This window comes from Mobula birostris, chromosome 10 (genome assembly GCF_030028105.1).
Source record: "Mobula birostris isolate sMobBir1 chromosome 10, sMobBir1.hap1, whole genome shotgun sequence".
NCBI lineage: Eukaryota > Metazoa > Chordata > Chondrichthyes > Myliobatiformes > Myliobatidae > Mobula > Mobula birostris.
Genome location: NC_092379.1, coordinates 94,432,146 through 94,504,234, shown reverse-complemented (window position 1 = coordinate 94,504,234; position 72,089 = coordinate 94,432,146). Strand labels below are relative to the sequence as shown.

The window sequence follows — 72,089 nt, the reverse complement described above, 5'->3', positions numbered from 1 at the left end:
ACAGAGTCATAAGCAACAGAGGCTTTCTATTAGATAGCTCACGATGTGTTAGTGGAATTCCTCATGGCTTTCACTCCAGGAAGCATGATCTCCAAACTCTGCAGAGGGAACACCGAAAATTGGGAAGAAGGAGTGCGATATTTATGAGACGTGTGTCCCACCATCCAATGATAAAAGCAAAACACTATAAGTGCTTGAAATATTTAAAAGTCGGGCAGCATAAAAGCCATTTTGCACTCATTCCGCAGATTATTAGCTGACCAGTGGCTATTGACAGATTGGTCCAGGTATTTCCGGACGTGGTTCACATTAGCACGTTTGAAGTCTCCCCAGCACCAGTTGCACAGAGCCTATTTCCTAGATTACGATCAGAAATTCAACAATAAAGGTGCCACCTGTGATCTGTAGTACTAGTCACAAAAAAACTAGAGGATCAGCAAAGAGATGAGATTTATCGGGTTCCCACTGTGCCATCAACATACTGCTCTCTTCATCACTCATCCCCAGATTGTATAGCTCAGCTTATTTCCTACATGATAGCGAGGTGTACCGTGGCCCATTGCAACTTTTTTATGGAACGCACAGGGGGTATTCATTCTGTCCCCTCTGTCAGAGTGATGTTCGCACGCTTCACAGCAGCATGGAGCCACTCACAACATGATGCCCTCACCCGCATCTCCTCCATTTCCCACACTTCGGCTCTCACTCCTTCCTCCCGCCACCACAACAGAGACAGAGTTCCCCTTGTCCTCACCTACCACGCCACCAGCCTCCGGATCCAGCACATTATCCTCCGCAACTTCCGCCACCTTCAACAGGACCCCACCACTAAGCACACCTTTCCCTCTCCACCCCTCTCTGCTTTCCGCAGGGATCGGTCCCTCCGCGACTCCCTGGTCCACACGTCCCTCCCCACAGATCTCCCACCCGGCACTTATCCCTGTAAGCACAAGTGCTACACCTGTCCGTACACCTCCTCTCTTGCCACCATTCAGGACCCCAAACAGTCCTTCCAAGTGAAGCAACACTTCACTTGTGAGTCTGTTGGTGTCATCTATTGCATCCGGTGCTCCCGGTGCGGCCTCCTCTACATCGGTGAAACCCGACACAGATTGGGGGACCGCTTCGTCGAGCACCTCTGCTCCATCCGCCACAACAGACAGGATCTCCCAGTAGCCACCCACTTCAACTCTGCTTCACATTCCCATTCAGATATGTCCGTACATGGCCTCCTCTACTGCCATGATGAGGCTAAACTCTGGTTGGAGCAGCAACACCTCATATACCGTCTAGGTAGTCTCCAGCCCCTTGGTATGAACATAGAATTCTCCAACTTCCGGTAATTCCCTCCCCCTCCCTTCCTCTATCCCTATTTCACTCTGCCCCCTCCCCCAGCTGCCTACCACCTCCCTCTTGGTTCCGCCTCCTTCTACTACCCATTGTGTTTTCCCCTATTCCTTCTTCACCTTTCCTGCCTATCACCTCCCTGCCTCCCCTCCCCCACCCCTTTATCTTTCCCCTTACTGGTTTTTCACCCAGAACCTACCAGCCTTCTCCTTCCCACCCTCCCCCCACCTTCTTTATAGGGCCTCTGCCCCTTCCCTCTACAGTCCTGACGACGGGTTCCGGCCCGAAACATCGACCGATCTTTTCCACGGATGCTGCCCGACCTGCTGAGTTCCTCCAGCGTATTGTGAGTGTTGCTTTGACCCCAGCATCTGCTGAGTATTTTGTGTTTACAACTCACAACATGAGACTGAGATCTGTGCAGACATATGCAGTAGGTAGGCTGAGGTACATAGCTGACAATCAAACACTGAGGACACTTCTTCTCTCTCCTGCAATCCCCCGGTCCTTTCTGTAGCTACTCTGAGTGAAGAAGCTCTCCCCCACAAGGTTTCCCTTAAATATTTCACCTTTCACCCTTAACCAATAACCTCCAGTTCTAATTTCATCCATCCTCAGTGGAAAAATCCTATGTGCATTTATCCTATCTATATCCCTCTCGCTGTATAAAATTTCCTCTCATTCTCATACGCTCCAGGGAATAAAATCCTAACCTATTCAACCGTTCCCTGTAACTTGGGTCCTCAAGTCCCAGCAACATCCTTGTAACTTTACTCTGTACACTTTCAATCTTACTGATACCTTTCTAGTAGGAAAGTAACCAGAACTGCACACAACACTCCAAATTTACCCCCATCAATGTCTCATACAACCACATCATAATATCCCAACTCCTGTATTCAACATTTTGATAAATGAAGGCCAAATTCTCCTTATGACCTTACCTAACTGTGACACCACTTTCAAGGAATTTTGGGTCTGTATTGCTAGATCCCTTTTTTCTACTGCACTCCTCAGTGCCCTACCTTTCAATGTGTTTGTCCTACCCTGGTACGTCCTGCCACAGTACAACACCTCATGCTTGTCTGTACTAAAGTCCATCTGCCATCTGGTGTGAGTGTAGAACGAGTTGCCAGCCAAAGTGGTGGAAGCTGATTCAGTTGTCACATTTAGGAGAAGTTTGGATAAGTGAAGAGCAAGAGGATGAGACGTGTGACAATAGGACCAATCAAGAATGAGAGTGGTAGAGGAGGTTCTTACTGAACACTTTGCTTCAGTATTCACCAGTGAGAAGAATCTTAGCAATTGTGGGGATGACTTACAGCAGACTGAAATGCTTGGGTGTATAGGCATTAAGAAAGAGGATGTGCTGGAGCTTTTGAAAGCTATTAAGTTAGATAAGTTGCCGGGACCGGACGAGATATACCCCAGGCTACTGTGGGAAGCGAGGGAGGGGATTGCTGATCCTCTGGTGATGATCCTTCCATCATCAATAGGGATGGGAGAAGTACCAGAGGATTGGACGGTTGCAAATGTTGTTCCCTTGTTCAAGAAAGGGAGTAGCGATAACCCAGGAAATTATAGACCGGTGAGTCTTACTTCAGTGGTGGGCAAGTTGTTGGAGAAAATCCTGAGAGGCAGGACTTATGAGCATTTGTGAGACATAATCTGATTATGGATAGTCAGCATGGCTTTGTCAAGGGGAGGTCGTACCTTACGAACCTGATTGAATTATTTGAGGATGTAACAAAACATATTGATGAAGGTAGAGCAGTGGATGTCGTGTATGTGGATTTCAGTAAGGTATTTGATAAGGTTCCCCATGTAAGGCTCATTCAGAAGGTACTGAAGCATGGGATCCGAGGAGACCTTGCTTTGTGGATCCACAATTGCCTTTGTCTTCAGAAGGCAAAGGGTGGTTATGGATGATTCATATTCCTCTTTGTGATTTTTATAAATGACCTGGATGAAGAAGTAGAAGGGTGGGTTAGTAAGTTTGCTGATGATACAATAGTTGGGGGTGTTGTGGATAGTCTGGAGAGTTGTCAGAGGTCACAGCATGACATTGATAGGATGCAGGACTGGGTTGAGAAGTGGCCGATGGAGTTCAACCCAGATAAGTGTGAAGTGGTTCATTTTGGTAGGTCAAATTTGAATTCAGAATATAATATTAATGGCAGTGTAGAGGATCAGCGAGATCTTGGGGTCGATGTCCATAGGACACTCAAAGCTGCTGCGTAGGTTGACAGTGTTGTTAAGAAGGCGAATGGTGTGTTGGCATTCATCAACCATGGGACTGAGTTTAAGAACCATGAGGTAATGTTACAGCTATATAAGACCTTAGTTAGACCCCTCTTGGAGTACTATGTTCAGTTTTGGTCACCTCACTACAGGAAGGATGTGGATGCTATAGAGAAAGTGCAGAGGAGATTTACAAGGATGTTGCCTGGATTAGAGACCATGCCTTATTGGAAAAGGTTGAGTAAACCCGGCCTTTTCTCCTTGGAGGACGGAGGACGAGAGGTGACCTGATAGAGGTGTATAAGACAATGAGAGGCATCGATCATGTGGATAGCCAGAGGCTTTTTCCCAGGGCTGAAATAGCTAACACGAGGGGGCAGAGTTTCAAGATGCTTGGAAATAGGTACAAGGGGAATTCCAGGGGTAAGTTTTCAAACAGAGTGGTGGGTGCACTGCCAGCAAAGGTGGTAGAGGGAGATACAATAGGGACTTTTAAGAGACTCTTAGATAGGTACATGGAGTTTATAAACATAGAGAGCTATGCAGTAGGGAAATTCTAAGCAGCTTCTAGAGTAGGTTACATGGTAAGCATAACATTGTGGGTCAAAAGACCTGTGAAGTGCTGTAGATTTTCTATGTTTCTATGTAAGTACATGGATGGAAGGGATATGAAGGACCATGCCCCAAGTCTAAGTGTGGGTCAATGGGACTAGGCAGAATAACAGTACAGCACGGACTAGATGAGCTCAACAGTCTTCATGCTGCAGTGCTCTAAGACTCGATGTAGTTAGAATAAATCCTTGTGCCAAGTTGCAGCCACTGCTCCAAGAAATCTTTACATACTCAATGCAAAAGTCTGAAAACTTCACTCCCTCCAGTACAGAACCTCTTCAGCAACTGTAATGAACCCCCCTTTTAAGAGGATCAGGCTAGTTTTAAAATATATTGATTAATAAGTACCCGTTATTCATGAAATGTGCTTCCTCATGACGAGTTCAGCCACTGAATAGCATGAATGGTATTAGCTAAAAGCAGCAGTCCTTTAAGTTAGAAAGATGTCTGGAAGTACTAGGCACCAATTAATCTCACCTTCTAATTCCTGTTCCCATCATATGGAATCTATCCCCTTATATACTTCATAACATAGATGAGAGTAACGTTAAAATATATAGCAAAGCAGATTTGTTGGAAACTGGTTTTGCCAATCTCAGGATAAGAGTAAAAGACATACTGGAACAAAGTACATCCTTAACAACTAACTGGAGAGATTCCAATATATTATACTATAAACTCTGCAAATCACATTTAAAAATTGCAGACAATATTATATCCAAAAGCACTTAACAAAATGAAAATTGATGCAGAAATGGAACCTGAATTAGAAACAGATAATGCTGAGAATATACAGCATGCAAGGCAACATCTGTAAAGGAAGTGCATTAATGTTTTTTGTTGAAGAAACTTTCCAGAAATAAGAAAGAAAAATTACAAGTTGTAGAGAAGGTAGGGAAGGGATGGCTAGGACAAAGGGAAGTTTTTTTTGAAAAGGTGATACCATGTTGCCATGGTGATTTACTGTTGATGGAGTCAATAAATTATGTAGGCAATTCAAAGCAATGCAAACAAACAAAATGAAAAATAAAAATTGTGATATGCATGTCAGAAGTGCAGGAAATGGTTCAGCCAGTGTTGACAGAGAGAGAAAAATTGATCAAATATTACAAATGGATAAACTACATAGAACTGGCCAGTTCAGATACAAACACAGAAAGGGAGCTACCTGAAATTGTTCTCTTCTCTCTGATACCATTGGGAAGGAGGCACTGGAGCTTTAGGTCCCACACCACTAAGTTCAGGAACAATTATTACTCTTCAACCAACAGGCTCCTGAGTCAGCATGGAAAACTTCATTCAAAGTTTAAAGTAAATTTATATCAAAGTACATGTACCTCACCATATACAACCCCGAAATTTGTTTTCTTGCAGGCATACTCAGTAAGTCCAAAAACCGTAATAGTATCAATGAAAGACCGCACCCAATGGGATGGACAAACAACCAATGTGCAAAAGACAACAAACTATGCAAATATAAAAGGAAAAAAGAAATAATAATAATAAATAAATATGCAGTAACTATCAAAAACATGAGATGAAGAGTCTTTGAAAGTGAATCTCTAGGTTATGGGAACAGTACAGTGATGGGTAACTGTTCTTGAACCTGGTGGTGTGCATCCTGAGGCTGCTGTACCTTCTTCCTGATGGCAGCAGCTAGAAGAGAGCATGACCTGGGCGGTTGGGGTCCCTAATAATGGATGCTACTTTCCTGCGACAATGCTCCTTGTAAATGTGCTCAACGGTGGGGAGGTCTTTACTTGTGATGGACCAGGCCATATCCACTTCTTTTTGTAGGACTTTCCATTCAAGGGCATTGGTGTTTTCGTACCAGGCTGTGATGCAACCAGTCAATAAACTCTCCACCACACACCCATAGAAGTTGGTTAAAGTTTTAGATGTCATGCCAAATCTTCACAAACTTCCAAGGAAGTAGAAGTGCTGCCGTGCTTTCTTTGTAGTTACTCTTATGTACTGGGCCTGGGACAGGTCCTCCAAAATAATAACACCAAGGAATTTGAAGATGCTGATCCTCTCCTCTTCTATTCCTCTGAGGAGGACTGGCCCATGGACCTCTGGTTTCTTCCTCCTGATGTCAATAATCAGCACCTTGGTCTTGCTGAAATTGAGTAAGATGGTTGTTGTGATACCCCTCAGCCAGATTTTCAATCTCCCTCCTATATGCTGATTCATCACCACCTTTGATTTGGTGAATCTACAATTTCCTGCTTGAGGAATGGCCTATCCACTTCTAACTGGGCATGTTGCAGACTTCAGATCTCAATACTGAATAATTACAGCAAGTTCACCTTTATCTCCTTTTACATCAGAATTGACTAGAGCTACTACAGCTAATTCACCTGTAATTTTTGCTAGTTTTTCTCTCTCCACTGATGCAGACTGACTAGATGTTCTGCAATTCACATATGCATTTGTTTTTCTCTCGCACTCAGTGTCCACGTTAATATATAAACAAAATGTCTTCATCTGCATCTTATCACCATAGCAATGCTGGCACCATCCTAGCAGAGTTACTCCCTTTTCACCCTCCCTGCAACCTAAAACCATCTGCTTTTTTTTTTTTACCTTTCCCAGTTCCAATGCAGTCTTCGCCTGAGGCATTACCTCTGTTTCTCTTTCTATAGACGCTGCTTGACCTGATGAGTATTTTCAGTACATTCTGTCTTTAAACCCCCGAAGATTTTGTATTCGAAACGTATGGGTGGAGAGTGCTGCAAGCTGAGACATTTATGGTTTGACAGTTTGATACACACGGCAGAATGGAGAGAGTCAACTACAGAATTTAAGTCTCGAAGGCACATGATGGTTGTGGCATGATTTGTATGGGCCAAATCGAGGCAGCTGAGCCCAGGCCCAAAAGCAGAAAATGAGGCAACGTTTGGTCATCGCTAGGCCGGGCTTGGAGGTGATTTGAACTAGCAGAGCCGAGGAGGCGGGAACCAGGCCCGAGAGCGAAGAACAACCCGATGTTTGACCAATTTATGTGCCGTGCCAGATTGGAAGGGTACAGGATGAACTGAGGTGGCAGAGCCCCCCTCATTTATGATTATGATTATGATTATGAGGACATGCGGTCCTCTTTTATTGTCATTGAGTAATGCATGAATTAAGAAATGATACAATGTTTTTCCAGAATGATATCATGGAAACACATGACAAACCGAGTTAAAAACTAACAAAAACCACATAATTATAACATATAGTTACAACAGTGCAAAGCAATACCGTAATTTGATAAGAGCAGACCAAGCCCCTCAAAAGTCCCATCATCTCACGCAGACGGTAAACCTCCAGTGCCGCCAACTTGCCGATGCAGCATCCTGGAAGCATCTAATATCTCTACCGCAGTGTCTCCACCCCTCCATTCATGCAAAGATCAGACTAATGACCCTCTCATTACCCCTATGACCCTCATGTGATTGCTATACCTTTAACAACTCACAGGGAAAGCTACCCTCCATGGATCAGAACTGAAGAAGCCTCTTGGATGAGTGGTGAAATGTTTTCTAGACAACACAGCAAGCCCAGTTACAACTGCTTGATATTCAATGACCTGGATGATTGAGAACCTTCAAAGACATATTTCAATTCTGAATGAACTTTAGAAGGTAGTGTACTGCAAAGCTTCACATGTACTTTAACTGTTTCAGTCCTTTCTCCTACTCGTGATACTCCGGCACTCTATTCACTGAGTGAGGAAGTCAGAATGCAGTGTATTTTGGTCGGGTTACTTAGTGTGGATTTACTCGTCATAGAATGCCATGAAAGGTTGTTATTACAGATCATTTCACAATAAAAAAGCTAACAGATGATGATATTTGCCTTACAGCTAGCAAAGGGAACTAACAATAATCTTAATCCATTTTAATGTGAAAATGAATGGGTTTGCCTTTTAAAAACATTAACAACCATTCCCACTTCCAGCAACCTTTATGTTTTTAAGCTTGACATTGCTAAGTTATTATTGTTTGTGTTTCCATTACGATGAACTTTGCCAGACTAGCTCCAAATGCCACACTGCTACATTCAGACCTGTTTCTTTTTCCAATTTACTTATAGCATGGGGAAATTAGTTTCATTTAATAGCATTTATTTCCCTTTAACCCTAGATACGTGAAAAGAGACTTCCTTTAGCAGCTTCAACACATCAGTGAAGGACTCAGCTGTATAAAGCAGAGAACTGGGATGTAAGGATGGTGAAGATCAGATGGATTCTAGCATTCTCTGCAGGATAAGACATGCAGTGCGTCATAAGGATCAAACTGTAGCTCCAGGCCTCCAAAGCCAAGGGCGCTGTGATGACAGCGTATAACTATAATATTCCATCTGGAATTATTTATTCACTATGTCCTTAGCTGAATGCACCAAAACAAGTAAATGATATTGGATGTGGATTTTAAAACAATCACTCAGTTACTAAGACTGCATCTTACTCTTATAAGTATCTATATGTAAATATCTTTGAAAGGAAAAATATAATAAAAAGGCCAGCAAAGCCCATTGTTGTCTCATAGTTATGCATATGTCTCCATAAAAACATCCATGCACCCATTTCTCATGGGAAATTGGACTGGACGTCTTTGGTCACAATTCACCCTGATGCCATTTACCTGTTGTGTTTCCTGCATATGATGACCACATCTACATATGGGATGTTCACTTCCGATGCACTAACAGAGATTGGAACTTTGCTACGTACGGTCCCAAGCCTGGCTGTGGAAGGAGGAGAGTTGAGGACGGTGCTAACAACTCCACCCCATAAAAACCCAGAGCTACAGAAACACCACACAGAAGTTCTAAAAACCTAATCGCTGGGAGGCAGGATCTTTGAAGATCGGCTACACCTGGGGACAATTTGAAAGACTGGCCAAGGACAGAGGACTTTGGCAAGCTGCTGTCAGTGGCCTATGCCCCAGTAGGGGTGACAGGCTCATCAAAAAGCACCGGGTGTTCAGTAAGAGTTTGCAGGTGCTTTACATTGGAAATGGGGGAATACTGTAACAGAATTCTGTAAAGCAAATATGTCCTGTTTTGCAAATGACCCCAATCTGGCATTAGAGAAAACCAAGTACTCACTTAACACACAAAAACTGAGTGAGATCCAATATCTTGGCATAAATGCTTAATATCCTCATTATCATTTTAAATTATTACTCAATTATTCTGCCAGCAACATTTTTACTTCAGTTTTGAAGATTGGTGCCATGAAGGATGTGTTTTTCTCTTTGAAACTGGTAAGAGATTTTTGACACAACTTGCCTTTTCACAGTTGGACGACCCACACTATTTGTTTTTGATAGTGATATATCAAGAAAACTGTACGATTTATAGTCACTGGTGCATCCATTCAAACATGAAGTATGTTTGCTGAAGTGCAGTTGACCACATGTATTGATAAGATTATCTTTTGCACCATGATTTGTGGCTTGAGGTATTTTGGATGATCATTTTCTACTCCCATACCCAAAGTTCAGTTGTGTCCAACACCCTATTTAAACCTAATAACAAAGACTGATAGAGCCAAATATAGATTATAAAAACAACCAGGCATTTGTAGTCTCCCATTCTCCCTGCTTAACCTAATTGCTTACTTCAGAGCTATTTCAGTGATATAATGGTGAGGTGCCATAAACAACAATGGCTCCAGTATCATTCCTTGTAGGCCATTCTTCCTTACTTTTGTCACTGTAACCTATGGCCTTTATCAGCACAAAAACAGAGAATGCTGGAAATACTCAGCAGATCAGGCCATACTTGTAAGAAAAGAAATGGTCAATGTTCCTGCTTGAAGACCTTTCATCACAAAGAAGAAGGAATGAAAAGCAGATTGTGTTATGACGCATCAGCAGCCGGAACAAGGAAGTTGCAAGAGGCAATGTCATTGACAGAATAAAATTCGGCTGTCCATTGGGAAAAATAAGGTATTTGATCAATGAGTGAGTCAGAGTAGTCAAGCTTGCCCAGCTGAACACAGGAGAGGCGAAGAAGCACAGAGAAATTCATCACCATGCCCTCACTGAATAATGTGTGGAATTAAGAGACAATGACTTCTGCTAGTGCAGGTGAAACCTGCTGCATAGGGCCAGACAGAACCAATATAAAGTCTCTCCACCTCCATGCAGTCTCACTCTGATCCCCTTGGAGATCTGCTCTCTGCCGCAGGGTTATAACTTGAGAATATTCACTCACATTGACATTCCACCAGGAGGAGGCTTGACTTTCCAGCTGAGCAGCAATAGGGTTTTCATGAAGAGATTACTGGTCTTAAAGGACACAGACCTGGGCACAACCCATGGTCAGCTCAGAGCTCTACAGGAACCAATGATCTCACTTTCAAGGACTCTTTATCCCATTATTTGATATTCTCATAATTTATTTCTACTTATTTGTATTTGCATTTGCACAGTCTGTTGTCTTCTACACTCTGGTTGATCTTTTATTGACCTTGTTACAACTATAGATTCTATAGTTTCTATAGACAATTCTATAGATTTGCTGGGTATGGGAAAATGAATCTCAGGGTTGTAAATGGTAACATATATGTTCTTTGATAATAAATTTACTTTGAACTTTGAAATTGCACAATTGCTCTAATGCATGAGTGCATGTAGTGCTAGGTGTAAGCAGATCACTCAACCAACACATGGCACACAAGAACACGAACACATGCTTGCTGCTCACATACTTCTCCATCACACATAGAACCCTGCTAGGACTGTATAGAGAGCTAACACTGAGAGGAAGATTGAAGACAACAGGGACCAGATGCCCATGAATCCGGGTTGGTCAGCTACTCAAATGGGGGTCTAGAGGTTGAGGCGCTAGGAGTGAAATCTGAGTGCCAGAAGACCCTAGTCTTCCCAACACTGCAGTGATCTCACAGTATACACACTCAGGGTATTTCTGTCCCCACACCTACCCTACCTCATGAGGACACTAATTCGCCCTCCACCAGACCCTCCCAGGCAGCCTCACAAACAGCAATCCCAGGCTGCATCTTCAATAAGCCTTGGACTGCAGTCTGAGGTTGGCCTGTCAAGTTTAGGGTAAATTTACATCATAAGAAAAAAGACATTCAACCCACCATGCCCATGTCTAGAGCACTTGTGTCTAGAACAATGAAATGTAATTTCATTGCTCTTGTTCCATCCGACTTTGCCTTCATGATTTTAGTAAGGAATTTAAATTCATGTCAAGGTAAACTTTTTATGTGCCTCTGCATAGTATGTCAACCATGGGTTGCTCAGGGACCTGCACTTTGAATCTAAAATTTGTGGGTTCAAGGCCTTTTACAGAGAACAGAAAAAAATCTAAACTGGCAGATTAGATTAGATTAAATTAGATTATGAGGACACACAGTCCTCTTTTATAGTCACTTAGTAATGCATGCACTAAGAAATGATACAATGTTCCTCCAGTATGATATCACAGAAACACAAGACAAACCAGACTAAAAAAACTGACAAAAAACACATAATTACTACATATAGTTACAACAGTGCAAAGCAATACCGTAATTTGATAAGAGCAGACCATGGGCACGGTAAAAAAAAGTCTCAAAGTCTCTTGAAAGTCCCATCATCTCACGCAGATGGTAGAAGGAAGAAAAACTCTCTTCCTGCCATGAACCTCCAGCGCCGCAAACTTGCCGATGCAGCACCCTGGAAGCACCCCGACCACAGCCGACCCTTGAATCTGTCCGAAAACTTCGAGCCTCCAACCAGACCTCCAACACCGAGCACCAAGCACCATCTCTGCCGAGCGCTTCGACCCCGGCCCTGGCAACAGGCAATAGGCAAAGCTGAGGATTTGGGGCCTTCCCCTCCCGAGATTCTCGATTGCACAGTAGCAGCAGCAGCAGCGAAGCAGGCATTTCAGAAGTTTTTCCAGATGTTCCTCCGTGCTTCTCACGTCTGTCTCCATCAAATCAGGATTGTGCACGGTACCTACTTAACAAATACCGATATCATTCCGGAGCGGCTGCGCGCACTGCGTCACGCCGCCATCTTCTCAAGCAACAGGCTGCAGTAGTGCTTTTGCAATAGAGCTATTAAACTGATGAAACATTTGAACTACCAAGTGAGGGTAAAAGATATCACATCACTATTTATAAGAGCCCCTGTTGTTATGCAATATCTATCCCACCACAGTACCGTATCACAAAGGCAGTGTGGGCCAAATCATGCATATTGCATCACACTTCAACATCCCACTCTACTTCTGAATATTTCCGAGTCATTTTAATACTAACTACCTTCACTAGACTGAAAAGAACAGGCATTCAGATATGAATGTAAATAAATGAAAATCACTTGCACTTCTTTCAAGTCAGTGTTCACAATCTGGTCTCCTCCACACTAGGAGAAACCAAACACAAGCTACGTAACCAATTTGCAGGGCAGCTCTGTTCAGTCCACAGGAGCAACTCTGAGCTTGCACTCATCTTGCACTTTAATTCTCCGTCCCATCTCGCTATGACCGAGCTTCTGATTCCTACACTACTCCAAAAATGACTAACATATGAGGAATATTAGTCCTCCCTGAGCACCAGGAATATTATCACCAATGCCCTTGAATGGAAAATCCTACAAAAGGTAGTGGATTCACGGGCAAAGCCCTCCCAACAGTTAAGCACATCTACATTAAACATTATTGTAGGAAAGCAGCATTCACCGTGAGAGATCGTCACCACTCAGGCCATGCTGTTTTCTTGTGCTGCCATCAGGCAGAAGGTATAAGAGTCTCAGGACTCGCACCACCAGGTTCAAGAACAGTTACTATCCCACAACCATCAGGGTCTTGAGCGAAGGGCTACACTCACTTGCCCATCCATCGAGATGTTCCCACAACCAGTGATCTCATTTTAAGGATTCTTTATCTCATCATCTCATGCTCTCATTATTTATTATGATTTATTTATATTTGCAAACAAGAGAAAATCTGCAGATGCTGGAAATCCGAGCAACACACACAAAATGCTGGAGGAACTCAGCAGGACAGGCAGCATCCATAGAAAAAGTACAGTGGATGTTTCAGGCTGAAAGGCTCCAGCCAGACTGGAGATAAAAAAGCTGAGGAGTAGATTTGAAAGGTGGGAGGAGGGGAGAGAGAAACACCAGCAGATAGGTGAAACTTGGAGAGGGAGGGATGAAGAACTAGGAAGTTGGTTGGTAAAAGAGACAGAGGCCAAGGAAGAAAGAAGAAGCGGGGGGAGAGGAGCATGACAGGGAGGCGATCGGCAGGCAAGAAGATAACATGAGAGAGGGAGATAAGGGAATGGGAAATGGTAAGGAGGGGGGAGGCATTACTGGAAGTTTGAGAAATCGATGTTCATGTTATCAGGTTGGAGGCTACCTAAACAGAATATAAGGTGTTGTTCCTCCAAACTTATCACACCAGTGGAGGAGGCCATGGATGTATGTACATTATCAGAATGGGAATGGGACGTGGAATTAAAATGGGTGGCCACTGGGAGATCCCGCATCTTCTGGCGGACGGAGTGTAGATGCATTTGCAGAGTTTGTTGCCTTCTGCACTCTAGTTGATCTTTCATTGATCCTGTTATAGGTACTATTCTATAGATTTGCTGAGAATGCCCTCATGGTTGAAATGAACCTCGGGGCTGTATAGGGTGACATATCTGTACTTTGATAATAAAATTTACTTTGAATTTTGAACTTTGATCTCATCTTTCATCTGGACATATATTAACTATCAGAACTTAGTATGGATTTTAATCATTTAAAGATAACCACTCTTTTCTCTTTTTCCTGCAGATTTGATTATCCCTTTCTGCTTCAGCGTTTTCATCGTTTTTTTTCTATCTTTAACTACCAATTCTTAATGTACGTATTACCTTGACAACATTGAGGTACGTCTTTCATGTAATTCCCTGCCGAGTTCTTTCAACTTTATCTTTCCTCTCTGCAACTTAAAAGTTCTTGTTTCTCACTTTTCCATTTCTGATGAAGGATAGTTGATCTCAAACATTAACCTTGTCTTTCTCCCCACCAATGCCGCCTCACCAGTTGAGTGTTTCCCTACATTTCCAGTTTTTGTTTCAGATGTCCAGATGCTGTAATTATCTTCTTCTTTTGACATTTATATCCATTTTTATCCCTGTGCTGCATTAATCTGCATTTATAGAAACTGCATTAATTCTGAGTGTCGAATTATGAATTTGTCCTAATTGCTCCAGATTCCAATATTTGCAGCGTCCTGTACCTGCATTAATTCAAATGCGCACAAATAGTCATAATGCGCAGTGTTTAAAACTTCCAAATTTAAAAGGTAAATGATAATCTATTGATATGGTGCCTGTCACTGCCGCATTGCGCCAGTAGATGGCCGTGTTGGCGGAGCTGTAGGGGCTCCCGTCTCCTTGTTGTTTAGCCGGAAGTAGAACGCGGCCATGACGACGGGATCGGCGACAATATGAAGTGAGTAGGAGCTCAAAGCTGCTGCGCTTGTTAGTTTCATAACTCGGGTCGCTAGAGCGAGTAAATACCCGTGCTCGAAATGGGTCGGTAGTCCGCTGTTGCTGTTTGTGTTGGCAAATGATCATTTGTATTTGGAAGGGGCAGCCAAGCCTCCTGTTCCCAGCACCGGCCCTCTCGATTCTCAGTTTACCGGTATGTGGTCCTGGTGATCAGTCTCAGTGGCCAAAAGTTATCTGACCTGAATTGCTTTGTTTAACTGGAGTCTCCCCTCCAGTGTCTGTTGCAGCCTAGATGCCAGGATAAGATAGGTCAGCGAATAGACGCCAAGCAAGAGTATTTATGGCTCGGCCTGGTCTCCCTCGCGTGTGTGTGTGTGTGTGTGTGTGTGTGTGTTCACCTTCATGTAGTAGATCCAATAGGAGCTCCTTGCCGTTTAGTAAGAGCTTGTTCTGTCAGCCCATGTGGTAGCTGATCACACACTGGGCAACTTCCAATCCTCAGTTTGAAACTGGAGCCCAGAATGTCAAGAACTTTTGGACAACTCCAGTAACAAGAGACCTGAAAGTCACTTCGCCATTAGAACCTGCAAACTCAGAAGCTCAGATAGTGATATTGCTTCTCACAGTTAGAACAGGTCTGAACTAGTTAGCTTGTAAAATAAGACTGTCAGTTGATCTTGTACTAGGGCAAACCAGAGAAGAAAGGGGCCTTCATGGAGTGGGGTGTACTATCAAGAATGAGCTAGCCAGGTGTATTTCAGTGACTCCCTCGTGTGAAAGTGAATATGTCATGACTGAGTTCATTTTGATGTGGAATCCACACACCATTGTCATCATTGTTTACATTTTAATGCTGGAAACTGCAGATGAAACTAAGATTTCTGTTCTGACCTTGGGGAAAAAACTCTGACCTGCGTCCCAGAGAAATGTGAAGTACTAGATAATTCAGTGGCTAATTAACTATGCACAGAGATTGAAAGCTCTGCCATGCCTTAAGAGAGAGAAAACTCCATTAACATAACAACAGGAAACTAGCGATAAGAGAAAAGATAGTTGGGGAAAAAGAGGGAGCTCAGCAATTACAAATTCTTCCATGTTCAAAATACATTTATTATCAAAGTATGTATAAATTTTACAACCTTGAGATTCATTTGCTTGCAGGCAGCCACAAAACAGGAAAGCCAAAAGAGCACATTAAAACAAGACCAATGAGCTTAGAGAAAAAAAACACAAATCGTACAAACAATAAAAGAAAGCAGCACCATTCAGAAAGTGAGTCCATAGATACAAAGGCCAAAGCAGTTTCCCAGCCACAGCTTCAGTTCATCACACAGTGGGACAAATCACCTCGGAGCAGTCTTACAGCCTCAGCACCATGCGGAGTGGAGGAGATAGATAGGCATACTTTATTGATCCTGAGGGAAATTGGGTTTCGTTACAGTTGCACCAACCAAGAATAGAGTATAAATATAGCAATATAAACCCTAAATAATTAAATAATAATATGTAAATTATGCCAGATGGAAATAAGTCCAGGACCAGCCTATTGGCTCAGAGTGTCTGACCCTCCAAGGGAGGAGTTGTAAAGTTTGATGGCCACAGGCAGGAATGACCTCCTATGACGCTCAGTGTTGCATCTCGGTAGAATGAATCTCTGGCTGAATGTACTCCTGTGCCCACCCAGTACATTATGTAATGGATGGGAGACATTGTCCAAGATGGCATGCAACTTAGACAGCATCCTCTTTTCAGACACCACCGTCAGACAGTCCAGTTCCATCCCCACAACATCACTGGCCTTACGAATGAGTTTGTTGATTCTGTTGGTGTCTGCTACCCTCAGCCTGCTGCCCCAGCACACAACAGCAAACATGATAGCACTGGCCACCGCAGACTCGTAGAACATCCTCAGCATCGTCCAACAGATGTTGAAGGACCTCAATCTCCTCAGGAAATAGAGACGGCTCTGACCCTTCTTGTAGACAGCCTATGGAGCATGGAGCTGTGAGCAAAACCGGCCCGACTCCTCGCCTCCGATCCCGACACCCAACGTTTTCAATCTGTTCAGCCCGGTGCTTAAATCATCCAAACACCAGGTCATCCCTCGCACTAGGACTTAGGCCCTGTCACGTTGATACACTCTAGGCCCGGACCCTGCTGCCAAATTCCGGCCCATACCCGACTTTTCCAAATCGGCCATGCGCTTAGATCAATTAGACCTCACTCAATCTAAGAAGAATGGTGTGGGCTGCCTTAATAACCATCGCCCGGTAGCACTCACATCTACAGTGATGAAATACTTTGAGAGGTTGGTCATGACTAGACTGAACTCCTTCCTCAGCAAGGACCTGGACCCATTGCAATTTGCCTATCGTCACAACAGATCAATGGCAGACGCAATCTCCATGGCTGTTTCCATGGCTCTTCACATGGCTTTAGACCACCTAGACAACACAAAACACCTACATCAGGATGCTGTTCATCGACTATAGCTCAGCATTTAATACCATCATTCCCACAATCCTGATTGAGAAGTTGCAGAGCCTGGGCCTCTGTACCTCCCTCTCCAATTGGATCCTCGACTTCCTAACCGGAAGACTACACTCTGTGCGGATTGGAGATAACATATCCTCTTCGCTGACGATCAACACTGGTGCACCTCGGGGGTGTGTGCTTAGCCCACTGCTCTACTCTCTCTTTCCCCATGTCTGTGTGGCATACCTCAAATACCATCTATAAATTTGCTGACGATACAACCATTGTCAGCAGAATCTCAGGTGGTGATGAGAGGGCGTACAGGAGTGAGATATGCCAACTAGTGGAATGGTGCCGCAGCAACAACCTGGCACTCAATGTCCGTAAGACCAAGGAGCTGATTGTGGACTTCAGGAAGGGTAAGATGAAGGTACACATACAAATCCTCATAGATCAGAAGTAGAGAGACTGAGCAGCTTCAAGTTCTTGGGTGTCGTGATCAGTGAGGATCTAACCTGGTCCCAGCACATTGAAGCAGTTACAAAGGAGGCAAGACGGTGACTATACTTCATTAGGATCTTGAAGAGAGTTGTTATGTCAACAAATACACTCAAAAATTTCTATAAATGTACCGTGGAGAGCATTCTGACAGGCTGCATCACTGTCTGGTGGGGGGGTGCGGGGCTACTGTACAGGACCGAAAGAAGCTGCAGAGGGTTGTAAATTTAGTCGGCTCCATCTTGGGTACTAGCCTACAAAGTACCCAGGACATCTTTAGGGAACGGTGTCTCAGAAAGGCAGCGTCCATTAATAAGGACCTCCAGCACCCAGGGCATGCCCTTTTCTCACTGTTACCATCAGGTAGGATATACAGAAGCCTTAAGTCAAACACTCAGCGATTCAGGAGCAACTTCTTCCCCTCTGCCAGCTGATTTCTAAATAGACATTGAACCCTTTGCACTACCTCACTTTTAATATATATTATTTCTGTTTTTTGCATGATTTTTAATCTATTCAATAAGTGTATACTGTAATTTATTTACTTATTTATTTTTTCTTCTGTATTGTGTATTGCATTGAGCTGCTGCTGCTAAGTTAACAAATTTCACAACACATGCCGGTGATAATAAGTCTGATCTGATTCTGATTGTGACCTTGAACTGAGGCTGTGGGCCTGCTCCGGGCTCTGTGTTGATGGACTTTGTTAAAGGACAGTGAATGGGTTAGTGGAGAATAATGCTTTGTGTGGATTTCATCTGGTAAGGTGCTTTGTCTTACATGATTCAGGGAATGAGTCGGTGATGTCTTGGAGCTCAACCTCTGAGCTTGTGCTTGCCAAACATTGCCTGCTTTCTGCACCTCAGTGACTGAAGTTGGAATGATCTTGGTTTCAGAGCGGAGGCATTGTAGATTAAATTGATTGCCATTTGTCCCTTAACTAACTCCACTCCAATAGGAAGTGTGTTCTGGATGTATAAAATTTGTGAACATTCTTGATGGACAGAGGAAAACTGATGCCATGACAGAGCACAAAGGCTATGACCTACCTGACACAGTGATCTTCTGACTCCTGTGTATACTTCTGGGATATGGACTACTTGCAGAAACCACGTCAGAACACCGGAGAGATACCACTAATGTTACCTTGCAAAATCTTTCAACTCACTGATGGGTTATTTCCTCTCCCAGGTCAACATCCCCAGAATTTAGACTCTCATTAAACTTGGTCAACACCAATGGGCAGTCGTACACCTGGTAATCAGAGTCCCAAAGTAAGTAGTGTAACCTCAGTCATGTTAAGTAAGTGATAACCAGCACACAGGAGCATTTTAATCTTGTTTCTTGAACCTCCTTAAGAGTGTAATAACTCCATTGTAAGTGGCCTACAACTGTCCAAGAACCTCTTGCCCATGTGCGGCATAGTGTGTGATCTTACTTTAGCCTCGTTACCTATCTCAGAACCTACAAGACTGGAGGAAGAAAGCCCTCCTTAACTGCATGGATCTGTGCAAGAAGATGAACTTCGTTAGTTGTTGGAGTGAAACTTGCATTAACAGTCAAATCTCCAAGAAATGGAATTTGAGTATAAATGTAACAGTGGCTACTGCTTAGACAGATGTTGTGAAATCTCTCCATCCAAAACATCCTAAATCCCTTCACTCTGACTTGCACATCTTCAATAGGTTTCAATGGGTACATTTAATATCAGAAATGTATACAATATACATCCTGTTTTCTTTGCAAACATCCACGAAAACAGAGGAGCACCCCAAAGAATTGACAGTTAAATGCTAGACTCCCGACTCTCCCCCTCCCACGCACAAGCAGCAGCAAAGCAACGACCTCCACCCCTCCCCACCAGCAAAAAAGCATCAGCACCTCACACCGAGCACTCAAGCATGCTGCAAAGCATCAGTAAAGACACAGTCTTGCAGTACCGCAAAGAGTACTCGTTCACCTGGTATTCGAAAAAGAATTGTCCATGTTTCACAGCGAGAGAGGAGACATAACAAAACAACTCGCTGATTTATGGCGTTAAGAGTCTGTTGCGTCTGGGCACACAGCTAACAGCCAGCCCACTGCTCCTGGTCTTCCTTGCTCTCCCGCCACGCATCAGTCGGTGGTGGCAGCACCAGCCTTGAATCAGCCGGCTTCCAGAGCCATGAGAATCCGGCACCCTGAAGGCATGCTAGCTTCCCAGGCTGCGTCCTTGGCATATTGAAAAGCGGCCGGTCGTGAGGCCCTGGGGAGCGTCCCATCCCCGCAAAGAACCGAAGTCAGCTCGTAACTCCAGATCAGGGTCTTCAAAAGAACCTTTTAAGGGGAAAAAAAAGATATCAAAGATAGAAATAAAGCTGTTTCCGAAGATGCAAGCAAAAGAGTCGCTGTTTAGCGCCATCATCCCTTGACTCCGCCTTTTCCTGCCATATCTCAGCCTCTCTTTTTCAGCGATTTTCCAACCAACATTTAGAGATTTTATACAGTGTGAAGAATAGAATACAAATCTAATGCTGAACCATAATCATTAGTCAGGATGATGAATTTTTGACGAAAGTTGCTCAGCACCTTGATGTAAAATGATATTGGAGGATATGGACTTGGGAAGCATTAATGCCACGAATAAACAACAAGTAATAAAATTGTTCATGCCTGAGGTTTGCAATCATGGAAATTCTGATTTTTTTGTCACTTAGATATGCAAATGTAATGTATTTTTGGAGGTTTATACTTAGAACTGTTTAAATATTGAGTGATTGATGGATGGCACTCAATATCAATCTTCCTCCTACAGCTGTCTCCAGTCAGCTGGACTAACTGTTGAACGTGGCTGCTCTGGGAATGTGAAGTTGAGAAGTGATAATAATTAGTAGGGATGAAGTTAAGTGGAGAAGATTGTTGTATTGAACTAGAAATACATGGTCTTAGTGACAGAGATTATTCTGAAATGCTTTGATTCAGTTGGCTGAGGAAGAAGTGTGTAAGTGTGTAAACTCAGCAGATTGCTGCTTAGTTGCAGAGGCACATTTGTGTTGGTGTTTAAGCAACTGCTCTTTTTTAAACCCACATAGTGCACTCACAAAAGTGAAGCTCATCAATGAGTTAAATGAAAGAGAGGCACAGCTGGGCATTCAAGACAAAGTATCCTGGCACTCAGAGTACAAGGACAGTGCGTGGGTCTTCCTGGGTAAGTGAACCTTTTTGCAGCCTCCTGGCATTGGCTCGTTTACTATCTAAATAAAATTGAATTCATCTTTATTTAGATGATTAAGTCTCAATTGCATGAAATTTTTGTCCAAATTCCAGAATTAATTGAGAAGTGACTAACAACAGCCCCATGCCATCACCCTTGTTCATTTTAATCTATGAAAATCATAGATTTAAATGAACAAGGCTGATGGCATGGGGCTGTTGTTAGTCACTGTTATTACTGACGGACTATTATTCTGGAGGTTCAATCTCCGACATGCTAATTCATTGTCTTCTGAGAGGACGTCTGTTTGTGGCTGTAATTCACACACATCAACTTGGATTTCTAACTGCCATCCTGATAGTTGCTGAGTGAACTCTGGATACTTACTGTACATCAAGATGTAAGTGGGCTTCAAGACTGATCCTATTATAACTATTTGTGTGAATAATTGATATCTGTCTTGGGTTAATGCATCGTATTTTATGTGGCTCACATTAGTTGTTCACTTTTAATCATCTCTCCACTTAAAAATGTCTGGCAACAGTCTGAGTGATTTGAAGTAGTGGTTGAAACTACGTAACTTATGCATAACTATAGTTCAGTGTTTTAAACTGGAACATTACTCTGTTTCCCTAGCCTATTCATGTAATCGCACACTTTTCGAAGCACACTTTCTAAGACTGCAAAGACTTAGCTTTCTGAGTTTAGGTATAATTATTCATTAACCCCATCGGTCATATTTATTAAAGTCTTCGTGGCTTTGAAGGAATGATTTTACATTCTCTGTAAGAATAATTCTACATCCTCTGTTTAAATGTATTTCATAAATAAAATGGCTTAAGATGTTTTAGTTTAGAAATGGTTCTACCACTTCATTCACTTCTGGACAGCTGTCTTATTTCATAGTGAAAAGAAGCACTTTCTTCCATTTGGCTGCTTTTCATTTCTAGTTCATCAGACTTCCTCTCTAATTAATGTAGATCTAAGTTCAAAGTAGATTTATTATCAGAGTACATAAGTGTCACCACATACAACCCCCAAGATTATTTTTCTTGTGGGCATACTCAGCAAATCTATAGAATAGTAACTAAATAGAATCAATGAAAAATCAAGAAGAGCATAGAAGGCTACAAACTGTACTAATGCGAATATAAACAGCAAGAGCATGAAATAACAAGATAATGAGTCCTTAAAGTAGGACCATCTGAACAGATGAATGTAGTTATCCTCTTGTTCAAGAGTCTGATGTTTGAGGGGTAGTAACTGTTTTTGAACCTGATGGTGTGAGTCTTGAGGCTCTTGTACCTTCTACTTGAGGCAGCAGCAAGAAAAGAGCTGTCCCGGATGGTGAGGACCTCTGATTATGGATGCTGCTTTTCTATGACAACTTTTCATGTAGATGCGCTCAATGTTTGGAAGGACTTTACCCGTGATGTACTGGGCCAAATCCACTACCTTTTGTAGGATTTCCCATTCAGAGCATTGGTGTTCCCATACCAGGCTATAATGTAGCCAGTCAATACGCTTTCCACTGCGCATCTATAGAAGTTTGTCAAGGTTTTTGATGTCATGCTAAACGTCCAAAGACTCCTGCAGAAGTAGAGGTGCTGTTGTGGTTTATTTGCAATTACGTTTATGCGACAAGTCCTCTGAGAGAGTGACACAGTGGAATTTAAAGTTACTGACCTTCCCCACCTTTGATCCTCCAATGATTACTGGCTCATTGACCTCTGGTATCCCCCTTCTGAAGTCTACAATCATTTCCTTGGTCTTGCTCACATTGAGTGAATGGTTGTTGTTACGACACCACTCAGCCAAATTTACAATCTCTCACATGTACGCTGACGCATCACCACCTTTCATACAGCCCACAACATCGGTGACATCAGCAAACTTGAATATGGTGTTGGAGCTGTAAGTAGCCACACAGTCATGGGTATAAAGCTATATAAGATCTGTGATCAAAGTTTTAATTTGATAACTCATTATACTGGATTATATCCTGTTGTAACAAGTGCTAAATGTCTCAGTGAACTGAGCTGCATTCTTTGCTTAAAGGAATTTGCTCCTGTAGCTCTGATTAATATCCTGCAATTCATAAAAAAGTTCTTCAGTGTAACTGTCAAATTTTACTTCTCAGCCAGAACCTTCACATTCTAATTCCTGGTATTGAAACTTGTCACCTCTCCTCTGTCTAACGGAATTGACAATTTTGAACTGATTGCAGAGGAATCTTTAAGAGAACTTCACAGCTCATTGCAAAGTCTTATTTGCCATAATTAACAAAGTAATGGAATCCACCATAATCAATGTTTTCAGGAAGTTTTCTTAATTAATTTAGGTGGTTATCAATTAGTAAATGTTTTGGTTTTTGTGCAAAGAACCTCCTTTTTGTTATGCAAGTTTGCTCCCCCCTAACATTTTGTTATTGGTGTCAGATATTTAAGCATAGAACTAAAAAAAAGACAAATTAGAAATATTGGAAATATGGAGAGAAGCATAATTGGGGATCAGCCATAATTAGAGATAAATGGCTTTTGAAATGCAGGAAAAGGGATGGAAGGATCAAAAGGTGAAAAGTCTGTAGAAGGTAGAAAGGAGAGGAGACTAAATCACACAAAGACATGATTGTGCAAAGTGAAAGGAGATGGTAGTAAAGCAAATAAACAAATACGTTGGTCTGAAGAAGGCTGAGTCTGAGGCCTCCGTCCGTCATTTGACCATGGAGGTTGTATCCTAGTTGTCTAGATACGCAAGCCTGGGCAGGACAATATAGAGAGCAAGGAACTGAAGAAGGTGTAAACAGTCTGTGCAATTAGCTGAAAATGTTGGAATTTACTAAAAACAGCAAAGGTGGAAATATTTGCTACTCTATTCAGTCTAGAACTAGCTATTGTGTCTTGTTGAATGATGTTCTTGAGCTTGCTCTAATGCTGTAGAAGGCCAAGGGCGGGGAAATCAAAGTAGACCTCAGGGTCACATTGTCAGAATGAACAGAAGTGTTTGGATAAAATTATAACGTATTCTGCACTTGGAGACGGTGATTCGATGTCGCCAATACTGATGAGCCCCTGAGGAGACCTACAGCTAATGCGACCTGCAGGTCTGTCATGTCTGAGGCCGAAGTACATGGGTATTTCCAACAAGTGGACAGTCGCAAAGCTGCGGGACCGGATGTGCACGGCACAACTTGCAGGTGTGTTTACAGACATTTTTAATCTCTCCCTCTCCCAGTATAGACTGCCCTCCTGCTTCAAAACATCCACCATTGTTCCAGTACCAAAAAAGACCAAGGTAATATGTCTGAACAACTGGCGTCCTGTCACCCTCACCTCAATAATAGAACATAAAACATAGTACAGCACATCAGGCCCTTCGGCCCACAATGTCGTGCCGACCCTTAAACCCTGCCTCCCATTTAACCCCCCACCTTAAATTCCTCCATATACCTGTCTAGTAGTCTCTTAAATTTCACTCGTGTATCTGCCTCCACCACTGACTCAGGCAGTGCATTCCATGCACCAACCACTCTCTGAGTAAAAAACTTTCCTCTAATATCCCCCTTGAACTTCCCACCCCTTACCTTAAAGCCATGTCCTCTTGTATTGAGCAGTAGTGCCCTGGGGAAGAGGCGCTAGCTGTCCACTCTATTCCTCTTAATATCTTGTATCCCTCTATCATGTCTCCTCTCATTCTCCCTTCTCTCCAAAGAGTAAAGCCCTGGCTCCCTTAATGTCTGATCATAATGCATACTCTCTAATCCAGGCAGCATCCTGATAAATCTCCTCTGTACCCTTTCCAGTGCTTCCACATCCTCCCTATAGTGAGACGACCAGAACTGGGCACAGTACTCCAAGTGTGGCCTAACCAGAGTTTTATAGAGCTGCATCATTACCTCGCGACTCTTAAACTCTATCCCTCAACTTATGAAAGCTAACACCCCATAAGCTTTCTTAACTACCCTATCCACCTGTGAGGCAACTTTCAGGGATATGTGGACATGTACCCCTAGATCCCTCTGCTCCTCTACGCTACCAATTATTATGCCATTTACTTCGTACTCTGCCTTAGAGTTTGTCCTTCCAAAGTGTACCGCCTCACACTTCTCCGGGTTGAACTCCATCTGCCACTTCTCAGCCCACTTCTGCATCCTATCAATGTCTCTGCAATCTTCGACAATCCTCTACACTATCCACAACACCACCAACCTTTGTGTCGTCTGCAAACTTTCCAACCCACCCTTCTACTCCCACATCCAGGTCGTTAATAAAAATCACAAAAAGTAGAGGTCCCAGAACCGATCCTTGTGGGATACCACTAGTCACAACCCTCGAATCGGAATGTACTCCCTCTGCTTTCTGCAGGCAAGCCAATTCTGAATCCACCTGGCCAAACTTCCCTGGATCCCATGCCTTCTAACTTTCTGAGTAAGCCTACCATGTGGAACCTTGTCAAATGCCTTACTAAAATCCATATAGATCACATCCACTGCACTACCCTCATCTATAAGCAAATGCTTTGAGAGGCTGGTCAAGGACTACATCTGCAGCATGCTACCACCCACACTGGATCCCCTACAATTCACCTACCGACATAACCAATCGACAGATGATGCAATAGCCACAGCTCTACACACCGTCCTTACACATCTGGAGAAGAGGGATGCTTATATGAGAATGCTGTTCTTAGACTAAATTCAGCATTCAACACCATAATTTCCTCCAGGCTTGACAAGAAGCTCAGAGACATTGGCCTTCACCCTGCCTTGTGTAGCTGGATCCTGGACTTCCTGTCAGATTGCCAGCAGGTGCTAAGAGTGGGCTCCCTCACCTCTGCCTTCTGACCCTCAACAAAGGAATCCCTTAAGGCTGTGTACTAAGCCCCCTCCTTTACTCTCTGTATACCCATGACAGATCCAATCTGCTAATTAAATTTGCTGATGACACTCACTGAGTGGCCTAATCTCAAACAATAATGAGGAAGCCTACAGAGAAGTAGTCATCACCCTGACACAGTGGTGTCATTAAAACAACCTGTCCCTCAATGTCGCAAGAACAAAGGAACTGGTTGTGGATTACAGGAGGAATGGGGACAGGCTAACCCCTATTGACATTGACATCAATGGATCTGGGGTTGAGATGGTGAACAGCTTTAAGTTCCTTGGCATAAACATCACTGAGGATCTCACATGGTCTATACATACTGGCTGTGTAGTGAAAAAGGCGCAACAGCACTTCTTTCACATCAGATGGTGTGGGCCCTCAAATCCTAAGAACTTTCCATCGGGGCACAATTGAGAACATTTTGACTGGCTGCATCACTACCTGGTATGGGAACTGTACTTCCCTCAATCACAGGACTCTGCAGAGAGTGGTGCCGACAGCCCATCTCATCTGTAGATGTGAACTTCCCACTATTCAGGACATTTACAAAGACAGGTGTGTAAAAATGGACCAAAGGATCATTGGGGACCCGAATCACTCCAACCACAATATTCCAGCTGCTACCATCCGGGAAACAATACTACAGCATAAAAGCCAGGACCAACAGGCTCCGGGACAGCTTCTTCCACCAGGCCATCAGACTACTTAACTCATGCTGACGCAACAGTATTTCTATGTTATGTTGTCCATACTATTTATTATAAATTACTATTCATTGCACATCTAGACGGAGACGTGACGTAACAATTTTTACTCCTCATGTATATTAAGGTTGTAAGTAGTAAAGTCTATTCAATTGAGGCATAACTACAATGTGAGCAGCAAATACGTAAAGAATAACTAGTAAAGTTCTGCTGTACCTGGAAGAGGCGTGTGTGCCTTTGGACTGGGAGAGGCAAGAAGGAAGACAAAGCTCCTCTGGCTTCATGGGAAGGTGTTGTGGGATGGAGAGTGATCCACTAAAAGTGAAGACTGCTGACTAGAAATGAAGAACAAGGTCAGCTGTGGTCTGGTTCTGGGAGCGATGGAGGAAAGGCAGGAGAAGGGATGTGAGCATGAATGTGGAGAGTGGAAAGGTGACAGTCAAAGGTCCTGTCAAATATGGTAGAGAGGGAAACTCAGTTGAGAAAAGACTTCCTGCTGCTGTCTATAAGGAGTCTGTATGTTCTCCGTGCATAGGTTTCCTTACACATTCCAAAGGTGTACCGGTTAGTAGGTTAATTGGTCACAGGGGTGTAATTGGGCACCGTAGGCTCATTGGGCTGTTACTGTGCTGCATCTTGAATTTTTTTAAAAATCATAAACATTAGCATGAGAAGTGGCATCATCAGGACAGGTACAAAGGAGACAGAGAAATGGGAAGAATGCAGTGGTGTACTTCCAGTCAGGTGAAAGGCAATTTAACCTATGTATCTGTGAGAATCAGAGAGGCCTTTATCAAGGATAATCATTGCTGCTCTGTCACTCCAAATGGAGTGGTGCTCAATGGCTTCTTTCACAGCAACATTTGCAGTGTGACTTGGGGAACACACTCAAGGTGGGGGGAGAAAGTTCTTCAAGCTGCATACATTTTATGTCAGCTTGATTCCTGATTCTATACTATAACATTAAATATAAAGTTGCCCCTGAGCTCTTGTGTCACCTTTATCCTATTCCTCATCATTCTATAGCCACTGAACTTGGTGGATTCTGAGTAAAGTCCATAGTCAAGCACCCTGCCAACTACAGTGAAGCTTCACCTCCACCAGGAACTTTAGCCACTGTTGCAATCATCACTATCGTATATTCAAATGGAAAAACTTCAAAACCACTCCATAGGATATTAGGTTGTTCGTCCATCGTTGACGTCGATGAGGACCTCGACACCATTATGATGGTGTCGAGACTAGCACGTGATTTGGATTTAAGTGAGGGAGAGTTGCGCAGCGTCAGCCTCACTCTCTCTTCCCAATTCCCATCTGGATCCAGTGGCAAGACAGAGTCTAGACAGCTGGAGATGGGACTAGGCGCAGCGGATGACCAGGACGTCTTCTGTGTCTTGTCCTGCTCTACATGTTCCACGATGCTTGCAGAGACCGCCTTCTTGACCGTTGGACCTTCCATAGGTCTCGTCTGCTCAATCCGCCAGAGTCTGTCTTCACATGCTGGGATAGACAACTCCCTATCACACCGAGGGTTTGAGACCCGTCGGCTACCCTCACCTGGTTTAGCCGGCTTGTCGAAGCCGTTGCCCGGGGTGTGGCCGCTGTCGCATGCAAACAGCTACGGGGAGCCACAGGTGAGAGCTGAGTGCCAGGTGGGGACCAAAGGTGGACTAACCGCCCTGAAAAGGACGCGACATGTTCCCCCACCAGAGGTGCTACCCCTCCCTGACACCCCATACACCCCATATTAGCAACACACATCAAAGTTACTGGTGAACGCAGCAGGCCAGGCAGCATCTCTAGGAAGAGGTACAGTCGACGTTTCAGGCCGAGACCCTTCGTCAGGACACTCGGCCTGAAACGTCGACTGTACCTCTTCCTAGAGATGCTGCCTGGCCTGCTGCGTTCACCAGCAACTTTGATGTGTGTTGCTTGAATTTCCAGCATCTGCAGTATTCCTGTTGTTTCCATAGGATATTAAAAAGTGCACATAAGACAGTTGTAATTTGTTTACTGCTTGTGTTCAAAGATAGATGGAGAGATTTCTGAAAGGACATATTAATCCTTTCTCCAGAAATGTCTGCTGTGTAAGTACACTTGAGTATTGTACTCCGTCTTGGTTACCCTGACGTAGCTTACTAAACTGGAAAGTGTGCAGAAAAAGATTTACAAGATTCTGTTGGGTGTGCTAAAACATGTTATGCATAAGCAGAATCGACAGATTTTTATTCCCAGTGCTATCATTTCTGAGATGATTGGCAATAACTTGTCAGCTAATTATCTGGGAAGCGGCAAGCTTCTTGTTACCACTTGTTTACCACTGCAAATCAAAACTATAGAATTAAGAAAACCTAACAGTAAAATTAAATTGATCAAATAAATATTTAAAACAGTATCAGCCTCTCATTTACCACAGCACTGTGTAGGTACTGTGGAAGAAAAATGCTGAATAGATATTTGTTATCAGGTCAGTTTCTCAAGAGAAATTATTGCATTCTTTGCTGAAAATAATTATTTCACAATAGGTTGCTAATTGTTTCCATTCTCACGTGGATTTCTATTATAAGTTATGCAGACTGTCAACATCAGATTTTATAGCTACTGAAACTAGTGTAGCTCTAATTGTGCAAATTTATTGTTTTTGTAAAGTTTGACATCAGACATATGAGTTTGGTTTTATCTGTAAGTATTATCTTTCTCTCTTGTTCCTAGGTGGCTTGCCTTATGAATTAACAGAAGGGGATATTATCTGTGTGTTTTCACAGTGAGTAGTTTTCTTCATATTTTTCATTATTCCCCTGCTGAGGCCATTATCACACTGACATGACATTACACTGATGTGTCCTATTTGTGTACTTTAACTAAGTGGCTAGCAAACAAATCTAAGTCTTGATTATAATATCAGGATATTATAATCAAGTCATATCAGTCATAGTCATACTTTATTAATCCCGAACGAAAACCAATTTCCCCCGGGATTATAAAGTATGACTATGACTATTGACTATATTCAACCACAGAGGCAGCACATCTAAACTCATTTTGATCATCACTTGAAGTTTATCCTTGAGCATTTAACAGCAGTTTCTCTCTCTCTCTGGCAATTGTAGCCTTAATTTAGATCACCTAAAGATTAAGCAAGGATCTTTGTTTATGTGGAGCAGCTGTTCAGTGGGAAAGCAGGATGTTGTTGTGCATAGTCAGCCTCACTTCCTATGTCACAACAGGTGTAGCACAACAAAGGAGGCTCTTGTACATAATCGACCTTCTGAAAAGTGCAGTACAGTTTTAAATCTATCTTGTCCCAACAATCAGCAGTGTAGTCCCTCGCAGCTGGACAAGGGCCTGCAAGCTCAATCATGAAATACATTCTAAAAAGAGACTGGTAAGTTTTTGGAAATTAGGGGAATCAGAAGGTGCAGGAAAATGGCACGGAAGTGAAAGTCAGAAATGGTCTTATTGAGTGGTAGAGCAGGCACAAAGAACTTTTAATGGCTCACTCTTGATGCTATTTCTAAGGTTCTTACAAGCACCAATAATGTGTTTGATTAATCTTTTCAGTATTTGTGAAAACAATGTAGTTTACTCCCTGTAGGTGGCACAATTTCACACCAGCACCTTCTTGACAGTTTGATAGTAATGTTTCTCTGTTACTCTAGTACCGCCTAAATACCAGCTAATGTGATGTTGGGCTGGGAACTCTTTCAACTGTGCCCCACTGTCAGCCCAGCCATACCCCTTAAGTGCCAGTTTGGCGGCCTTAGATAATTGATCTTTCATTGTGTAATGAATGAAATGTGATGAAACATTTCAAATATTTCCTTGAAGAGAGCAACAATAAGTAACCACATAGTCTCAAAAAAGTTTAAAGGCAGAGGTAAAGGAGGAAGGCAGAGAGATGTAGGGAGGGTAATCACTTGAATTGACTGAACCTTCTGAAATGAAAAGAAAAGCAGCGAGGGGGCTATGCTGTGGAAAATAAGTCTGGAAGAGGGGTTGATGTGAATAGCCAGACAAGGCTTAATTGTATTGAGGCTGTGGACTGGTGTAAAAAAAAAGGGAAGATGGAGGAATAGGATTTATCATAAACAGTACATATAATGGAGTTTGTGTATTATGAGGTAATAATGTACTGTGTTTCTGATGTCAATTCCAGTAAGAATGTGCAGAATTGGTGACAGGAATCAACAGCAATTTTCTTAATTTACCTTTCTGATTTTGCCTCCTCACCACCCCTACCCGGGATTGATGGGATACTGCAGAGTGGAGGTGGGTGAGGAAGAAATCAGAGGTTAACCCCTTCCAATCAAGCTGAGTGAAGGACTGCTGAGTGCGATGCAACATGTACAGATGAGATTGCTGTGGAGGAGTTGGGGGCTGCACAATATCTGATGAAGCTGCAGTTGGAAGAGGGGATGATATCCAGTGAACCATTAATTTCCTTGTGACAGGTATGGGGAGGTTGTTAACATCAACCTTGTGCGAGACAAGAAGACCGGGAAGTCAAAAGGCTTCTGCTTTCTCTGCTATGAAGATCAGAGGAGCACCATTTTAGCTGTGGACAACTTTAATGGAATCAAGGTGAGTGTAGAAGTCAGAATTGGATCACGTACTTCCTTGAATGTCACCTCGTATACCTCTGCCCCTTTCCGTAAAGGCAGGCTTGATCTGGGTCCAATGTGAAAAGCAACGAATCCATTTGAACTCTGCACCAATCTGCATTCATAATTACATTAGAAATAAGCTGCTATTTATTTTAAACTAACAACAGATTTATCTGTGAAACTTGTAAATGCTATTTTACCCTGCAAACAAAAGAAAATTAGAAAGCTATCTACTATTAACATGATCCATTTAAACCTTTTAGCTATTTTCCTTGAGGGATGTGCATTAACAACAGCCCAAGTGATAATGTACTTGCTTCCTTGGCCCTAGAGGACCAAGATGATAATGTTTTGGGAGTAGTTTTTATATTAGAAGGCTCTTGGTACATGGTACAAATTCAATAATTAAATTTCCGGCTTATTCAAACTGTATCATTCAGTGGGTCAGCATTGTTCTGATTTACTCAATGTAAAACTTTTCAGGAAATTTACAGTATAGTGCATGTTGTATGGAAACACCACATTTGCTCATTCCTGCTCTTCTCCAAGTAACTTCTCAGGCTGACTTTATTTAGATTCATTTGTCCTAATACATTTACTCTTTAAAAATTTTTTTCCTGTAATCCTACAAGTATTTGTTGCTTTCTGGCTGAATTTTATTGTCAGAAGTCATCTTCCAGCCCTAGCCTAGATGACCATCTTATATGGTGCAAACTATGGCAGGTTGATCGTTTGGATAGTCAGAGGCTTTTTCCCAGGGCTGAAATGGCTAGCACAAGAGGGTATAGATTTAAGGTGCTTGGACGTAGGTGCAAAGGAGCTGTCAGTGGTAAGTTTTTCATGCAGAGAGTGGTGGTGAGTGCTTGGAATGGGCTGCCGGTGGCAGTGTTGGAGGTGGAAACAATAGGGTCTTTTAAGAGACTTCTTGAATACGTACATGGAGCTTAGAAAAATATAGGGCTATGGGTAAGCCTAGTAATTCTAAGGTAAGGACATGTTCAGCACAGCTTTGTGGGCCGAAGGGCCTGTATTGTGCTGTAGGTTTTCTATATTTCTATGGATATATGGGCAGGAAAGACTTGAAGCTAAAGCTGAACCGATATTTTTAGACATGCACTTCCTGTGGTGATTCTATTCATACAGGCTGGAGTTAATGACCAAGGCCTATTATAAGGGGCAAGGATAGGATAAATGCACGCAGTCTTTTTTTCCCAGGGAAATACAGGGTCTTGTAAAAGTATTCAGCCCCCAACCCTTTGTTCACATAAATGAGTATTACAGGCAGGGATATTGATCAATTTAACCGAGAATTATCTTTGAGATAATCTCATACCCTTCCCCAGATTTGTGCTTCTCTATTATCATTTCCACACTTGTCCTGAATGCTCTTTTGTCTTCATTTTAGTTGGTTCTGTTGAAAATTTACTGTATTGTTGGACTTAACAGAGAGTATTTATTATGAGTTCATTGAAAATAGATGATCCTCTAGTTTTCTACAGTATGCTCACAAGTTGAGTGAGTTGGTCAGGTAATATACAGTATTGCAGCTGAGGAAGGTTAGCATAGTAATTACAAAGGAGAGGAGTACTTTTGCAACCTCACAATTTTGGTTTTTAATTTTTAGTAAATTGGTAACAAGTATTAGATTTTTTCTTTTGATTTGACATGGTGCACAATATATTGTAGATTAGCTTAAAAATTCCTACTTCAATATATTTTAAATTCAGAAAATGAGGCAGTAAAAGGTGAAAATAGTTGTGGGGGCTGAATACTTTTTCAAGGCACTTTAGAACCAAAAACTAGAGGGTATAGGTTTAAGGTGAGAGGAGAAAGATTCAAAAGGAATCGGAAGGGAAACTTCTTCATGCAGACAGGGTGGTACAGAAATGGAACAAGCTGCCAGAGCAAGTGGTAGAGACAGGTGCAAATAATGCTTAAAAAACATTAGGATAAATACAAGGAAAGGAAAGGTGGAGCGGGATATGGGCCAAACATGGGCAAATGGGACTAGCTGAGATGAGCACCTTGATCAGCAAGGACAGGTTGGGCAGAAGGGCTTGCTTCCTTGCTGAATTACTCTGTGTCCCTTTGCTGCCACAGTCAGAGTCTCTTTGTTTTCCTACTGGAAAACACCATGACTGATTTGATTAAAATTCAAGGAGCCTCAGGAGTTAATAAATTTTTAATATTCTTGACTAGAAGCACCATCACAACTCAAGGAAGATAAGAATAATATAAACCTTTGAAGGCCAAGGTCTAACAAAGCCAGGTCCAAAGAGTTATGGAAAAGGCAGGGTAAACATGATTTGAACTATCAGCTGAATGTAGACTACTAGCTCACGTTCTTGTAACCTACACATATTCACCTTTTAGATTAAGGGAAGGACAATCCGTGTTGACCATGTAGCCAATTATCGCCCTCCAAAAGATGGAGATGATATCGATGATGTGACAAGAACACTGAGAGAGGAAGGCTGTGGACCAAAAGCACCTCCTCCAGCGTCAGTGTCCTCTGAGTCCTCTGACGAGATTGCTAGTGAGGTGCCAACTAAAAAACGGAAAAAAGGTATGAAAAGGGAATTAATGGGTGAACCTTTTCCAGGGATGTCATTACAGGGAGGCCATTGACCATAACTTCCCGTTAATGTCAGAGAATGGAAGAATTAAAGGAAATCATTATTGATACTAAAAAAAAAGTAGTGCTGAAGAAATTAATGGGACTGAAAGCTGACGAATCCCTAGGGTTTGATCTGCATCCCAGAGTACCAGGAAGAATTAGTCTTGGAGGTATTGGAGATAGAAATTATGGAACTATTCTCAGAGATTCATGGTGTTGTATAGCATGGGAGTTGGCCTCTCAGCCAACCTAGTATCTGCCAAGCATTAAGCACCCATCCATACTCATTTAATGACAAAGTGAGGATAAAAATTCTCTCTCAACACTGACTTGCATCAAGTTACACCAATAAATTTACAGATTTTGCCGCCGCACTGGTAATGGAATTATCAAACTGGTGATTTCCTCAAATTGGCATTAAATACAGTGCTTTACTTGGCTACATATCCCCATGAATAGTGGTTACTGATGGTTTCTAGAAATTTCCATATTTTGCAGCTACCGTTGTCTCTGTCTTGAACACAGAATTACCTGAATATATTTGATTTCCAGAAAAGAAAAAGAAGAAGAAGAAAGAAAAAAAGGAGAAAAAACTGAAGTTGGAAAAGGAGGAACAAAGCTCCAAACAATTCGCCAAGTCCTCTCTCCAAAGTCATTCGCCTACACCAGCAGTAAGAATTAAGAGAGAAAGGGAGGATGAGGGATATGAGAAGTATGCCAACACAAACCGAGACTGTCATGGAGACCGCAGTGTTGACCAAAGAGGAACAACAAGTAAAAGAAAGCACTCAGATGGAGTAGATGAAATGAGAAATAGAGAGAAATGGGATGAGAGAAATCAGTCTAGGAACTTGGAGAGGGACGAGCGGCGAAGAAATGATCAAAACAGCCGAGGATCATGCAGTGAAAAGTCAAGTAGAGACTCAAGATGCAACCACAGTGATGGGAGAGAGACAAGACATGAAGAGGAAAGACAGAGTTACCAACGAGAGAAAATGCCGAGAAAAGAGAGGTCTGAGAACAGGCATGATGATCGAGACAAGTACAGGAAGAATGATCACAACAGGAGAGAGGAGAGGGATTCCGATTGTGAGAGTGCCAAGACTAAAGAGAGGAGAAGTAAGCACACCAATGGCAGTCGTTATAAAGAAAAAGATGACCACAGGGACTGATCATAAAAGAAGCAAATGAGAAGCTTACTACGGGTAAACTAAATCTTATTTTACCATTTGAAGTCAAATCAAATGTTCAGAGTTTCATTTTAATCCAAGTTAAAGTAAGCAGAATTTTAAAAAGTTCTGGTATTATCTGCTTGTTCATACTCTGTATTTTTAGCAATCTCTCTATATATTTAAAGAATTTATGCAAGTATCAAGGAACATGAAAGATCTGTTAATATTGCAAGGCCTTTCCTGTAAATATGGTTTGAAGATATCTGTTTGATAACTTGTGTAAACATAGCATTTAAATGTGTTTTTCCTATTTCTATCCCTTAAAATCCTCCTGATTAGTGACCCTAAGAGACAATAAAGCAGGGCAATACCCAAATCTCATCCAGTTAAGACCAGTTAGCTCAACAAAGATTTAGAATTGGTGGTCGTCACTGCATTCCACCCAGGATGGGCATGTATTCACTAGATTCTGTAAATTTCTAATTACTAACATTTCTAACATCTCTTATCTGATATTTATAGTACCAGGTTAAATAGAAAATAGTTCCATCATTAAATTTAATGTGAGAATGCTGCTGTTGTCTTCAAAGGGTTTTAGGTGTTTAACATACCTGTAAAATTACAACAAGAATGGATGAAGAATATTAGGACCATTTATAGAAAAAAATTCCATCTTTTTTGACTCCATTTTGTATTGCTGCTGATATCGCACTCTACAATGGAACATTTTTGGGAGTTATAGATTTGGACCATCATAAACAATAAAATGTTTACTTCCTCTAAGTAGAGAATTATCAAATAAGAAAGACTTATGAACTCTGTGCTCTAGAATAAACACCAAAGACGTAGCTGTGCGTATAATTTATTGCACAGGAAACCAATGACATGACATTTCAAGATACAGTTTATTTCCTGATACTTCAGTGCTATTGTTTCTATGCTCCATTGTGATCATTTTCCTCAGTGAGTTACAACTGTGCATAAGAAATAGGAGCAGAATTATACCGTTCAGTCCATCCAATCTGTTCTGCCATTTTATCATGGCTGATCCATTTTCCTTTGCAACCCCATGCTGTTACCTTCTCTCCATAACCTTTCACACTCTGACTAATCAAGAATCTATTAACCTGCCCCTTAAATACACCCAATAACCTCCCCTCCACAGCCACCTGTGGCAATGAATTCCATAGATTCACCACCGTTTGGCTAAAGAAATTCCTTCTCATCTTCGTTCTAAATGGATGTCCCTCTGCTCTGTAGTCGTGTCTTCTGGTCCTAGACCCCCCCCTCACTATAGGAAACATCTCCTCCACAACCACCCTACCTAGGCATTCCTACATTTGATAGGTTTAAATGAGATTCCACCTGGCCCCCCCATTTTCCTAAATTCCAGTGAGTAGAGACCCATAGCCATCAAATGCTCCTTATTCAATAACCCTTTCATTCCCAGAATCATTCTTCTGAACCTCTGCTGAACCCTCCCCAATGTCAACACATCCTTTCTTAGAAAAGGGGCCCAAAATACTCCAAGTGAAGCCTCCCCAATGCCTTATAAAGCCTCAGCATTACATTCTTGCTTTTATATTCTAGTGCCCTCGAAATGAATGCTAACATTACATTCACCTTCTTAACCTTCAGGAAATTGTGCATGAGGACACCCAAGTCCCTTTGTACCTCGGATCTTTGAATTTTCTGTCTGTTTAGAAAATAGTCTTTGCTTTTGTTCCGTCTACCAAAGTGCATAACCGTACACTTCCAGACACTGTATTCCATCTGCCACTTCCTTGCCCAATCTTCTAATTGGTCAGCCTATTTTATCTTGTACCTCCAAGTATATCTAATATCTCATCCCTAACAGCTGACTTAACATCTTCCCAACAACTGAGGTCAGGCTAGATGGGCAATAATATCCTTTATTTTGCCTCTCTCCCTTCTTGAAGAGTGGAGTGGTATTTGCCAGTTGTCCAGAACCATGCCAGAATCTAGTGATTCTTGAAAGATCATTCCTAATGTTGCACAATCTCTTCAGATACCTCTTTCACCTCAATGGTGTAGTCCATCTGGTCCAGATAACTTCTCTACCTATAGAGCTTTCAGCTTCCCGAGCAACTTCTCTCTCGTTATAGCAATTGCGCTCGCTTCTGCCCCTGACACCCTTGAACCTCCAGAATACTGCTAGTGTTTTCCACAGTGAAGATGAATACAAGATACTTATTTAGTTCATCTGCCGCTTCCTTTTTCCCCATTACTACTTCTCCAGCATCATTCTCCAGCGGTCTGATTACTACTCTCACCCCTCTTTTACTCTTTATATATCTGGAAAAAATGTTGGTATCACTTTTGATATTATTGGCTAGGTCACCTTCATATTTCATCTGTCTCTTCTTATGGTTTTTTTTGGTACCTTCTGTTGGTTTTTAAAGGCTTCCTAATCCTCTAACTTCCCACTAATTTTTGCTCTATTATATGCCCTCTCTTTCACTTTTACGTTATTTTTTACTTCCCTTGTCAGCCATAGTTGTGCCATCCTGCCTTTAGAATACTTCCTCTTTGAGACGTATACATCATGCGCCTTCCAAATTTCTCCCAGAAACTCCAGCCATTGCTGTTCTGTCATCATCCCTGCTAGTGTCCCATTGTAATGAACTTTGGCCAGCTCTTCTTCCATGCTTCTATAATTCCCTTTACTCCACTGTCCACGGTGATACTTTAGCTTCTCCCTCTCAAATTGCAGGCTGCAGGTTATCATATTATGATTACTGTCTCCTAAGGGTTGCTTTTCATTAAACTCCCTCATCAAATCCAGTTCTTTATAGGACACCCAATCCGGAATAGCCTTTCCCCTAGTGGGCTCAACCACTTGTTGCTCTGAAAAGCCACCTCAGGCATTCTACAAGTTCTGTCTCTTGGGATCCAGCACCAACCTGATTTTCCCAGTCAACCTCCCTAAATTCTCTCTTCAGGTCCTTTTCCTGTGTATGCCATTACTGCCAATATGTATCAAGACATTGTGGAATTCTCTGCCACAGGAAACAGTTGAGGCCAGTTCATAGGCTATATTTAAGAGGGAGTTAGGCATGGCCTTTGTGGCTAAAGGGATCAGGGGGTATGGAGAGAAGGCAGGTACAGGGTTCTGAGTTGGATGATCAGCCGTGATCATACTGAATGGCGGTGCAGGCTCAAGGGGCCGAATGGCCTACTCCTGCACCTATTTTCTATGTTTCTAAGACCTTTGGCTGCTCACCCTCCCCCTTTAAAATGCAGTGGCCCTGATCCAAGACGTCCTTGACCCTAGCTCTGTGTGACTGTCTCTTTCATGTCCACGGAATCTTGTGCCTGCTCCTCCTCCTGTGGAATCCCCTATCACTAGTCCTCTTCTCCCCTCCTCGTCCCGCCGTCACAACGTCAGACTCAGTGACAGAGACCCAGTCGCTGAGGCTGACCCCAGAAGGTCATTCCCCATATCAGTATCCAAAGCGGTATATTTATTTATTTATTGAGGGGAATGGCTACTGCGGTACTCTGCACTGTCTGCACATTTCCTTCCCCTCTCCTGACAGTCACCCAGTTACTTGCCTCCTGCAACCTAGGGATGACTACCTCCCTGTAGCTCCTGTCTATCAGCTTCTCAGTTTCCCTTATGAGCTGAAGGTTATTGAGCTGCAGCTCTAGTTCCTTAACACGTTCTCAAGGAGCTGCAACTCGGTGAACCTGGTGTAAATGTGGTTATCAGGAGGCTGAAGGTCACCCAGAAAGAATACATCTCGCAGGTAGAACACAACACAGCCCCTGGAGCCATTCTCACTGCACTAACTGTGCACCAACAGGTGAAGAGTAAAGAAGAGCAACTTGCCAGAAGCTTATCTAGCTGAAGCTTTTTGGCTGGCCACAATTGCAAAAAGCAAGTTGGCTTGATCAAAGAGTTGGGCACAAAGGTTGTGGAGTTTTATTTAACCGCTGTCCTCCTGGGGCATTCAGTGTTTAATGAATATATTCTAAAGTGTATTTAAATAAATGGGTCTGTTGCCAGCTCAGAGATGCCACCATGTAGGCTGATAGGGCTCCATCATTGAATTAGTTGCCCAGTTACTCAGCTTTTTTTAATATTTTAATAAGTCCCTAATACTCAAATTGGATTTTTGCCATGAATTCCCATCCATTGGCTGTATAAGAATCTTCTGATGTATATTTTTCTCTTGTTTATTTGGACTATTATACTTCTCTTATAGAAAGTCTCCTCTTTCTGCACAAGGGTTACCTATAGTGACCTGGAAGGAATTAAAATTGACCACCCTCCCATTGTCACTTTGCATCTGAGATAGTAATTTTCTTTAATTGCTATAGCTGCTATTTATATGAGCATTTGTTCAGTGATCAACTTTCAGGCAATCAAAAACAGAATGTAATGTGATGCTCCATTTTTCTGCTATTTAATTACATTTTGGCACGACTTAGGAGTGGCTGCCCCTTACTGCTTTTCCATTCTATGTTAGGAGGGAGCCCCCTGATGCTGGGCTCAGCTGTACGTCATAGAAGCCAGGATAGAAACTGGCAGTATTGGTGGTAAGAATCATATTGACGAGTCAGTAATTCTGTCAGCTAGCCAAACGTTACTTCTAGGCCCTTTTGAACTCGGGTAATTAGCTGCATCAGACTAATATTGTTTGTCCACAAAATTCAGATTAGATAAGAAATTAACTCATTTATTTATTGCATCTTTATGCAATTTGATGGTCATATTTAGCTTTAATTTGTATGTAAGGAGGGATCCCTCTTGACAGAAACAAAATATGCTGGAAATGCACAGTCAATCTCTATCTGAGAGAGAAAACTAAACAACACGATGTTGCAGGCAGCATATGAAAAGAAAATGTTATAAATAGTAAATCCAGCAGCTCTCTCTCTCTCTCTCTCGAGACAGTTAAAGTTTCAACCTGATCATTTCTTTTGATAGATGAGGTGTTCTCCTACACTGAAGAAAGGCCACACTCCGAATATTTTCTCATCTTTGGATCCAGATGCACTGATTTAACTAACCTGAGTCTTTCCAATGCTTTCTGCTTTTATTGTGGGTGTCCAGTATTTGCAGCTGTCTGCTTCCTGATTCATAAGTATGCATTTGACTTCGTTTTCAGACTTCTTTCAGGTGTGAAGTCTGATGTTGTTTAGGAACAATTTTGCAAAGCCCAGTTTCGCTTATGTTACAAAAAGTTAGACTGTTTCATTGCACATTTAAGAACAGTTTTAATTAATGTATGATGAACGTCATGTAACAGCAACAGTACAATTTTTGTGAATATTAATAAAAGTGGATTATGATAGTTATTATCTTTTAACAAAGATCCTTTGATATGTTTTCAATTACTGTGAATATTATGATTAAATTTGTATAGAAAATAAAATGTGTATATTTTTTATCATAATTGCAGGTTGAATATGAAATAGTTGCTTTTCCACATGTATTGCTAATGATAAAGAGACTAAATTAGGCTGAAGAGTAATATAAATTGGAGCTTCTAATGAAAAGCCAAATTATTTGAATATATGTCAAGCAGTTTTTCTGTCAATATGTGCCCAATTACTCAGCTTTTGTCATATTTTTAAAAAGTCCCTTAATACTCAAATTGGAATGCTGTTCATGAATTCTGATCCATTGGTTGTAAAAGGATCCTCTGGTACAATTTTTCTTTCATTTATTTGAACCATTATATGCCATCTATAGAGCTGTTTCCTTTTCTTGCATAAGGGTTACCTTTTGTGACCTGGAAGGAATTAAAATTATCCACTGTACTATTGCCACTTTTCCACTGAGATGACAGTTTTCTTAAATTGCTGTAGCTGATGTTTATATTTGCATTTAGTTAAGATTAACTACCAGGGATCAAGAACTGAATTGGTGTGGGGAAGGGGGCTTGAGGTAGTGCAAGCTGTTGTGGTGAGTGACTGTAAGATTTAAAGCGAGCAGGGCCAGTTGGGACATTTGGCAGCACTTGAGATTGTTGGGAAGTTGGGAACTTGGCAAGGGCCAATAAAAAGAAGTTAGGTGTAAGCAGAGTGGCCAGTTCAAGAGTGGCCATTATGAGGGTTTGACAGGGTTAGAGTGAGGGAGCTTGAAGCTTTGGCGAGGAGAGGCAGAGGCTGAGGTGTGTCTCTGGCAAGTCTCTTTCTTTCTTATTCCACAATTGGAGCAGTGAGAATATGAGGCAAGACAGTAGAATTCTCCTTTTGGAGGATGTGGGATGACGGGGAGACCTCCAGTATCCCTATCATGAGAACGTCTGCAGGTGCTGGAAATCCGAAGCAACGCACACAAGATGCTTTAGGGACTCAGCAGGCCAGGCAGCACCTATGGAAAAGAGTAAACAGGCAATGTTTTGGGCTGAGACCCTTCTTTTTCCAGTATTCTAGTATTCTTGTTGACTACACCTATAAGAAGAGTATCCAGCTGCAGCTTCTCATAGACCGTGTTAGGGGTCCAGAGCTGGATGAACTCCAGATCATTAGGGAGTGAGGGGTTGATTGACAGAAGATACAGGGAGGTAGTTATACTTAAGATGCAGGACACGGGTAACTGGGTGAGGAAAAGGGGATAAACAGGCAGTGGAGGGTACCACTGTGGGTGCCCCCCTCAGTAACAAGTATTATTTGAATAGTGTTGTGATGGATAGGGGGGGAGGGGAAGAAACAACCTAGCAGAAGAAAGCCATAGTAACCAGGTCTCTGGCACTGTGTCTGGTTCAGCGGCGCAGAAGGGAAGGGGGAGAAGAGGAGAACAATCATGATAGGGGATTCGTTGGTTAGGGGAACATACAGAAGATACTGTGGAGAAGAACCAGATTCCTGGATTGGACATTCCCTTCCAGTTGCCAGGTGCAGGGACATTTCTGATAGAGTCCATAGCATTCTTAAGTGGAGGGTGAGCCGACAGAGGTCGTTGTTCATGCTGGTACTAATGACAAGTAGAAAGGGTGACAAGGTCCCATAAAGAGAGTTCAGGAAGCTAGGTGCTAAGTTGAAGGACAGGACTTCCAGAGTCTGATCTCAGGATTGTAACCAGAGCCACGTGCTAGTGAGGCCAGAAATAGGAAGGTAATACAAATTAACACGCGGCTCAGGAGATGATACAGGAGGGAGGGCTCCAGATTTTTGAATCGTTGGGCTCTATTCCAGGGCAAGTGGGACCTGTACAGATGAGGTGGTTTGCACCTGAACTGGAGGGCGACTAATATCCATGCGGGATGGTTTGCTAGTGTTGTATGGGGTGGCAGGGGGTGATTAAACTAGAGTTGCAGAGTGCCAGGGTAGATAGAGGGCAAAATGTTGTTAAGCCTACATACAAGGACGGGAATCGAAAGGTTGAGCTGGTGGAAATAATGTTCCTAGTTTTGTCCATTTCAATTTCAGGTAGGGCAGATGAATCATAAAGCATGGGTCAGCCTGTGGAACTATGACAACATAGCCATTAATAAGACTTGGTTGCAGGAGGGGAAGGACTGGCCACTCAGTGTTCCAGGATTCAATTGTTTTGGACATGATATAAAGTGGAGGGGTGGCATTATTAGTCAGGGAAAATTTCATGGCAGTGCTCAAAATGGACAGACTGAAGAGCTCATCTACCGAGGCTAAATGGTGAAACAGAGGAATAAGAAAGGGATGACGACGTTAATGGGATTATATTGTAGACCAGCCAGTACTCAGTGGGATGTAAAGGAGCAGGTTTGTCAAGAGATAGCAAACAGTGACAAGAAAAATAATGTCATAGTAGGTGATTTCGGCTTTTCCACACATTGACTGAGACTCCCCTACTGTAAAAGGACTGGATAGGATAGAGTTTGTCAAATGTATTCAAGAAAGTTTCCTTAATCAATATACTCTCGGTTTCAACTTTATTAGTTTCATTTGCTCATTAAAGCAAATATCTAATCAGCCAGTCTTGTGGCAGCAACTCAGTGCATAAAAGCATGCATTGTCAAAGGTTCATTTGCTCCCCAAACATCAGAATGAGGAAAAATGTGATCTAAGTGACTTTGACCACAGAATCATTATTGGTGGGGTGGGGTGGGGCAGTTTGAGTATCTCAGAAACTGCTGATCTCCTGGGATTTTCACACACAACAGTCTCTGGAGCTTACACAGAATGGTGCAAAAGAAAAACCAAAAACATCCAATGAATGGTGGCAATTCTGTGGGCAAAAACACATTGTTAATGATAGAAGTCAGAGGAAAATGACTAAGCTAACAAGAAGGGGAAGTAAGTCAAATAACCACGTATTACAACAGTGGTGTGCAGAAGAAAACCTCTGAACATACAACACCAAACCTTGATGTGGGTGGGCTGCAGCAGCAGAAGACCACAAACATGCACTCAGTGGCTAATTTATTAGCTACAGGAGGTTCCTAAAAGGTGACCACTGAGTACAGGACTGGAATTTCCTATTAGGGTATAAAACGGGATAGGTGATAGAAGTGTGTGTGGGGGAATACTTTGTATCTAGTGATCATAATTCCATTAATTCAAGATAATTATGGAGAAGGATAGGAGTGGTTCTCAGGTTAGGATTCTGAATTGGCGAAAGGCCGGTTTTACTGGCATTAGAAAGGATCTGGCAGGTGTAGATTAGGTTGTTTACTGGCACAGTAAGCTTAGTAAGTGGGAGGCCTTCAAAAGTGAGATATTAAGAGGACAGAGTTTGTATGTGTTAGAATAAAAGGCAAGGCTAACAGGGTAAGGGAACCTTGGTTTTTAAGGGATATTGAAGCCATGGCTAAGGGGAAGGAGGTTCATAGCAGGTAAAGACACCAGGAGCAAATGAGATGCTTGAGTATAAGAAATACAGGAGAACATATAAGAGGGGGATCAGGAGGACTAAAAAATAGGAGGTTGCTCTGTCAGATAAAGTAACAGAGAATTCCACAGGCTTCTACAGATATATTAAGAGCAAAAGGACAGCAAGGAATAAAATTGGTCCTCTTGCAGATCAGCATGGTCATCTATACGTGGTACTGAAAGAGATGGGGGAGATCTTAAATTGACTTTTTGCATCTCAGTCAATAGAACTGAGGTAAAACAGCAGTGAGGTCATGGACCATATATGGTTTACAGAAGAGGATATGCTATTTGAGGTAAATTAGTGTTGATAAGTACCCCGGCCCTAACAAGGTGTTCTCAGTTCTTGTGGGAGGCTAGGGCAGAAATTGCAGGGATCCTGGCAGAGGCATTTAAAACATCCTTAACCACGAGTGCGGTAGTGAGGAATGTTGTTCAAGCTGGAAAGTGGCACATGGAATTAATGCAGCTAAGTTAGGTGTTGCACTTTTGGAGGACAAACAATGAACGGTAGGGCACTGATGAATGTGGTAGAACAGAGGGTTCGGGGAATACAGATGCACAATTGCTTCTATCCCAGATAGTGTTGCAAAGACAGCTTTTGGCACATAAGCCTTCATAAATCAAACCATTCAGTACATGAGTTGTGATGTTATGTTGAAGTTGAACATGATGACAAGGCCAAATTTGTAGTATTATATTCAGTTCTGTTCATAACTACAGAAAAACTTACAAGATTTAAAGAGTACAGAGAAAATTTACAAGGATATTGCTGGGACCTGAAGACCTAAGTTAAATGATTGAATAGTTAGGACTTTATTCCTGGAGCATAGGAGAATGAGTGGAGATTTGATAGAGGTTTACAAAATTATGAGAGGTACAGATAAAGGGTAATGTGAGCAGGCTTTTATCACTGAAGTTGAGTGAGGCTAAAACTAGAGGTCATAGGCTAAGAGTGAAAAATGAAATATCTGCAGGTAACCTGATGTGGAATTTCTTCACTTGGAGGGTGGTGAGAGTGTGGAATGAGCTGCTAGCAGAGATGGTAGATGTGGGTTTGGTTGCAATACTTAACAGAAGCATGGCTAAGTACATGTATGGGAAGGGTGTGGAGGTGTATGGTTCAGGTAAGGATCGATGGGATGAGGTAGAATAACAGTTGGCATGGACTAGATGGGCCAAAGGGTCTGTTTCTGTGCTGTTGTGCTCTATGATTCTATGACTAAATCCATCCTGTACGTTGTAATTTGACGCCACAAGAATTACATCCTGGCCCCTCTGTCTTCCCCTGCCTCAAAGTTTACCTGATATTCTGAGGATTTGATTAATGTCACTCGGTAAATAAATAGTCGGTGAGAGAGAGGACCTGAGACTAAAGATTAAATAAGTTTCCCAGTGTTTAGGCAGAAAAATGCAGCTCATTCTAAACTAGATACTAGATAAAAAATAGTTACTCAACGGGTTGAGCGGTATCTGTGTAAGGAAAGGAATTCAAAGTTTGAAGTACATTTATTATCAAGTACATCTATGTCACCATACACAACTCTGGGATTCATTTTCTTATGGGCAATCACAAAAATACGAAAAAAACAATAGAATCCATGACCCACCTCGCCCATCAGGACGGGCAAACTACCAGTGTGCAAAATACAACAAACTGCACAAATACAGAAAGAGAAAAAAAAAAGAAATAATAATAAAAAAAATCAATAAATATCACGAATCTGAGATGAAGGGTCCTTGAAAGTGAATCCATAGGTTGTGGAGCCAGTTCTGTACTGCAGTGAGTAAAGTTGAGTGAACTTATCCTCTCTGGTTCAAGACCCAAATGGTTAAGGGGGTAATAACTGTTCCTGAACCGGGTGGTGTGGGTCCTGAGGCTCTGTATCTTCTTCCTGATGGCAGCAGGGAGAAGAGAGCATGTGAATGTTTCAAGATTGCATCAGGATCCTAAAAGATGTGCATGCAATACCTTGACATCAAAATTATTACAGGCAAAAAGACAGAACAAACTGTGATGATGCAAAGTGATATTTAATACTAGTCCTGTTAACTTGTTATGGTAGTGACACTGCTTATCTCACACAGTTTGTTTCTGTGCTGCTGATATTTTGAAGAACAACAAAACAGGTGCACTGGAAGGATCATGAAAAAAGAAAGGCACAGATTTGAATGAAACTTGGGACATGCTTCAGAAAATGCTGACTATGTCTGTACAAGTATATGGAATGGTAAAGCATTTTGTACTACTTAAGTTAATTAAATCATTAATTCACATTAAAGTTAAAATGAATCGACTTTTGCTTGAACTGAAATTGTTGATGGCTAAAAATCATTAATTAATCACCTTTAAATTCATGAGTGCTTTGGATTTGTGCACACTATACAGAGTTTTAAAAATATAGGACCTCATGCTAAAATGGGTCATCGCCAAAAATTTAGTCATCAAAAAAGCCAACTGGCCCCATTCCTGCATGATCTCATTTTTGGAATTAATTAGTTTTGGGTTACAGTGGTGGAGCTGCTGTCTTGTAGCTCCAGTGACACAATTTCAGTCTTGATTCCTGGTGCTGTCTGAGTGGAGTGGCCTCCTGGGTTTCTGCCAGCTGCTCCTGTTTCCTCCCACAGCACAAAAGCGTGTGGTTGTATATTAGTTGAACGATGTAAACTGCAGACACAAAAGACTGCTGATACAAGGTCTCAACCCAAAGTGTTGACAGTTCCTTTCTTATTACATGTGCTGTTCCACCAGTTGAGTTCCTCCAACAGTTTGCTATTTACCGTAAATTTTAGCCTGTATGTAGATGAATGTATATTGTATTGTTCTGCTGAACATTGTGGGCATGATATGTTGGCACCAGAATGTGTGGTTACTCTTGCAGGCTGTCTCCAGCACACCCTTGGGTGTGTTGGTTGCTCACACAAATGGTTCATCGAAGTATGTTTTGAGCTACAGAACCTAGGCTTCTGTACCTCCCTCTGCAACTTGATCCTCGACTTCTTCACCGGAAGACCACAATCTGTGTGGATTCGAAATAACAACTCCAGCTCACTGATGATTAACACTGGCACTCCACAGGGATGTGTGCTTAGCCCACTGCTCTACTCTGTCTACACCCATGACTGTGTGGCTAGGCATAGCTCAAACAGCATCCATAAATTTGCTGATGATACAATTATTGTGGCAGAATTTCACATGGTGATGAAAGGGCTTACAGGAGCGAGATATACCCGTTAGCTGAGTGGTTTTGCAGCAGCAACCTTGCACTCAATGTGAGGAAGATCAAAGAGCAGATTGTGGACTTCAGGAAGGGTAAGATGAAGGAACACAAAACGATCCTCACAGAGGGATCAGAAGTGGAGAGAGTGAGCAGTTTCAAGTTCCTGGGTACCAATATCACTGAGGACCTAACCCGAACACAACATATTGATGCAGCTATAAAAAAGGCAAGACAGTGGCTATATTCCACTCGGGGTTTCAGAAGATTTGGGTTGCCTACTAAAACTCAAAAACTTCTACAAATGTATCATAGACAGTATTCTGACTGGCTGCATCACTGTCTGGTACAAGATAGAAATAAGTTGCAGAAACTTGTGAAATTGGTCAGCTGCATCATGAGTACCAGCCTTCATAGCATGTGAAACACATTCAAGGAGCAGTGCCTCAGGAAGGCAGTGCCCATCATTAAGGATCCCCACCACCCAGCGCATGCCCTCTTCGCACTGTTACTGACATGAATGAGGTAGAAGCCTGAAGGCACGCAATCAGTGGTTCAGGAACAGCTTCTTCCCCTCTGTCATCTGATTTCTAAATGGGCATTAAACTCATGAATGCTACCTCACTGCTTTTTTATTTCTGTTATTTTGCACTACTTAGTTTAACTTTAATAGATATATATATATATTTAATATAGCTCAATTTTTTTCTTAATTTATCATCTATTTCATTGTACTGCTGTCATAAAGTTAACAAATTTCATGACATATGCCAATGATATCAAATCTGATTTTGATCTGCATGTGAACCATGAATCTGAGATCTGCACCTGAATGTGGAATAGGACAACAAAATGGGTCATGGTAGATTGGTGTAAAAATAGGTACTTGATAGGTGGGCTGAAAGTTAAATCTCTCTAGGACCCTATAGCTTATTTGGAAATCCTCTGCCATGTTTCATTATCATGCCACTGACATTGAGGTGGACGCTTTTCTGCTGCAAACTATTAAAATTTGCCATCACAAAGTGATAATTAGCCAACAGGGTGGTTTTTAATTGTATTCCACAGGCCTGTTTGAAGATTTGAGTAAAGATAGTAAACATTATATTTTCTAAAACAAAAGTGAATTGATTCAAAAGAAAATACTGGAAGGACTCAACAGATCATGTAGCATTTGTGGTGAGAGAAATGGTAGTTTTCAATTCACTAATGTTTAATTAGAACAATGTTAATAAAAGATCCTCAGTTTGAAAGGTTAACTGTTTTTTTCTCTCTCTCGCTCCACAGATGCTGCCTATGTATTTACAGGACTGCATTTTTTTTGTGATTTTCAGGATGCATGTTGTTTTGCTTTTGGATATTTTTTCATGCTGGATGAAATTATTTCCATGCTGTACTTCTCCATGAAAGATATGGAAATAAGCCTCGTTGACTATTGACCATCTATTTACATTAATTCCATTCTCCCCACTTTCCAGTAACTCTCCAGATTCTACCAGTCAGCAACACACTAGAAACAATTTGCATTGGTTAATTAACCCACCAACCTGCACATCTTTGGATGTGGAAGGAAACCAAGCACCCTAGAAACCCCATAAATTCACAGGAAGAACATACAAGGTCCAAACAGACAGCACCCAGGTCAGGATTGAACTCGTGTCTCTGGTGCTGTGAGGCAGCGGCTCTGCTGTCCACGCCACAGTGCCATCTTTCTTCCTTAATCCACTGCTCTTATGGAATTGAATTAGCCTTAATGTGGAAAAGCCACTGTCAGATTGCCTACTCAAGAATTTCATTACATAATCTTCCCAGTCAAAAACAACCTTTTTTTTTCCTGGCCACTCTTGTTCTCCTATACTGGGCCCATAAGACCATAAAATATAGGAGCAGAAATAGGCCATTTGGCTCATTGAGTCTGCTCCACCATTCAGTCACGGGCTGATCCAATCCTTCCAGTCATCCCCACTCCCCTGCCTTCACCCCATACCCTTTGATACCCTGGCTAATCAAGAACCTATCTACCTACCCTTAAATATACCCAATGGCTTGGCCTCCACATCCACTCATGGCAACAAATTCCACAGACTTACCACCCTCTGAGTAAAGTAATTTCTCTGCATCTCAGTTTTAAATGGACTTACTTCAATCCTGAAGTCATGCCCTCTTGTCCTAGAATCCCCTACAATGGGAAATAACTTTGCCATATTCAAAGATTCAAAAGATTCATGAAAACTTTATTGTCATTCTAACCGTACATCAGCTCTGCAGGGCAGAGTGAGACAGCGTGTCTCAGGAGCAGTGCAATCATAACATAACAAACGTAACACTAAATAATAACCATAACAATAAATAGTAAAACACAACAGCCACATGTCTGTTAAAATCAAGTTATAAGTGTCCAGTGCAAGTTAAAAGTGTCCAAAGCAGAGTCAAGTAGAGCAGCTATTTAGCAGTCTGACTGCCTGTGGGAGGAAGCTGTTTAGTAGCCTTGTGGTTTTAGTTTTCATGTTCCTGTAACGTTTGCCGGATGGCAGAAGAACAAACAGTTCCTGGAGAGGGTGTGAGGGGTCTTTAATGATATCATTAGATAATGATATCTAATCTGTTCAGGCCTTTTAACATTCAGAATGTTTCTATGAGATCCCCCCTCATTCTCCCGAACTGGAGGGAGTATAGCCCAAGAGCTGCCAGACGTTCTTCATATGGTAACCCTTTCATTTCCGGATTCATTCTTGTGAATCTTCCCTGAACCCTCTCCAATGTCAGTATATCTTTTCTAAAATTAGGAGCCTAAAACTGTACACACTCCCAAGTATGGTCTCACGAGTGCCTTATAGAGCCTCAACATCACATCCCTGCTCTTATATTCTATACCTCTAGAAGTGAATGCCAACATTGCATTTGCCTTCACAAAACTCAACCTGGAGGTTAGGGTATCTTGCACAAGGACTCCCAAGTCCCTTTGCATCCCTGCATTTTGAACTATCTCCCCATCTAAATAATAGTCTGCCTGTTTGTTTATTCTACCAAAGTGCATGACCATACACTTTCCAACATAGTATTTCATTTGCCACTTCTTTGCCCATTCCCCTAAACTATCTAAAACTCTCTGCAGTCTCTCTGTTTTCTCAACACTACCCGCTCCTCCACCTATCTTCGTATCATCGGCAAATTTAGCCACAAATCCATTAATACCATAATCCAAATCATTGACATACATCGTGAAAAGCAGCAGTCCCAACACCAACACTTGTGGAACTCCACTGGTAGACAGAATAGGGTCCCTTTATTCCCACTCCCTGTTTTCTGCCAACCTGCCAATGCTCCACCCATGCTAGTAACTTCCCTGTAATTCCATGGGATCTTGTCTTGCTAAGCAGCCTCATGTGCAGCACCTTGTCAAAGGACTTCTGAAGATCCAAGTACACCATGTCTACTGCATCTCCTTTGTCTACCCTGCTTGTAATTTCCTCAAAGAATAGCAGTAGGTTTGTCAGGCAGGATTTTCCTTTCAGGTAACCATGCCGGCTTTGGCCTATCTTGTCATGTGCCTCCAGGTACTCCGTAAACTCATCCCTAACAATCGATTCTATCAACTTCCCAACCACTGATGTCAGGCTAACAGGTTTATAGTTTCCTTTATGCTGCCTCCCACCCTTCTTAAATAGCGGAGTAACATTTGCAATTTTCCAGTCTTCCGGTACAATACCAGAACCTATGGATTCTTGAAAGATTATTGTTAATGCCTCTGCAATCTCTCCAACTACTTCCTTCAGAACCCAAAAGTGTATTCCTTCAGGTCCAGGAAATTTATCCACCCTCAGACCATTAAGCTTCCTGAGCACCTTCTCAGTCGTAATTTCAACTGCACAAACTTCACTTCCCTGACACTCTTGAATGTTCGGTGCACTGCAGACGTCTTCCACTGTAAAGACTGATGCAAAATATGCATTCAGTTTCTCTTCCATCTCTGCATCTCTCATTACAATATCTCCAGCGTCACTTTGCATTGGTCCTATATCTACCCTCCACTCTCTTTTATATACCCTTTATATACTTAAAATAGCTTTTAGTATCTTCTTTGATATTAGTCACCAGCTCCCTTTCATAATTCATCTTTTCCTTCCTAATGACCTTCTTAGTTTCCTTCTGCAAGTTTTTAAAAGCTTCCCAATCCTCTATCTTCCCACTAGCTCTTGCTTCCTTGTATGCCCTCTTTTTTGCTTTTATTTCGGCTCTGACTTCACTTGTCAGCCACGGTAGTGTCCTTCTTCCCTTTGAAAATTTCATCTTATCTGGAATATATCTGTCTTGCACTTCCCTCATTTTTCACAGAAACACCAGCCATTGCTGCTCTGCTGTCTTTCTTGCAAATGTCCCTTTCCAGTCAACTTCGGTCAGTTCCTCTCTCATGCCATTGTAATTTCCTTTACTCCACTGAAATATCGACACATTGGATTTTATTTTTTCCCTCTCAAATTTCAATGTGAACTCGATCATATTATGATAACTGTTCCCTAAGGGTTCTTTAACCTTAAGCTCTCTTATCACCTCCGGATCATTGCACGACACCCAGTCCAGCACAGCCGATCCCATAGTGGGCTCAACAACAAGCTGTTCTAGCCATCCTTTAGACATTCTACAAATCCTCTCTCTTGAGGTTCAGTACTGTGCCAATTGTTTAGATGTGACTTCTTATTTTTATACTGTAGATGCTTCATATCATTTTCCAAATCGTATAGCAAATCCAACCCTTTCTGGTTTATCAATATTTTAAGTACTGTCTTTCCTTATTAATCAATGTCATGCTCTCAATATAGTAATTGTTCTCAATCATTAATTTGATCAGTATATCATCAGTGTATAATCTGATTTAAGAATACAGTTCGATATTTGTTTGCAGTATAAAATGAAAGAATTTTTCAAAGCAATGAATTTGTATACTTGTAATGCCTTTTTAATTTTGTAGCCAGTAAGGATCAAAAGACCTCTAAAGGACATTTTTGCACATTTTACAGAAGATTTATAAGTCAGCAGGAGAAAGCTCAGGGATCATATGACACTGAAATGCCAAAATCTGCATTTTTTCAATCACATCCTACATTAGGTGTAAATTATAAAACAGTGGGAAAGGATCTAGTGCTTTCCTGGCATATATGACGAATAAACTCCTGTCAGGCTTCCAGCCGGGTACAGCTATCAATTATAACTGCCATCTTCATCAGGGAAGATGCCTGGGCATGCCTAGTCCAATGGTATTTATACCCCAGTAGCCCGTCCCTCCTGATTGGTTTGTTATCCTCCAATCAGATTTCTGCTCTCCCACTTTGTTTGCAATCTAATTGCAGTTCTTACTTAGAGCGAGATCTTCGTCTTTGTTAACATTATTTTCCTCTAGTTTTATTTCAACAGCTTCCTTTACCAGTCAGTCCCAGGCTGATGCCATGCCTGATGCTACCGTCTGGTTTCCATCATATTAGAATGTCCAGGAACGGGAGGCAACTGTTCTTCTCCTCCATCGTAAATTGAATGTTTGGGTGTATACTGTTCAGATAGTCATGGACGTGTTGGAGCACCTGGAGTCTATGAGGCCACACTATGAAGGTGTCATCGACATAACTAAAGAAGCATTTGGGGCGTAAGTGTGATGAACTCAGAGTCCTCTCCTCAAAGCTACCCATGTAGAAAGCAGCAATAGCTGGCAACAAGGGCAATCAAATGGTCACTGCGTCCGGATGTTCATAATAGTTCCCCTTATAGAGTAAGTGTGTTGATGTAAGGCTGTGTTCAACAAGGTTAATGCTACCCTTATCAAACCTTGACCATAGGAACCAGGCTATCCTTAATGGGAACTCTCGTGAACAAGAACCCAATGTCGGAACTGAAGTCAGTCGAATTTGCGATGTGATGCTCACAGCTCCCAGCAAAGGGAGACAACATGGTCATTAAATGCTTAGTGAGGTAGTAAGTTGGAGAATCTATCCCGCTGATGACAGGCCTGGGGGGGAGGGGGGAGGGAGGAGCCCCTCTTGTATATCTTAAGGAGCCCGTAAAGTCTCGGTTGTACCGGTGCTTGAGCCAGAAATGTCTATATATGTCTGCTGGCAGTCTGGATTTCTTCAGTAAAGTGGAGGTCATCCTGACAATCACATCCATGGGATCGCGCTGTAGAATCCTGCGGGCGGGATTGTACAGAATCTGTTGGACTTTCCTGTGGTATTCCTCAGAGGACATCAGGACCATTGCATTTCCTTTGTCCGCTGGTAAAATCATGATGGCTGGGTTTCACCGTAGTGCCCAGAGGACCAGTCACTCTCCTCTTGTAATGGTCAGTTTTGGCCAACTGGGTCTTTTGAGGCCATGCAGACCTCTATCCTTACCTCCTCCGCAGTATCCCGTGGTAGGTTTTGGATTGCTTGCTCTACTCTGCCAACGTAGCCCCGATAAGGTATGACTCTGGGAACCGGAGCGAAGTTTAACCACTTGGTAAGACTGGTCTAGACTCCTCATCGATTTGATTAATGGCAATCCTTTCTGGGACCAATGGTGGGATGACTGTACTTTTTTTGGATAGTTGCTTTGCTGTGTTCCTTCGTGAAACTAGTTGACCTTGGGCAGCAGTGGACCAGTTGATGTACTCTCTACCATTAGTGTTGGACATAGTGTCTATCAGAAACCCACTCACACAGACTTATACCTCAACAATAACAGCCACCATCACGCCTCCCAAAGTAGAAAGAGCAGTTCTTTTTACTTTGATTAATCATGTGATAACTATTTTGGACCTGGAGAGTCTCCCCGAGGAAATAAGAGGATTATAGACGAAGTTCCTTCAGAATGGCTGCAAGGTGAAGAAAATCAATTAGGCCAACAGAAAAACCAGAAATCCTAATAATGAGGAGGAACCCATCGCTACCGCCTGTCTTCCCTAGGGATCTCGGGATTACTGCCTGTGCCACGTGATAGTGAGTATAGGAGTAGAATGAGGTGGAGGATGAATGCGTGGCTGAGAGGTTGGAGCAGAGGGCAGGGATACAGATTTCTGGATCATTGGGACCTCTTTTGGGGCAGGTGTGACCTGTACAAAAAGGACGGGTTGCACTTGAATCACAGGCGGACCAATATCCTGGCAGGGAGGTTTGCTATGGCTATTGGGGAAAGTTTAAATTAGAATTGCTGGGGGTGGAGACTGAGCTGAAGAGAAAGAGGAACAGGCGGTTGGCTCACAAATAGAGAAAGCTTGTCGACAGTGCGAGAGGAGGGATAGGCAGGTGGTAGAGAAGGGATGCGCTCAGACAGATGGTTTGAGATGTGTCTATTTTAATGCAAGGAGAATTATGAACAAAGTGGATGAACTTAGAGCATGGATCAGTACTTGGAGCTATGATGTTATGGCCATTACAGAGACTTGGATGGTTCAGGGGCAGGAATGATTACTTTGAGTACCAGGCTTTCAATGTTTCAGAAAGGACAGGGAGGGAGGCAAAAGAGGTGGGAGCGTGGCACTGCTGATGGAGATAGTGTATTATATTCTGTCATCATATTTGACCTACCAAAATGAACCACCTCACACTTATCTGGGTTGAACTCCATCTGCCACTTCTCAGCTCAGTTTTGCATCCTATCAATGTCCCACTGTAACCTCTGACAGCCCTCCACACTATCCACAACACCTCCAACCTTTGTGTCATCAGCAAATTTACTAACCCATCCCTCCACTTCCTCATCCAGGACATTTATAAAAATCACAAAGAGTAGGGGTCCCAGAACAGATCCCTGAGGCACACCACTGGAGACCGACCTCCATGCAGAATATGACCCATCTACAACCACTCTTTGCCTTCTGTGGGAAAGCCAGTTCTGGATCCACAAAGCAATGTCCCCTTGAATCCCATGCCTCTGTACTTTCTCAATAAGCTTTGCATGGGGTACCTTGACAAATGCCCTGCTGAAATCCATATACACTACATCTACTGCTCTACCTTCATCAATGTGTTCAGTCACATCCTCAAAAAATTCAATCAGGCTTGTAAGGCACGACCTGCCTTTCACAAAGCCATGCTGACTATTCCTAATGATATTATACCTCTCCAAATGTTCATAAATCCTGCCTCTCAGGATCTTCTCCATCAACTAACCAATCACTGAAGTAAGACTCACTGGTCTATAATCTCGTCTGGTCCCAGTGACTTATCCAACTTGATGCTTTCCAAAAGCCCCTACACCGCCTCCTTGTTAATATCTACATGCTCAAGTTTTTCAGTCTGCTGCAAGCCATCCCTACAATCACCAAGATCCTTTTCCATAGTGAATACTGAAGCAAAGTATTCATTATGTACCGCTGCTATGTCCTCCGGTTCCATACACACTTATCCACTGTCACACTTGATTGGTCCTATTCTCTCACATCTTATCCTCTTGCTCTTTCCATACTTGTAGAATGCCTTGGGGGTTTCCTTAATCCTGTCTGCCGATGGCCCCTTCTGGCTCTCCTAATTTCTTTCTTCACCTCCTTCCTGCTAGCCTTATAATCTTCTCGCTCTCTATCATTACCTAGCTTTTTGAACCTTTCATAAGCTCTTCTTTTCTTCTTGCCTTTGTACACCATGGTTCCTGTACCCTACCATCCTTGCCCTGTCTCATTGGAATGTACCTATGCAGAACTCCACGCAAATATCCCCTGAACACTTGCCACATTTCTTCCATACATTTCCCTAAGAACGTCTATTTCCAATTTATGCTTCCAAGTTCCTGCCAAATAGCCTCATATTTCCCCTTAACTCCAATTAAACACTTTCCTAACTTGTCTGTTCCTATCCTTCTCCAAAGCTATGGTAAAGGAGACAGAATTGTGATCACTATCTCCAACATGCAGTCCCACTGAGAGATCTGACACCTGACCAGGTTCATTTCCCAATACCAGATCAAGTACAGCCTCTCCTCTTGTAGGCTTATTTATATATTGTGTCAAGAAACCTTCCTGAACACACCTAACAAATTCCACCCCATCTAAACCCCTCGCTCTAGGGACATGCCAATCAATATTTGGGAGATTAAAATCTCCCACCACGATAACCCTGTTATTATTACACCTTTCCAGAATCTGTCTCCCTATCTGCTCCTCGATATCCCTGTTACTATTGGGTGGACTATAAAAAAACACCAAGTAGAGTTATTGACCCCTTCCTGTTCCTAACTTCCACCCACAGAGACTCCATAGACAATCCCTCCATGTCTTCCTCCTTTTCTGCAGCCGTGACACTATCTCTGATCAACAGTGCCACGCCCCCACCTCTTTTGCCTCCCTCCCTGTCCTTTCTGAAACATCTAAAGCCTGGAAGTCTAAGTAATCATTCCTGCCCCTGAGTCAGCCAGATCTCTGTAATGGCCACAATGTCATAGCTCCAAGTACAGATCCACGCTCTAAGCTCATCCGCTTTGTTCATTATACCCCTTGCACTAATATAGACGCATCTCAAACTATCGGTCTGAGCGTGTCCCTTCTCTATCACCTGCCTTTCTTCCCTCTTGCACTGTCTCCAAGCTTTCTCTATTTGTGAGCCAACCGCCTCTTCACCCGTCAATTCAGTCCGGTTCCCACTCCCCAGCAATCTTAGTTTAAACTCCCTCAAACCTTCCTGCCAGGATATTGTTTCCCCGGGATTCAAGTGGAACTCGTCCTTTTTGTACAGGTCACACCTGCCCCAAAAGAGGTCCCAATGATCTAGAAATCTGAATCCCTGCCCCCTGCTCCAATCCCTCAGCACACATTTATCCCCCACCTCACTCTGTTCCTATACTCACTGTCACGTGGCACAGACAGTATTCCCAAGATGACTACCTTTGAGGTCCTGCTTCTCAACTTCCTTCCTAACTCCCTGTAGTCTGCTTTCAGGACCTCCTCCCTTTTCCTGCCTATGTCGTTGGTACCAATATGTATCATAACCTCTGGCTGTTCTCCTTCCCACTTCAGGACATCGTGGACGCAATCAGAAATATCCCAGACCTGGGCACCTGGGATGCAAACTACCATCTGTGCTTCTTTCTTGCATCCACAGAGTTGCCTGTCTGACAAAAGTACAGAGGCATGGGATCCAAGGAGACATTGCTTTGTGGATCCAGAACTGGCTTGCCCACAGAAGGCAAAGAGTGGTTGTAGACGGGTCATATTCTGCATGGAGGTCAGTGACCAGTGATGTGCCTCAGGGATCTGTTCTGGGACCCCTACTCTTCGTGATTTTTATAAATGACGGGGATGAGGAAGTGGAGGAACAGGTTAGTAAATTTGCTGATGGCACAAAGGTTGGGGGTTTTGTGGATAGTGTGGAGGGCTGGCAGAGGTTACAGGGGACATTGATAGGATGCAAAACTGAGCTGAGAAGTGGCAGATGGAGCTCAATCCAGATAAGTGTGAGGTGGTTCATTTTGGTAGGTCAAATATGATGGCAGAATATAGTATTAATGGTAAGACTGTTGGCATTGTGGAGGATCAGAGGGATCCTGGGGTACGAGTCCATAGGACACTCAAAGCTGCCACGCAGTTTGACTCTGTGGTTAAGAAGGCATATGGTGCATTGGCCTTCATCAATCGTGGGATTGAGTTTAAGAGCAGAGAGGTAATGTTACAGCTTTATAGGACCCTGATCAGACCCCACTTGGAGTATTGTGCTCAATTCTGGTCACCACACTACAGGAAGGATATGGAAACCATAGAAACCACAGGAGATTTACAAGGATGTTGCCTGGATTGGGGAACATGCCTTATGAGAATAGGTTGAGTGAACTTGGCCTTTTCTCCTTGGAGCGACAGAAGATGAGAGGTGACCTGATAGAGATGTATAAGATGATGAGAGGCATTGATCATGTGGACAGTCAGAGGCTTTTTCCCAGGGCTGAAATGGTTCCCACAAGAGGGCACATGTTTAAGGTGCTGGGGAGTAGGTACAGAGGAGATGTCAGGGGTAAGTTTTTTACGCAGAGAGTGGTGAGTGCGTGGAATGGGCTCCCAACAGCAGTGGTGGAGTCAGGATCCTAAAGAAATACCAGATTAATACCATCCACAAACCCATGTGGAAGCTCAAATCACAGCTTAAGTGGGTCAAAGATGACCTGGGACCCAGGTCAGCTGGCATTTTCAGGATTCTCTGTGAATGCAGAGCACTGTATATCAGCCAGACAGGACGGGACACACGGTGGAAACCCACATTTAGGAGCACGGGAGGTGTATCTGTTCGGATTATCTGGAGAAATTGGTGGTAGCAGGACACTGCATTCTCACTGGCCATGGGATTGACTTCAACACAAAACTACTGTGCACCATCAATGGTTTTTGGAACGGCCCGGTGAAGGAAGCCATTGAAACAAAACTAAGGAAATGAATTTTAACAAAGATGAAGATCTCGCTCTAAGTAAGGACTGGAATTGGATTGTAAACAAGTTGGGAGAGCAGAAACCTGATTGGATGAGAACTAACCAATCTGGAGGGATGGACTACAGGGATTATAAATAGCACCGGACCAGATATGCCCAGGCGTTATCTCTGATGAAGACGGCAGATTTTATCATTGAAACATTGGTTATAATTGATGCTGGCAGGAAGCTTCAGAAGAGTTTATTATCTTACTTTGTCAATGTCAATAAATAGAAAAAGTTCTTTTCTCCTTTCTAGCTTTAAAGGTGCACACACTTAGTATTAAAATACGCGGGCCACTATGTACCTCATCTAAAAGGCTATTGCTTAAATGTGGCACAAGACAGTGAATGCCTTCAGGCTAATAAGCATAAGATGCATTACAGCTGAGGTCATACTTAGATCAACACATATACAAAATGCTGGAGGAACTCAGCAGGCCATGCAGCATCTATGGAAAAGAGTGAACAGTCGACGTTTCAGGCCAAGACATTCATCAGGACTCTTCATCTTCCTCTGATCACCTGATATCCACAAAGGAGAAGCTGATCAGGACAGAGAAACATTTTTCATTTGTTAGGAGTCACTGAGGCAAGGTGTTGCGTTTTGTCTTAAATCAGATCATAATTAGCATAGACTGATGTTTAAAAAGACAAAAGCAGAGATTAAGCCCATGTGTGAAGGAAAGTGATAATAGAAAAGAGCGTGTGTATGATTGCCAAATTAACGATTAAAACCTCGTAAACATGAAGCTGATTTCAATGCAGCTAATAATATTCTGAAAAGTATTTCAAAGATATTGCACGAGTAATTTGTTTTTTTAATTTTACATTGGAAATACTTTGTACAGTGTAGAACAGCTTTCCTTCAAAAGACATGGAGAATGGAAAGGAATGCTTCTGAAATTATTCAGATAGTTTGTCAAGGGAAGCAAATATTTAAGTTTATTTCACTGAAATATTATATGTTCTGAAAATGATGTGAGTTTGTTACCATGGAGGTAATAAAGTTGTTAACTTCAACTATTACAGTAGTGTGTAAAAATGTAACACATTGTAATTCACAAGATTATCTGTTAGAAGAATGATTTCTTCATAGAATTGTTAATTTATATATCTAACAATTGTATTTTAATTAACTCCTTAAAAATATGGAAAATGTTAAGAGTAAGCATAGAAATAATGAAATAGGTAGCTATATTTGAACACAAACTTGAGTCTTTTATCTGAAAATATAAAATCTCTACACTAATTTCTTTTTCACATACAAACATATTAATAAGAAATGTAAATAGGGAAAACTGAAACAATTTAATACCACTTTTTCAAAACAAACTCAGGCTCTGCATCTTCTGCTGTACATCAATCAAAATTAAGCCACTTAACGAAGCTTCACTTAACAGCAGTTCTTGGATATATGGCAAATGGGTTGTAATGTGGCTGAATAATCTGTGGATAATCAATTGTATACAGTTCAGTTTCAGCTTTGTGGGAATGTAATTACAGGTATATTCCTACAGTTCGTTTTCTAATTTCTGCATAGCATTACTGGAAGAATCACATTGACATAGATCTGTTGTAGGATATCTACTTGTATAAATCATATTTTTGTGAAATGAAAGTGCTCTTTTAATGGAATATATTATCATTATTTATTCTTACCCAACGTAAGTATGTACATTTCTTTATAGTCTTGTTATCTATTCACTTAGAGGAAATGCATTACAGAAATTAGGTAACACCTGCCTTGGAAGTTGCATGTATTGCAGTACTAACATCAGAAGAGTGTTACTAGAAAGAACTAGCCAGAGCTGTTGGCTAAAATAAGGAAAGTATGTAGCTTTGCTCCTTTTATTGTTGTATTCTTACTCTGAATGAGATGGAGAATTAAAATGGTTCTGTCCTCTCTTTCCTCAGCCTCCCACATTGTTCTGATCAATGATTGGACTCTTTACAATCTTCTCTATTCTATTTTTTAAGCTTAACAGTTTCAATTCATAGTCACTGATGCTGATGCCAAAAATCTTGACAACACTTGTTCTCTGCTAACCCTTACTCTGTTTCATTGGTCACAAGGAACTTTGAAAGCAAACTTCATTCATGAAAATGTTGCTAAGCATCTGTACCTCGATGGATAACAATGCCCACATCAATGATTGGCCGTATAAACATGATCAAAATGAATATATTACCAAAACTTCTATATACCAAAACTTCTATACCTTTTTCAATCACTTCCTCTCCCACCACCAAAATCATTTTTTGATAAGCTTAATAGTACTTTTAGTAAATTCATTTGGAATAATAGAAAATCTAGACTGAGACTTAGGCTGCTATACCTGCCCTATGAAAAGGGAGGGCTACGGCTCCCGAACCTGAAATGGTATTATTGGTCTGCTCAGTTACGTTCTGCAATGTTTTATTTCTCAATGGAGGCACTTCCAGCCTGGGTGAAAATTGAACAGGCGTCAGTACCAAACCTCCCATTAAAGCTCTATCGATACTCTGCAGACCCAAGAAATCTGAAAAGACCACCGAGACCCCTTTCCTCAAAAATACTATTGACATCTGGTATAAAGTACATCAGCATATTGAAGACGCTCCTCCCATCTCTCGCTTCTCACCTGTATGGGGCAATACGTACTTCAGGGCAGGAACAGCAGATGGTGGTTTCAGAATCTGGGCAGACAAAGATGTGCAGAAAATAGAGCACCTTTATATGAATGGTAATCTTATTACATTTGATCAATTGTGTCAGACATACCATATTCCTAAAAAGCACTTTTTAAAAATATTTGCAACTGAAACATTTCATACTATCAAAATATAAGCATTTAATATCTGAACCACCACTATCACATCTTGAAAATCTTATACTTCTAAACCTAAAGGGGAGTCAGATTTCTTTATTCTATACAGCTTTGATGTCATGTTATAAGGAGTCCACTATTGACAGGCTAGGGGCATGGAGACTGGATGTTCAGGAGGACATACAAGAAACTGAGTGGGAGATGGTATGCTTAAAATCCCAAAAGCAATCAATTAACACGAGAATGAAGCTATTACAATACAAATGGTTAATGAGAACTTATATTACCCCGGTCAAACTGAACCGTTGGTCCCCTGACATCCCGAACACTTGTGTTAAATGCTTAGAAGAAAAGGGTACTCTGTTTCACTATGTATGGGACTGTCCAAAATTTTAAAAAAAACTGGAAAACAGTTGTTCAGACTATATCTGAGATTGTTGGAGTAAAGGTGCCTCACCAAGCAAAAATGTGTGTACTCAGTATATATCCAAAGAACTTTACTGTTAGTTCAAAACAGTCGATTTTAATTGACTTTGGACTCCTGCAGGCCAGGAGTATGATAGCTTTATCTTGGAGAAAAATGGATATACCTTCGATACATGTATGGGTGAAGGAGATGGCATCTTGTATTGTATTGGAGAGACTGGCTTACATAACCAGGGGAAGGGCAGGAGAATTTGGAAATTTGTGGAAAACTTTATGGAGATTCTTGGACGTCACGGTGCACAGTCATGTTGAAATAGCTGTGTGTTGTTGAGAGTTTCTATGGTTTTTTTTCTGATGTGTTTTTGTTTTGTTTCTTTGTTAAATATGTGAAGTAGATGAAATGTTCTATTTCTTTTCCTTTGATGATTGTGAAAAACATGAGGACGTTTCACTATTTAGTTTAATTATTATTATCGTTTATTTGTATCTGTGAAATATATGTAAAATTTAATACAAAAAAAAGTATCTGTACCTCATAATTAGCATCTTGTCCCTTGACATCCTGCCTTGCTGTGCCAAATCTGTTTGCCTTGGTTTAACTAGCATTTTCCTGCTAATAATCTTCTACAAGCAATTCAGGATATATTTAGAACATGGTTTTACTGCCCACTATTGAAAATGCCAGTTGTGTTGATTGATGGATCAGACCCGGAAGATGAAGTTCACTCATTTAGCCATATCAAGCCCTCCTCTTCCCGGAATTTCTCTTTTTATACCTGAAGCTTTATAGCTGGCTGACTTTCATTACTAAATAGGAACACCCACTTTCACTGTATTTTCTGCAGTAACATCTCCAAAGCATCATCTTCACATATAAGCCCCTGTAAAATATGTTCCCGTTTAAAAGTAAAACTAATAAAATTCTATTACTGACTATTTGCTTTAGAATCTCTGTACACAGGTCACTGTTTAAGGGAAAAGTGGAACTGAGCAAAATCTAAAGCAAGAAAGAAACTGCTGGAGGAACAGGCAGCATCTGAGGAGGCAGAGGGGTGGGTGATGTTTCAGGTCAAGAACCTGCATCAGGTCTGAGATTATAGAGGAGTGATAGCCAGCATGAAAAAGTGAGGGTTAAGGGTGAGGAAGACAAGTGGAAGATTGAATCAGGTTCAGAGGATAAAATGAACAGTCGGAGGTAGGTGGGAGGAGGAGAAAATGGACAATTGGAGGTAGGTGGAAGGAGGGTAGGGAGGAAGCTCGAGACAGAAGCTGGAAGATGATGCATGGAAAGATGGCTGTAGATTCTGGAATCTGATAGATAAGGAAGATGATGAGTGGAATCAGATACAGAAGGCATGATAGGTGCATGGAACGGGTTGGGGCTGATCTGAGTGTACTCTATATTACATTGACTGTTTATAAATTACTATGATTGCACATTGCACATTTAGATGGAGACGTAATGTAAAGATTTTTACTTCTCATGTATGTGAAGGATGTAAGAAATAAAGTCAATTTAATTTAATTCAATTCAATTCTATTTTTAATTGAGCACAGTGCTACAAACAAGTTTAGATTCAGGATCTTTTAGACATTTCTGACAACTCATCAGAACAGAGAGAAGAAAAATCAGATGAAATAAATGACAGGAGGCTCCAAAACTCACCTGTTTAGACACTGTAAGCTACTTTGAGTATAATGTAATATCATTTAGCTTCCTTTGTCTACATAGAGTTTGTTGCATTTGCTCATACACATACTTTCACAAATGCCAGTGTTTCTGGAGTAGAGATCTTGAACAGAAATACATACCCAAGTTGCTTTCTGTCTGACAATACAGCAGATTTGCTTCACCTCGAGTCTAAAGTCAAAATTAAGAAACCTACAGGCTGAACTTCATTTGCTGGGAGGATTCTGTTTATCCAAAAATCTGAGAGAAACAAGTATTTCTGTTAAATTTTTATAACAAAACCCTGTAGTTTTATTTTCTGATCAAAGTGAAATAATTGCTTGAAACAACAATTATCAAGTGTTAAAGTGGACGATACATCTTGGTTTGGCTTTCTCCTGAAATCCCAACCTTTACTGATCAAGTTTATATTGATAGCACCTCCCAACTTATTGCATCTACCGCTACAGACAAGTTCAAGAGCTTCAGGCCCTTCACGTTCTTCTCTAAGTCACACACCATCTTGATTCAGATGTATACTAGAACAAGAGATGAGCACCACCTTCTCAACAACAGTTAGGAATGGACAATAAAATCAGTCTTTGCTGATGATTCCCAGCACCTGAGAAATGAATGAATAAAATATCTGCAATTTGGTTTGCATGTTTTGGAATATTAATGGAGATGGAAAGTGAGAGCATTTTCCCAGATTGACAGTGAGACGGATACCGCACTGGCAAGGACAGTATTTTGTTACTGTTTCCAAATGCTATTGAACTGCAGTCTTATTTAAGCACTAAACACACTTGTGGGTCTTGAATTACCTATGAGCAAGAGTGGATAACATTGGCAGATTTTCTCTCCTTAACAAGGTGGTTTCTGTTACACATGATCACCTTGATTGGTACTCAATAAAAATGCTGTTATACCGTATAACTTTGAATATGAACGAACATTTCCATTTAAAGCCGTGTACAGTAGGTATTAGGTGATTTTCTGTGATAATTAGGGAAACCAGCCCTGACCAACATCTGCAAAAACAGGTTCCTTCTAACCCCAGACCAGAAGAAAACTTCATGGAGTGCATTCTGCCCAGACCTCCATGACCAGTGATGTCCTACAGGGATCTATTCTTTTCGTGACTGTTTTATATAAATGGCTTAGATGAGAATGGAAGGGTGGGTTAGTAAGTGTGCAGATGACACAAAGGTTAGTGGAGTTGTGGATAGTGTAGAGGTTGTTGTAGTATACAACAGGACAATTAAGAAGGCATATGGTGGGTTGGCCTCCATTAGTCAGGGGATTGAGTTCAAGAGCCGTAAGGTAATATTGTGGCACTATAAAACTCTGGTAAGACCACATCTGGAGTATTGCTTTCAGTTCTGGTCACCTCTTTATAGGAAGGATATGGAAGCTTTTCAGCAGGCATACAGGAGATCTACCAGAATGCTGCCTAGATTATAGAACATGTCTTATGAAGAAAGGTTGAGCGAACTCGGGCTTTTCTCTTTGGAGCAAAATCGGATGAGAGGTGACTTGATAAAGGTGCAAAGACGATAAGAGGTATACTGTATATCATCAGGATAGCCAGCACCTTTTTTCCAGGGCAGCAGTAGCTAATGCAAGAGGGCATTCTTTTAAGGTGATTGGAGGAGATGTCAGAGGTTTTTTTTACACAGATAGCAGCAAGAAGTGATAATAGAGGCAGATACATTAGGGACATTTAAGAGACTCTTAGATAGGCACACGGATGAAAAAATAATGGAGGATTTTGTGGGAGGGAAGGGTGAGATTGATCATGGAGTAAGGTAAAAGATTGTGGGCCAAAGGGTCTATACCGTACCGTTCTATGTTGGAGATGGTCCAGAGGAGATTCACGAGAATGATCTTGGGAATGACAGAGTTAATGTATGAGGAGCATTTGATGGCCCTGCACCTGTACTCTCTGCATTTTAGAAGAATGGGGGGGGGGGGGGTGCAGGATGTCTCACTGAAACCTATCAAATATTAAAAGGCCTAGATACAGTGGACATGGAGAGGGTGTTTCCTATAGTGGGGAAGTCTAAGACCAGAAGGCATAGCCTCAGAATAGAAGAATGTTCCTTCAGAAAAGAGATATGGAGACATTTCTTTATTCAGAGAGTGGATCTTTGGAATTCTTTAGCATAGATGGCTCTGAAGTCCAAGTCATTGAGTATATTTAAAGTGTAGATTGATAGGTTCTTAATTAGTAAGGGTATCAAAGGTTATGGAGAGTGGCAGGAGAATGGGGTTCAGAAGGATAATAAATCAGCCATGATGGAATAGACGAGTGGACTCAATGGGCCAGATGGCCTAATACTGCTCGTATAGAAAACTGCAGTACAGAAACAGGCCTTTTGGCCCATCTAGTCTGTACTGATCCATTTATACTGCCTAGTCCCATTGACCTGCATCCAGACCATAGCCCTCCCATCCATATACTTATCCATATTTCTTTTAAACATTGAAATCAAAATTGCACCCAACACTTGCACTGGCAGCTAATTCCACACTCCCACCACCCTATGAGTGAAGAAGTTTCCCCTCATGTTCCCCTTAAACATTTCACCTTTCATCATTAACCCATGACCTCATGTTGTAATCTCACCCAACCTCAGTGGGAAACACCTGCTTGCATTTACCCTACGTATACACCTCATAATTTTGTATATTTCCATCAAATCTCCTCTCAATCTCGATGTTCTAGGGAATAAATACAGAAACGTAACAGTACAGCATAGGAACAGCCCTTTTGGTCCACAATGTAGTGCTGAACCAGCTAAAAAGTAAATCAAAAAACCCCAAAAAGTAATCCCTCCTACTTCCACAATGGCTAAACCCATCCATCTTCCTCACATTGATGTGCCTATCTAAACCTCCCTTAAAAGCCTCTAATGTATTTTCCTCTACCACCATACCAGGCAACACATTCCAGGCATCCACAACTCTCTGAATAAAAAACTTACTCCCCACATCCCCTTTGAACCTACCCCCTCTCACCTTCAATGTGTGCACTCTGGTATTAGACATTTTTACACTGGGAAAAAGACACACCCTGTCTACTCTGTCTATGCCTTTCATGATCTTATGAAGCTCTATCAGATCTTCCCTCAGCCTTCGCCGCTCCAAAGAAAACAACCCAAGTTTTTCCAGCCTCTCATGATAGCACATGCCCTCTAAACCAGGCAGTATCCTGGCAAAATTCTAACATATTCAATATTTCCGTAGGACTTAAGTCCTCCAGTCCCAGCAACATCCTTGTAAGTTTTCTCTGTACTCTTTCAATCATACTTACATCTTTTCTGCGGTAATTGACCAAAACTGCATACAATACTCCAAATTAGGCCTCACCAATGTCTTATACAACTTCAACATAACATCCCATCTATTGTACCCAGTACTTTGATCTATGAAGGCCAACGTGCCAAAAGCTTTCTGTATGACCTTATCTACCTGTGATGCGACTTTCAATGAATTATGGACCTGTACTCACAATCCCTTTGTTCTACCACACCCCTCAGTGTCCTGATACCCACTGTGAAAGACCTACCCTGGCTGGTCTTCCCAAAGAGCAACACCTCACCTCTGCATTAAATTCCATCTGCCATTTTTTCAGCCCATTTTTCCAGCTGGTCCAGATCCTGCTGTAAGCTTTGATAGTCTTTTTGCTGTCCACTACACCCCCACTCCTGGTGTCATCAGCGAATTTGCTGATCCAGTTATCCACATTATCATTGATATAGATGACAAAGAACAACAGACATAGCATTCATTCCTGTGGCGCTCCACTAGTCACAGACCTCCAGTCAGAGAGACAAACATCTACTACCACTATCTGACTTCTCCCACAAAGGCAATGTTTAATCCAATTTACTACCTGGCAAGCAACTGAACATTCTTGAACAATCTTCCATGCAGGGCCTTGTCAAATGCCTTGCAGAAGTCCATGTTTACAACATCCACTGCCTTGCCTTCAACAACTTTCCTGGTATCTTCCTCGAAAAGCTCTATAAGATTGGTTAGATATGATCTACCACACACAAAGCTATGCTGGCTATCATTAATCATTCCCTGTACTATATTCAAATACTTATATATCTGCTCCCATAGAATACCTTCCAATTACTTTCCCACTACTGGGAAAGGCTCACAGGCCTATAATTTCCAAGTTTATTCTTAGAGCCTTTCTTAAACAGCAGAATAACATTGGCTATCCTCCAATCCTCTGGTACCTCTCCTGTTGCTAAGGATGATTTAAATATCTGTGAGGGTCCCTGCAATTTCTGCACTTGCCTCCCACAGGGTCCAAGGAATCATTTTGTCAGACCCTAGAGATTTGTCCACCCTAATATTCATCAGTACAGCAAACACCTCCTCCTCGGTAAGCTGTGTAGGGTTCATGACCTTACCACTGCTATGCCACACTTCATTATAGTGTTTCCATCTCCTGAGTAAATACAGATGCAAAAAATCCACTTAAGATCTCTACCATCTCTTTGGCTCCATGCACATAGTACCATTCTGCACTTCCAGAGGACCAATTTTGTCCTTTACAATCCTATCTGTAGAAGCTCTTAGGATTCTCTTTCACCCTGTCTGCTAGAGCAATCTTTTGCCTTCTTTTAGTCCTCCTGATTTCTTTCTTAAATGTTCTCTTGTATTTCTGAGAAAATGAAGAGTAGGAAAGTTATGACCACATTAATGGGGCTATATTTTAGACCACCCAACATCTGTGGTCTTATGGTCTTATGTTCTGTTATCAAGTTTCTGCTCCCAACCAGACTCTAAGCCTTTGACCCCAACCCAGTGGTTTCACAGTTAAATTAAAGGGATGCTAATTCAGAAATTTCAGCTCATGATTGACAGCAGCAGGTCAGTTTAAGTTCAGTGACTTAAATAACAGGAAATCAAATAGAACTTAGGAAGGCTACACTCAGTAATGGTGACCATAATGGCCAAGCTCTTGACTCCTCAGGTGTAATACTCTTTCTCTGGCTATCCATCCCATAGGATGATGATAGTTCCTTTCAGTACAGAAAGGAACAGCGTGTGCGTGAGTGGATTTTAGGTGAGTAGGGGGTTGCACAGGTCCAGACCCCACCCTCTCGACATCCCCTCCTGGATCCAGTGGCATGGCAGGGTCCAAGATGGCTGGGGGAAGTTCTGTTGCAGTGAATGGCCAGACCAAGCTTCGATGCAAGGGATGCCCTTTCTGCGCTTCACGGCACGTGTTTGCTAGATGGCCGTTGACCCTACGAGAGGGTTCATCCGCCCTTTGACAGGTCTTGTTTTTTGTCCTGCAGGGTGTCTAGCCCCCCTCCTCACCAGGCAAGCCTGGTGGGGGAGCCAGTTTTTTCACCAACCACCCGACCATGCGACAGGTAGTACTGGGTTACATGGTACCAGTAGCGCTTAGACGAGTGACCTGACACTAATACAATGAGATAATGACTGTATTTTATGCGATAATATGGGAAAATGATATTATCAGGAAAAATTTGACACTGAGCCTCCTATTAGGAAAATGACCAAAAGCTTTATTAAAGAGGAAGGTTTCAGCCAGGAGTTCAGAAGCCCTAATGGCCTGGGGTAAGAAATTGTTTCTCATCCTGGCTGTTCTTGTTTTTATACATCATGGTCTCCTGCCTGATGGTAGAAAGTCAAAGAGGATGCTGGATGGATGGGTTGATAATGCTAAGGGCCCTGCATACGCAGCGCTCCTGGTAAGTCCCTGATGAATAGTAGGGAAACCCCTATGATTCTCTCAGTGTCCTCACAGTACTTTGTAGGGACTTCATGTCCAATGCTCGACTGCTCCCATACCAGATGGAGATGCAACTTGTCAGGATGCTCTCAATGGTTCTCCTGTAAAACACCGTTAAGATGGGGGTGGGAGCATTAGTTGCTCAACATGACATATAAAACTTTGACAATGCCCTATAGACATGTGGTGGAGAGTTTATTGACTGGCTGAATAACAGCCTGGTACAGAAACACCAAATGCCCTTGAATGGAAAATCCAACATGAAGTAGTGGATACAGCCCATTCCTTCATAGGTAAAGGCCTCCCCACCACTGAGTACATCTACACAGAGCAGACCCATCATCAGGGACCCTGACCACCCAGGACATGCTCTCTTGCCACTGCTGCCATCAGCAGGAAAGTACGGGGACGCCGGGACCCACACCACCGGATTCAGGAACAGTTATTACCCCCCAGCCATCAGGCTCTTGAACCAGAGGGGATAACTTTACTTGCGCCTTCACTGAACTGTTCCCACAACCTACGGACTCACTTTCAAGGACTCTTCATCTCATGGTCTTGATATTTATTGCATATTTATTGTCATGATTATTTCTTTCTGTCTTTTTGTACTGGCACAGTTTGTTGTCTTTTGCACATTGGTTGCCTATTGGTGCAGTCTTTCATTGATCCCATTATGCTTATTGAATTTACTGATTGAGCCAGCAATAAAATAAATCTCAGGGTTGCATATGGTGATATTGATAATGTACGTTGATAACAAATTTACTTTGAACTTTGAAACAGAGAGGGAGGAGCAGAGAAAGCATTAAGGAAGGTCCATGGCCTTCATTGTTAGGGTAGTTGCTAATTATAGAAGAACTTGCATCTGGTAATTTTTGTTATATTATTTTACACCAAACATATTTTATGTTCCACATCAGCATTTCTGAAGGACAGAATGCAGCCAGTAAATAATACGTCACCACACTGTCAGCACTTACTTCTTGTATAATACTATAATGCAAAGCTAGAGGCTAATCCATATATAGAGAATTACAATGCAAGAGTCGGCATTACTGAATAATAGATGAGCATTATATGCTCAAATTAGATGGACATGAACCAAGTTTTCACAATTGAAGAATACAGTGACTGTAGTGCAAAATGGTCAGTGTAATAGCTGGTTTATCATCCAGAAATCAAAAACTATAATAAAAATATACTGTATCTGGTCTATCTGGTAATAGTTTTAGTGACTTGATGCAAAATAAGGACAAGTGTACGAGGTTGAATTCCTTGTCCCAAACTATACCTGGTATTTTGGTAAGTTTTCTTCCTCTTTCAACTGATGCACCTCCACAAGTGCACAATCCCTGGGGTCGCTTTATTCTAGGCAATAATCAGAAAGGGACAATGGAAATCAGGAGATACGGAGCACACAGCCTTTCAGAAAACCTGACTTACTTCCTTCTATTTAAATCAAAGAATGAAAACAGGAGGATTCTTTTATGCTCCCTGATAGTTAGTCATATTTACTATTCATTGTTTTGACAATTTTGTTACAGCCTGGTAAAAGACCTGAAGGTTCTGATAAAATGCCTTGTTTATATATTTTTTCCAGATATTAAGTTGGTATCATTGCTGATACAGTGATAGCAACACAATGATGTACCCTTTGAGGCCTTGCCTCATCTGGCATGGAGGCCTCTGTAATAAGCCAAAATAAAGGCAAGTCAGTATAAAATCGTAAGTGTTAGTACTTAAGTCTACTTAAAATTCCTTTATATGTACATGACTGCAAAGGCGATGAATAGAAAAATTACAATAAATTCTGTCATCTTATGGCAAAAACACCCAAGAAATAGATAATTTCAATGAAGAAAATTCAGTTGGATCAATACATACTTAATTCAAAGAGCAAGGAACAACTTCTATGAGGTTGGACCTGCTCCTGCAGCCATTTTTTACTATACTAGTAAGAGCCATGGGAACATTTCGGCATTGAACACAAATCATCCTGATAGCAAAAATAAACTGGTTTCTGCACAGCTCTAAATGACACTGAGCCATTGAGATCAGCCAATGAAAGTCATGGTATTGATTACTGACACACAGTCGTACAGAACAGAAACAGGCACTTCAGGCTACCAAGTCCATACTGACTATCGGCACCCATTTACACTTAGATCTTACCTACACATATCCCATTTTTATTCTTCCCTCTTTCTCATCAACTTTCTCCAGATTTATATGCTCAAAATAGATGGATATTAAGCAAGTTTCTACATTTGAAGAATACAGTGACTGTAGTGCAAAATGGTCAGTGTAATAGCTGGTTGAACATCCAGGAATCAAAGATTTCTCCAGGCAAACTCTTCTCCCTCCTGCCATCTGGCAAAAGGCACCAAAGCATTCGAGCTCTCATGACCAGACTATGTAACAGTTTCTTCCCCCAAGCCATCAGACTCCTCAATACCCAGAGCCTGGACTGACACCAACCTACTGCCCTCTACTGTGCCTATTGTCTTGTTTATTATTTATTGTAATGCCTGCACTGTTTTGTGCACTTTATGCAGTCCTGGGTAGGTCTGTAGTCTAGTGTAGTTTTTTGTGCTGTTTTACGTAGTTCAGTGTAGTTTTTGAATTGTTTCATGTAGCACCATGGTCCTGAAAAACGTTGTCTCGTTTTTACTGTGTACTGTACCAGCAGTTATAGTCGAAATGACAAAAAAAAGTGACTTGACTTGACTTGATTTCAGCAGTCACCTACATATTAGGGGCAATTTACAATAAATTAACTTACCAACCTACACATTTTTTCGATGTGGGAGGAAGCTGGAGACACCCTGCCAAAACCCATGCAATCAGAGGAGGAACATGTAACCTTTACATAAACTGCACTGGCGGTCAGGACTGAACACTGCTCTTAGGAGATTTGAGGTAGCAGGTCTACGAGCTGCACCACTGTGCAAAACTAATCACATTTCATAAGGAATTTCTCCATAATACATGGATCTTGAAGTCATATAGCACAGAAACAGATCCAATGGCCCACAATATTATATTGACCATCGTACTAATAGAAACTATAATAAGTTATACTATTACTAAAAATAAATATAAATAATAAAGTATACTAATCCTATATAGCAGCACTTC

At 41.9% G+C, this 72,089-nt stretch overlaps 1 protein-coding gene across 1 annotated transcript; it reads left to right on the top strand.

Moving 5' to 3' along the window:
- The first annotated feature begins 14,600 nt into the window (after nt 1–14,600).
- On the top strand, nt 14,601–45,880 carry rbmx2 (RNA binding motif protein X-linked 2). Its single transcript, XM_072270628.1, has 7 exons — nt 14,601–14,660; nt 20,704–20,819; nt 29,125–29,176; nt 30,864–30,993; nt 33,390–33,582; nt 34,186–34,838; nt 39,760–45,880. Exons 1-6 carry the CDS (start codon nt 14,656–14,658, stop codon nt 34,803–34,805), a joined length of 1,116 nt encoding a protein of 371 aa, XP_072126729.1. The 5' UTR covers nt 14,601–14,655; the 3' UTR covers nt 34,806–34,838; nt 39,760–45,880.
- The last annotated feature ends 26,209 nt before the right edge of the window (nt 45,881–72,089 follow it).

Excerpts from the sequence above, each read along its gene's own strand:
- rbmx2 (XM_072270628.1), top strand. Across the intron at positions 20,820-29,124 it reads CAGTGCGTGGGTCTTCCTGG|GTGGCTTGCCTTATGAATTA; the intron begins GTAAGTGAACCT and ends TCTTGTTCCTAG. Across the intron at positions 30,994-33,389 it reads ACAACTTTAATGGAATCAAG|ATTAAGGGAAGGACAATCCG; the intron begins GTGAGTGTAGAA and ends TTCACCTTTTAG.